The 72,089-nt window shown below is 40.0% G+C and overlaps 1 protein-coding gene across 1 annotated transcript; it reads left to right on the top strand.

The window, feature by feature from the left end:
• Positions 1–19,187: 19,187 nt before the first annotated feature.
• Positions 19,188–70,269, top strand: LOC124803318 (coiled-coil domain-containing protein 103). The gene is made up of 5 exons (XM_047264501.1): positions 19,188–19,336; positions 30,767–30,926; positions 31,071–31,309; positions 49,526–49,671; positions 70,091–70,269. Exons 1-5 carry the CDS (start codon positions 19,188–19,190, stop codon positions 70,267–70,269), a joined length of 873 nt encoding a protein of 290 aa, XP_047120457.1.
• The last annotated feature ends 1,820 nt before the right edge of the window (positions 70,270–72,089 follow it).

Raw genomic sequence — 72,089 nt, 5'->3', positions numbered from 1 at the left:
AATGCCAAACGACGCCTCGCTTGGTGTAAGGAGCTTAAACATTGGACGATTGAACAGTGGAAAAATGTTGTGTGGAGTGACGAATCACGGTACACAATGTGGCGATCCGATAGCAAGGTGTGGGTACGGCGAATGCCCGGTGAATGTCATCTGCCAGCGTGTGTAGCGCCAACAGTAAAATTCGGAGGCAGTTGTGTTGTGGTGTGGTCGTGTTTTTCAGAGAGGGTGCTTGTACCCCTTGTTGTTTTGCGTGGCACTATCACATCACAGGCCTACATTGATGTTTTATGCACCTTCTTGCTCCCCACTGTTGAAGAGCAATTCGAGGATGGCGATTGCATCTTTCAACACGATCGAGCACCTGTTCATTATGCACGGCCTGTGCCGGAGTGGTTACACGACAATAACATCCCTGCAATAGCCTGGCCTGCACAGAATCCTGACATGAATCCTATAGAACACCTTTGGGATGTTTTGGAACGCCGACTTCGTGGCAGGCCTCAACGTCCGACATCGATACTTCTCCTCAGTGCAGCACTCCGTGAAGAATGGGCTGCCATTCCCCAAGAAACGTTCCAGCACCATATTGAATTCCAGCATTACCGATGGAGGGTGCCACGAACTTGTAAGTCATTTTCGGTCAGGTATTCAAAATGTTCAGATGTATGTGAAATCTTATGGGACTTAACTGGGAAGGTCATCAGTCCCTAACCTTACACACTGCTTAACTTAAATTATCCTAAGGACAAACACACACACCCAAGCCCGAGGGAGGGCTCGAACCTCCGCTGGGACCAGCCGCACAGTCCATGACTGCAGCGCCCCAGACCGCTCGGCTAATCCCGCGCGGCCAGGTGTCCGGATACTTTTGATCACATAGTGTATGTTCCAGGGTGCATTGTCTAACATGATCGTTTGGTGGTCCAGGTGTTACGGTGTGGGGAGGCATAATGTTGGATGGTCGTACTGCCCTCTAAATCTTTGAACAAGTACACTCATCGGTAAAAGTTGTTGTGACATTGTACTCATTGCCCTTGTGTATCTTTTCAGGGGTGCATTCGAGCCTGACTTGATTTTTATAGACGACAATGCGTGACCGCATCGAACAGCGCAGTTTGAGGAGCTCTTTGAACGAGAGAATATTTGGGCGAATGGACGGGCCTGCCTGCCTATTCCGCCGCGAGCGTGTGAGATGTGTCGGGCAGACCTATCACAGTAGCATAACTACATTTAGCGCAGTCTCGCTGGTGGAGGAGTGGAAAGCGCTGCTACAAGAACTCCTTACCGACATCGTGGCCAGCATGGGAGCACGTTGCAGAGCATACACTGCCGTCCATGGTGACTACACACCCTACTAAGGATCATGTCCCGCCTTTTGTAACGTCCAGGGAACCATCATAAATCGTGGCGCCTTCCGTGTAATTATCGTCTTTGAATAAAATCGAAATTTCTGTTTGTCTCATTGTGTGTTTCTTTCAGTTACCTTCTGTGCTATACTGTAGCAGTTCTTTCTATGGATGGTGCAAGTTTCATCGAGCCACATTAATGCTCGTTACTTTCGTCCTTAAGTTTTGCATACTAGTCTCTAATTTGGAGTCACCTCACTTTTCATGTGTAACAAATATCTTAATACAATAATAATAATAATAATAATAATAAGTTTTTTATATCAATACTTACTATGTCGCTTAGGCATATCTTTTTCAAGAAATTGAAGTTCAGTTAAATACATTATTACAGAGCATTTTTCCAAATACGGGATGAACATAAAGTCTGGGAAAATTTTCAATTATTTATTGCACAAGAACCAAACATTGTACAGATATCATAAATATGTCATTTTGAATAGAAACAATGAAGTTTTTTTCATGTATATCGCCACAGCGTAGTTTGGTAATTTGCCAATAGTCATCACTAGTCGCAAACATGGCGAGTGTGTTGGAGTTCGACAAAACAAGTGTGCTACAGCTGTTTAACGGATGTTTACCAGGTGTATCGGTATGAAATGAGCGTTAAGATACAAATGTGTCGATAGGAAACATTTGTTGTGAACGAGCCTTAACTTTTTTTTATTTGGTTGGTATGACATCTGTCAAAAATATTTAGTTTACATCAAGTCATGGAACAAACAACATCATATGTTTTCATCGCGTCAACAATGTCGAATTTTGTACCAGAAACTGATGATTTTCGGAAAGCATTAATTTTTTGTTTTCCTTTGAAAAAAAGTGCTGCAGAGTCGCATCGAATGCTTGTCGAGGCATATGGTGATCGTGCTCTATCAGAAGTAACATGCAAAAGATGGTTTCAACGGTTCAGAAATAATGATTTTGATGTAAGAAATGAAGAACGTGGAAGACCAGCAAAAAGTTCAAAGACGCCGAATTGCAAGCAATATTGGATGAAGATGACACTCTGAGTCAGAAGCAAATGACAGCAATGCTAAATGTTGCACAACAAACAATTTCTGACAGTTTGAAAGCTATGGGAAAGATCCTAAAGTGTGGAAAATGGGTGCCACATGAATTGAATGAAAGACAGATGGAAAACCGAAAAACTACTTGTCAAATTTTGCTTCAAAGACATGAAAGAAAATCAATTTTGCATCGAATTGTTACTGGCGATGAAAAATGGGTTTATTTTAATAATCCTAAACGGGAAAAATCATTGCTTAATCCGGGACAGCCATCAACATCGACTGCAAAACCAGATCGATTCGGCAAGAAGCCAATGCTCTTTGTTTGGTGGGATCAGAAAGGTGTGGTGTATCATGAGCTTCTAAAACCCGGTGAAACTGAATACTAATCGCTACAGACAACAAGTGATCAATGGTTCAAATGGCTCTGAGCACTATGGGACTTAACTTCTGAGGTCATCAGTCCCCTAGAACTTAGAACTACTTAAACCTAACTAACCTAAGGACATCACACACACCCATGCCCGAGGCAGGATTCGAACCTGCGACCGTAGTGGTCGCGCGGTTCCAGACTGTAGCGCCTAGAACCGCTCGGCCACTCCGGCCGGCAACAAATGATCAATTTGAACTATGCATTGATCGAAAAAAGACCAGAATGGGCCAGAAGCAATGGCAAAGTAATTTTTTTATACGACAATGCACCTGCACACAAAGCAAAACTGGTTCAGGATACAATCAAAACACTTGGCTGGGAGCTGCTATCCCACCCGCCGTTTTCACCAGACTTGGCCCTTTTCGACTACCATTTGTTTTCATCAATGGGACACGCATTGGCTGAGGAACACTTCGATTCCTACGAAGAAGTCGAAAATTGGGTGTCTGATTGGTTTGCTTCAAAAGACGAACATTTCTATTGGCGTGGTGTCCACAAATTGCCAGAAAGGTGGTCAAAATGTATAGAAAGCAATGGTCAGTACTTTGAATAAAACGTTTCTTCTTTTCAATTCAAAATTAGTGTTTCATTTTCACAAAAAAAGTTCATTTCGTACCGGTACACCTGGCAGAACCAAGTATGATAAGAAGCCATCAATAAGGAAGGCCATTTACCACTGGCACAACAAATTCGTTACGACGGGGTGCTTGTGCCCGGTAAAGAGAAGCAGAAATCTGAGTGTGAGTGAAGAGACTGTGGAGCGCGTACGACAGACATTTATAAGTGGTCCAAAGAAATCGGTGCGTCGCGCATCCCGTGAACTCGAAATGGCTCCAGTGACTGTGTGGAAAGTCCTACGACAGAAGCTGTCTATGAAACCATTCAATCTGGAGCTAGTGCAGAAGCTCAATGACGATGAGAAAGACAAGCGTTTTGAGTTTTGTTCGTAGTTGCAACAGTTGAATGAGGATGGGGATGGCGTTGTTGATCGCTTAATTTTTAATGACGAAGCCACTTTTCACACTGATGGGAAAGTGAACAGACATAATTGTCGAATCTGGGGTACAAAGCATCCACACAAATGCGTGGAATTTGAGCGTGATTCTCCAAAGGTAAATGTTTTTTGTGTTTTGTCACGTCGAAAACTGTGGGTGCCATTCTTCTTCGCCGAGAGCACTGTCACTGGATATTCCTACTTGGACATGTTGTAGCAATGGCTGATGCCTCAAATGCAATCGGACTCCCCGTTCATCTTTCAGCAGGATAGGGGCTCCACCCCACTTTCATCGTGAAGTTCGTGGGTACCTGAACACGGAGCTGCCGCATCGATGGATCGGGCATGCTACAGAAGGAGACAGCTGTTTCCCTGATCACCAGATTTCACTCGGTGTGACTATTTCTGTGGGGACACATTGAAGATCTGGTATATGTACAACCTCTACCACGTGATGTAGCAGAGATCCGGGAGAGAATACGGGAAGCGATGCCACAGTCGACGATGCCATGCTGGGACGGTTATGGCAAGATTTCGATTACCGTATTGACGTCTGCTGGGCCACTCATGGTTCACATATCGAATATTTGTAAAAAAAAAAAAAAAAAAAAAAAAAAAAAAAAAAAAAAAAAAACTTTCAGAGTTTCTCTTCAAAATGCAATATGTATGACAGCTGTACAATGTTTAGTTCTGGGGTGCAATAAATAATTGAAAGTATTCCCAGACTTTAAGTACACCCTGTATTTGAAAAGTACATGTATCATGCAACTGATTTAAAAGCTGAAATAACAACAAACTCGAACAATTTTGAGAACTTTGTTTTGAGAGCACCACGACCGGTTTAGACTTTAATATTAAAGCATTTTTCTAGTGGAAACTGAAACTCATGTTGTAAATGCAACCAAAAATTGTACACAACGAAGCTCCTACATTCCTCTCAAGTAAATAATTTAAATATTCGTTGTGTCACTACGTACAACTTTTGGTAGCATTTACAATGTCAGTTTCAGACACAGGCGCCGACTCCATGGGGCCCGAGCGGGCCCGATCCCCCTCAAAAATTCGTTTGGAGTGGCAGAGCCCCCCCCCCCCCCAATAATTAAAGGAAATTATTAGTTATATTATGCTTTGTAAAATCACAATATTATGTTGGAATTTTTTATTTTCCTTGTTTGACGATAGTTACCTTTTAAAATACATTCAGTAATGAGTTAAAACAAATAATTATTATGGTAGAAAGTAGGTTAACTGAAAACGAGTGGTGTGAATCATAATAGTGTTACGGTGCTGTGGGCACACTTAGAATTTGTCCTGGTGCGCGAACCTTCGGGTAAAAAGTCTGGCGCCGGCGGGCCAGCGCTGCGGCTGCGGCGACATCAAAAGGACTGGAGCAGAAGCGCCTAAAACCCTCTGCCTCGCTTCGCCTTGACGCTTCGAGACATTACGTCGCAGCAGCTGTATAAAGCCCACCCTGCTGTCGCAGTCATTCAGTGTGGATAGTTTCGTTCAGTGCATGCTGCAGACGTCTTTAGTGCTCCGACTTTAGTGTCTAGTGGACTATTTTATATGACTAAATTTTATTTTTTTACTTTAATCTCTTATTGTATTGTGAATTAAGTTTGCAATGGGTAAATTTGTTACCAAAGAGGTGCGCTTGGAAGTTGATGATTGCAAGTCAACCTCTAACAATTATTGTGATGTCAATTACTTCATCGTCTTCAAGCGAGAACCGTTCACAGCCGAAACCTGGACAATCTGGTAAGGGAAGATCATTTCATAAGTCTTGGTTGATCAAATACAGATGGTTAGAATATGAAGCATCTACCGAAAAAGTTTTTTGCAAAACCTGCGAAGAGGCAGGTGCCAAAAATCTATTACAGTTTTCTTCAAAAAAGGAAGATGCATTTACTTCTGTAGGATTTTCTAACTGGAAAAAGGCTTTGGAAAATTTCTGTCTTCATGAAAATACGTTTACGCATAAAGAAGGTGTTCTGAAACTAAATTCTATCGCGAACCGAAGTGCAGCCTCGCAATTGAATGAACAATTAGATAGATAGTGATATGAAGAAAGCGCGTTTAGCTCTTGAGACAGTTTTTAGTACCGTGCAATTTCTATGCCGAGAATGAATAGCAATTATAGGGCATGAAGATGTAAACTCAATTTTTTTTTTCAATTCTTGGAACTCCAAAAGAATGACATACCTGAGTTTAAAGATTGTTTAGGGTATTCGGGGTATAAGTGGATGTCCCGCAATATTCAAAACGAGATCAGTTGATCTACTAGGAAATTCTGTGTTGAGAAAGATATTGGCTTCAATCAAGAAGGCTGAACGTTTTTCTATTATGGTAGACGAAACAAGTGATTCTTCGATTCACAAACACGTGTCATTTTGTATTCGTACTGTCGATGATTCCTTAATCATCAACGAAGACTTTATTGGCTTATACGAGCCCCCCAGCACTGAATCACAAACTCTGTTTAATATTTTAAAAGGTGTTTTTGCTCGTCTTGATTTGTCAATGGATAACTTAAGACGACAGTGCTATGATCGTCCCTCGAATATGAGAGGTAAATTCAAAGGACTAAAAAAAGTTAATTTTGGATATGCAACCAAAAGCACGTTATGTGCACTGCACTGCTCACAATTTAGACTTGGCAGTTGTAGATAGTCTCCGTCATCTTACGTCTATGAGGGATATCATGGCTTTAGCCAACGACTTAATAAACACAAAAGGATGGGACTTTTCAGAAGCATACGCTGTGAGAGCTCCAACGACCAAGCTGGTCTACGACCCCTTTGCCTGACTCGATGGACTACGCGAGCTTCTAGTATCTTGAGAATATTGAAAAACTTTGAAGAACTTCTAGAGTTTTTTGAAACTTTTCTGCAGAGGACAAAACAGAGGCAGATTACAAATGTGCTGGCTACCTTGAGTCAATGTTACAATTGAGGAATTATTTCTTTTTACGTCTTTATTGCCATGCAATGAACCCAGTAGAGGATGTCAATGAAAAAATTCAATCCCCTCATCTAAATGTTGCTGATCTGGAAAACATATATGAGGGCTTGGAAGGCGTGATAGATTTGAACACTTTTGGGAATTGTGTTTAAAAGAAAAACCTTCACAAGTTGATGATTCTTCGCCTCCTCGGAATCGAAGTATACCAAAGAAGTATGAAAACAACGAAGGCAGCTCACTGCACACTTTCAAAACCCCAAAGGAATACTACAAAGCCATTTACATTGAAGTTTGCGAAACGGTGCAGTCTTGCATTACTGAGCAGTTTGCTTCAACTGGACTCCACAGGTCGAACAAGAGTGCTCGCTTTTAGTAAACAGAGGTGAAACAAAATTGGAAAAATCAACTTAGTTTTTCAAAAATGACCTAGACACTTGCATACGTTAGCCGATATCGCTATTAAAAAACAACTGGTCTTAAAAAACATGCGTGACGTAAGAAAGTACATTACACAAGAGCCTTCGGTTGGAGAAATGTGAAGTAGTGAAGTGCATTAAGCTTCTCCATGTAGTTCGAATCACGACAGCAACAGCAGAACGGGCATTTAGCGCCCTTAGACGTCCGAAGTCATATCTCCGATCAACAATGAGACAGAAGCGATAGAACAACTTGGCTGTTCTTCGTGCCCACCGAGATGTTTTGGATGAATTGGATATCCGACCAGTCACCAACGACTTAATATTCAGTAATCCTGTCAGATGATCGACACTTGCACCTTTCTAAAGACACTCTAGCACCAATAATGGCATTTAGAGCAAATATTAAAAATCTTTATAAAATAGAGAATTAAATACATACACAATGTTAAATTTTCAATTTCGAAATATTAGTACCAGTTTAGTACTGTATTACTATATTACTATAGTACTGTATTAGTTATTTTCAAATACTTAAATATTTTTTGGGTGTAAGACCCAATTAAAACTCGCTGTTTACATACTTTTTGACTGAAAGTATTAGGCATACTGTATTAACTTTATTAACTGTATTAAAGCATTAACTTTGAGATGTTATTTTTACTTAATGAACCCAGAGCCTTATTCAAAGTAAGCTTAAATTAGCTATTTCACTTATTAATCAAAGTGCTATTATTATGCGACAGCACTATTTAATGTTTTATTCTTTTAATGGTAGCTCAGGATTTATTTAACGATTATTTCAGACTTTTCAGAGCTATATATTCACTGCTCTGTAATAGTCTACAAGCATGATTAATACTGTAAATTAAATTAGCTTTATATGAAAGTACCGTGCGTGTTTATGTTTTGTTTCTTTTTTCAAAGAAAAAAATATGTCAGGCTTGTCGAGTTTCCCGGAGTGTCGAGTTATCGAGAGTCCAGTTTTCGGGGTTCCAATGTTGATCATATGACTCTAAAATGCTTAAAAAACTTTAAAAATCACTATTTTTCACCTAAAATTTAGAAAATTTCCCGGGGCAAGATCCTGAATATGGCCCCCCACCTCCAATATTTTTTATAAGTCGGCGCCCTTGGTTTCAGATTCCACTAGAAAATGACTTGAATATAAAAACCGAAACCGGATGTGAATTAAAGTAAAAATCTTTTAAGCAGCTGGAACGGTTATTCGTCAATTACATAGTTTACATGATATAAAATCGGAGTGTGCACTCAACTCACCAATATCAGTATTGCACTTAGTACCACGGTTGTAAACACAGGTCTGCCGACTACACATACGCGAATGTTAAGTGCTGAGAATGCTGTTTGTTTCATTGGGTTCCGTTTGCGTTCCACTACGCTTCTTACCGGAAATTCTTTGTCTTACTGAACTTCCTCCGATCTGGCGGTCCTAGCAGTGAAGCCGCGTAAGGTGTCGGATTTAGTGGTGACAAAAAGATATGGTCAGATCTTTTTTCTACGGACCTTGCGATTAGCCTGTGAATGGCTGCCTTCACCTGGCTGGGATGTTTATCTGCAGCCGGTCACTCACAAGCCCATCGGCGTGGTCTAATACTCAGGCAACCTCTGATCATTATTCTTTGTTCAACACAGCTTGTAATTGCTTGCCATTTTCGATACTCCAAAATTAGCTGTGAAACTCTTAAATTAATACATGTAAAAGTATTAACGATGCAATTCCACGAAGTTTAGGAATTGCAGCAGGACGACGTCGACTTTTTGCCACGACATTTCGGATGAGTGTTTTGCGCTGGGGAGTGCTAGTTCATAACACTAACTTTAAACAAAAAATTGGCGCGGGGACGCATGCCCAAAGGCAGCCGCTACATGAGTGACCGTAGAGTTTCGCGCTCTCTTCGAATATTGCTCCTACTATGGGGCGCAGGCGCTTGCGTTAATGGTGATACTACATGCGCGCTCTCTGTCTGAATGTGGGCTTGCGGAGTTAAAATTCAAATGCCAAATTAATACAATTAATTGTCGCTGGAGTCCGCCCCCGGTAGCTGAGTGGTCAGCGCGACGGACTGTCAATCCTAAGGGCCCGGGTTCGATTCCCGATTGGGTGGGAGCTTTTCTCCGCTCAGGGACTGGGTGTTGTGTTGTCCTAATCATCATCATTTCATCCCCATCGACGCGCAAGTCGCCGAAGTGGCGTCAAATCGACAGACTTGCACCAGGCGAGCGGTCTACCCGACGGGAGGCCCTCGTCACATGCCATTTTTTATTTTTTTTTTATTGTCGCTGGACATGCCACTAGTCGTAAAATGTTTCCGTCCTGTAGATATTACAGAAATCACCAGGTCCCACACCTAATCCAGATGAAAGCTGCCATCACGGTTAATAAGATCTTCAGTCAAACGCGTATCCACCAATTCCTAAATAACTGAATCCCAGAAGGGTCTCGTAGCACAATAATCCATAGAATGTCCTGCGGAAATACCGAGTGGTTATAATTAAACAAGTGCTGTAGCGCGAGCTTTATACATCGCAGGACGCTGAAACATCGTAGGTGTGTTCATTCATCGGTGCGCTCACGGGCTACATTGAAAGAATAATAGTTCTACTTTGTGCAACTAGGTGAAAATATGGCGCTATAAACAGTCAGGGCCGGCCGTTGTGGCCGCGGTTCTAGGCGCTACAGTCTGGAACCGCGCGACCGCTACTGTCGCAGGTTCGAATCCTGCCTCGGGCATGGATGTGTGTGATGTCCTTAGGTTAGTTAGGTTTAAGTAGTTCTAAGTTCTAGGGGACTGATGACCTCAGATGTTAAGTCCCATAGTGCTCAGAGCCATTTGAACCATTTTTAAGCAGTCAGGATGCGGTGTGGGTGCAGGAAAAAGGGCGGAACTATCAAACACACGATAACAAACGAATGTCACACTTTAGCTGGGATATAGTCACGCATTTAACATGGTCTCCCGACTAAGCAACATGCTGCTCCGTAACACGGCACGGTCAACAGTTGCTCGAGCTTATCCGGTGTAATCGGAGCGATATGCTGTTGTATGCTATCCTTCATGTGAGAAAGAACCCATATATATCCCAGATAGACACGATCTTTCAGATATCGCGACAGCTGGAAGTCACATGGATTCAGGCTGGGGAATCTGGAAGGCCACACATCTTAAAATTGCCTAGAATGACGTGGTCATTACCGAAGGTTTCTCGAAGCAAACCTGTCACGTGGCAAACGACATGTGCTGTCATTCCATCATGCAGGATGAAAATCTTGCTGTGGACTCAGTTGCGTTTTTGTAAAGCTGGAATCGTGTGTTGCAGAAAGAGGTTATTATACGTACAGATGTCATTGTACATCTAACATGCCCGTGAGGTGTCATCTCCTTGAAGAAAAACGGAGCGAGGATGAAGAAGCTTGTGAAATGACTGGTGGTGGTAAGTTGCTATGGGACCAAACTGCTGAGGTCATCGGCCCCTAGGCTCACACACCACTTAATCTAACTTAAACTAAATTACGCTAAGAACAACACACACACACGCACCCATGCCCGAAGGAGGACTCGAACCTCCGACGGGGCGAGCCGCGCGAACCGTGTCAAGGCGCCATAGACCGCCTTGATAGCCAGCGCGGCGGTTGTGAAATCACGTCTCACAGTCACAGAAGATGAGTGCAGTGGATGTTCCAGCGCAACATGTGGCGACGTAGGACCCTATAGTTAGTTACATGTTCCGTAGATTATTTGAACTACACTCCTGGAAATGGAAAAAAGAACACATTGACACCGGTGTGTCAGACCCACCATACTTGCTCCGGACACTGCGAGAGAGCTGTACAAGCAATGATCACACGCACGGCACAGCGGACACACCAGGAACCGCGGTGTTGGCCGTCGAATGGCGCTAGCTGCGCAGCATTTGTGCACCGCCGCCGTCAGTGTCAGCCAGTTTGCCGTGGCATACGGAGCTCCATCGCAGTCTTTAACACTGGTAGCATGCCGCTACAGCGTGGACGTGAACCGTATGTGCAGTTGACGGACTTTGAGCGAGGGCGTATAGTGGGCATGCGGGAGGCCGGGTGGACGTACCGCTGAATTGCTCAACACGTGGGGCGTGAGGTCTCCACAGTACATCGATGTTGTCGCCAGTGGTCGGCGGAAGGTGCACGTGCCCGTCGACCTGGGACCGGACCGCAGCGACGCACGGATGCACGCCAAGACCGTAGGATCCTACGCAGTGCCGTAGGGGACCGCACCGCCACTTCCCAGCAAATTAGGGACACTGTTGCTCCTGGGGTATCGGCGAGGACCATTCGCAACCGTCTCCATGAAGCTGGGCTACGGTCCCGCACACCGTTAGGCCGTCTTCCGCTCACGCCCCAACATCGTGCTGCCCGCCTCCAGTGGTGTCGCGACAGGCGTGAATGGAGGGACGAATGGAGACGTGTCGTCTTCAGCGATGAGAGTCGCTTCTGCCTTGGTGCCAATGATGGTCGTATGCGTGTTTGGCGCCGTGCAGGTGAGCGCCACAATCAGGACTGCATACGACCGAGGCACACAGGGCCAACACCCGGCATCATGGTGTGGGGAGCGATCTCCTACACTGGCCGTACACCACTGGTGATCGTCGAAGGGACACTGAATAGTGCACGGTACATCCAAACCGTCATCGAACCCATCGTTCTACCATTCCTAGACCGGCAAGGGAACTTGCTGTTCCAACAGGACAATGCACGTCCGCATGTATCCCGTGCCACCCAACGTGCTCTAGAAGGTGTAAGTCAACTACCCTGGCCAGCAAGATCTCCGGATCTGTCCCCCATTGAGCATGTTTGGGACTGGATGAAGCGTCGTCTCACGCGGTCTGCACGTCCAGCACGAACGCTGGTCCAACTGAGGCGCCAGGTGGAAATGGCATGGCAAGCCGTTCCACAAGACTACATCCAGCATCTCTACGATCGTCTCCATGGGAGAATAGCAGCCTGCATTGCTGCGAAAGGTGGATATACACTGTACTAGTGCCGACATTGTGCATGCTCTGTTGCCTGTGTCTATGTGCGTGTGGTTCTGTCAGTGTGATCATGTGATGTATCTGACCCCAGGAATGTGTCAATAAAGTTTCCCCTTCCTGGGACAATGAATTCACGGTGTTCTTATTTCAATTTCCAGGAGTGTATATCTGTCAGACATTTTATGTCATTGTGGCAGTCGTTGTCTTCAGGGTGATTCTCGGGGTCCCCGGGTGGTATGAGTAGCAAATGAGAAAAATTAACAATCGTTTATTCAGAAATGTAGACGGTTGGTTAGTTGAGCTGGGGGGGAGGGGACGAAACAGCGAAGTCATCGGTCCCATCGGATTAGGGAAGGATGGGGAAGGAAGCCGACCGTGCCCTTCAAAGGAACCATCCCGGCATTTGCCTGAAGCGATTTAGGGAAATCACGGAAAACCTAAATCAAGATGGCCAGACGTGGATTTGAACCGTCGTCATCCCGAATGCGAATCTAGTGCGCTAAAAATATGGGGTATTTGACAAGCACAACAGCGACTAAAACTCTTGTTTGGGACTGGCAACTTTTTTGGGTCCGCTTGGATAATTTATGGAAAATTTGAAAACTCTTCACTACAGTAATTCCCAAATTATACTCTATATACGGTACTTTTGCAATAATCTAGGGAGGCATGGGAGAAAATATGTATACCAAATACCTCTCTTGCGATTGTAGGTTCTTTAGTGCGTGAGAGGACAGAAAGAACTTGTTTTACATTATAAGGCGTGAGTAAGCCTCATTTCAGCGTATGTCTGACACTAGCACTCATCTTACATACCAATAATAATTAGTAAGAGCTTTGTTGAGCAAGTGAACATGATTGCTTCCTATACTGCACCACTCACGAAGCAAGAGCAGCTTGCGCTGTGAACTCCTTCGTTATAATCTAAAGAACAAAACAAGTTACAACAACGAATCTCGCAGAATGTAATGTACTGCTACACAGTTCGCTTGCAGTGTTGAGTCACGTTCACTTCAGTGTTTGATTCCATGTGTGTCTGTGTGCAAAACTGTGAATTTCGCTGTTTTTTTCACGATGGGATCTAATTCTAAATGCGAAAAACATTACGGACAGGTTTAGGAGTCCTGTCCTCTATTTAAAGGATGGTTACGTTCTGTTGAAAATGACACTACAATAGCTTATTGTATTTACTGCAAGTGTGAAATTTATGCAAAATGTAAAATTAATAGACGTTAAAAAGCATGTTAAAACACAGCAAATTTTCGGATCCTTTCGAAAGTCCTCGACAACGGAAGCTTTCATTTAAAAGTGAGACTAAACAAATTAAATAAAGTATCGAAAGCAGGAATCTGCACGTTCATTGCTGAAAAAGGGTTCGTTTCTTTCGTGTGGTCACTTGTCAAAATTATGTAAAAAATAATTTTCAAACAGCAAATGTGCGAGAGAATTCCAGTTACACAGAACTAAATGCAGAGACGTTTGTCGTAAACTTGCTAGCTCCACACTTTTCGGAAACGTTGCGTCAAGATATTGATGAAAATGGATTCAGCATAATTTTAGATGATTCAACAGATATATCCATAACAAAATTTTTCGGCGTTGTATACGCTACTTCAGCGCCTCAATGCAAAGGTAGTGTGCACGTTCCTGTATTTGGTGGAATTAGTCTGGCACACCTGAAGCCATTGTTAATTCAATAAAAGCTTTGTTGGGGTGTCTTAAATCTAACACAGAAAACATGATTGGGATTGGGGTTGACAATGCTTCGTGAACACAGGAATAAAAAATGATGTATATGAGAAGCTGAAACGAGATTTAAGTATTTAAACTTACCACACCTCATTATGATGCGTTGTGTTTATCATTCACTGCAGTTAGCAATCCCTCAAATTCTTGATAACTTTAAGATTTATGTTTGCTAGGATAGCACTGCGACAATGTGTAGTGAGCCTTTGAGTTAGAAATCAGTTCAAAAGTTTCATCACAATTATCAATATTTGGGGACGGGAGTTCAGTCATCCACTGTCAGGCACACTGTAATAAATTGGTTGGTTTATTTCCCTAGAGAAACTTACTGTGCCACCATGGAAGCTATATAATTTCAAATGTTTGCCCAAATGTGCAAGCAACAGAAGAAACATTGCCAAGAAATATCGACTTTTCGGTTCGAGAAACCTACAATTGGCTGGCTGGCGCCAAGCAATGTACAGAAACATTTATAAAACTTTAACTGAAGGGGAGGAACCGTTGAAAATTCCAGCTGTGTGTAAGACGCAATTGCTTTCTACTGGGCTGGTTGTTAGAAGAATATTATCACACAATGGAAAGAAATGAAACTTCACTTTCGGACTGTCAGATCTAAAGAAAACTGCCACAGAGCAGAAATACTGTACAAGTATTGGGATCCTGTGAATAAGTTGTATTTGTGTTATTTAAAGCCAATAGTACAGGAAGTCCAAAAGACAACCAAAGCTTTTGAAAGCGAGAACGTTATCCATGCGAAGTTACTTCAGGATTTGACAAATCTCATCCAACCAGTGAGTAGGAGAATTATAATGCCTACAGTGAAAGTAGATATCCTGACAAGTGATATTGCTTCGTATGTAGATCCTAAACCGTATATGGAGCATGAATTTGAGAAAACTGTTTCAGAAATTCTCACAAGGAGAGGACGCCTATTCGTCATCGCCGAATTCGTCCAAATTCATGGTACATGTAGGGTGTGGTGAGACATGGAAGTGCTCCAAGTGGGAACTTCAGATGACCAAGCGTGTAGGAAATAAAAGGAATTTTTATACGGATCTTATCACCATGTGCAGCACCTTATCAATTATTCCTGTGACAATATGTTTCGGAAGTGGTGTTTGGCTCAGCGGTAAGAGAACAGATTCGTAATGGGTCGCGGATTCGACTCCACCCAGTGGCAAGTATTTTTGTGCTCCTCGGCAAATAGACGACGAACTGTTCCAAGATGAAGACGGATTATCAACACGCAGTATCAGATTAATTCCCCCCAAATGTATGCTATTAGTGCAACCTTGCGATGTATATTTTTATCGTCAGGTAAAAAACCTAATAAGAAAAGGTCAAAATGCACTTACCTGATCGAGAAAGAAGAAGAAATGACTTCCCGAGAAGCTTGCATCAAACTACATTCAATTATACGAGGGCTGTTCAAAAAGAATGACTATAATTTTTATTGTCATTATTTTTCGCGCGAAAATTAATATTTGATATTCTATTAGCTTAATAACACTCCGTAGTAGTTTCGTTGTTGGGACTCCTGGTTCCCGCCTGTGAGAGTCAGGCAAGGCAAGGTCAGACGTGTTCAGTATCGCCTACCGCTGCAATGGAGGTAATACGCGAGGAACAATATACGGCTTTGAAATTCTGCTTTCGTCTTAACAAATCTTCAGTTGAGGCCTATAAAATGTTACAGGAGGCCTATCGAGAGTCTGTTCTTCCCTACAGTACAGCTCGAAGGTGGTTTAAAATGTGTAAACAGGAGAGACAATCAGTTTCAAAGGAAGGTGGACCCGCTGCTCCAGTTACTGCTCTTACGGAAGAAAACATCAACACTGTTGCTGTCATTGTCAGAGAGGTTCGAGGAATTACTTTAAGATCACTTTCTGAAATACTGAACATTTAAGTGTGTGCCTGCCACACGCTGGTCACAGAAAAATTACACATGACACGTGTTTGTGCGGGATGGGTTCCAAGACTGTTGATTCCCAAACAAAACAACATTCGCGTGCAGATCTGCATGCAGTTAAATTTGATGTTAGAGGAAGATCCGGAGTTTCTTTCAAATTTAATCGCTGCCGATGAAACTTGGTTACATCATTTTGACCCTGAGAGCAAACAGCAAAGCTCAATGTGGAAATTCCTTCATCACCAACCCCCAAAAAAGCAAAATTGGTTGCTTCTGCTGAGAAAATTATGGTCATCTCATTCTTTGATATTCATGGAATGGTTTATCAGCATGTTGTACCTGCACACACATTGTAACTGGACAATACTACGGGGATGTCCTGAAAACAATGTAAGTCCCTATCAGGCGCAAAAGACCACATTTCCCTGAAGCAGGCTAGATGCTGCACCACGATAATGCGCGGCCGCATATTGCCAATGTTGTTGCTGAATATCTTGCAAAAATCAACGTGAAGTGCATCCCTCACCCACGCTATAGTCCGGATTTAGCTCCATGTAACCTTTTTCCTACTCCCTAACATGAATAAACGCCTTCGAGGGAGACATTATCAATCATCAGAAGCAGTGGTGAAGGCTGCGGAAGAGATTTTGAAGGGCCTCTCAAAAAATGGTTTCCAGCATGTATTTGACGACTGATAGAAACGCTGAGACCAGTGCATCGCATTCATGGGAGACAAAGTAGAAGGACCATCAAAATTATGATGATGAGTAAGGTATGTTGTCAAAAAAAATTATGATTATTCTTTATTGAACAGCCCTCGTACATCACCAGCTATCCTCGCACGCATTCAGCGACATGCTGCGTTACGCATGGTTTGCTTCTGGACATTACAAAAACCACGTCACTGCAAAAAGGCGGCGTTTATAACGTGCACGACATACGGTCAAAATTATTGCTTCCCCTGTTTCTTTGATGAATATCACCCTGGCACATGTAACTGATAAATTGCAAAAAAATGGAAGCATCGATTTACATACACGGGGTTCCCATGTACGCGTTAATTACAATCCCTTTTTAAATATTTGCAGTCCCGCATTTCATCCTATACATATACCTTTTGCGCTTATATAAATTAATAAAATAACCCATATGATGTCGCGGTTAATTCTGATGTCAGTAGTGTACGCATAGCCAAGGAGCACAAAAATATTTACCTCCGGATGGAGTTGAACCTGTGACCCTTTCAATTCGAATCCGATCTCTTACCGCTTTTTTTTTTAAATTCCACAAAAACAGTAACAAAAATGCCAAACAACGCTTCCTAAATACATTGTCAGAGGGACAATAGATAAGATGCACATTGTGATAGATCCGTATCAAAATTCCTTTTATTTCCTAAACGCTTGGCCATCTGGAGTTTCCACTTGGGGCACTTTCTTGTCCCACCACGCCCTACATGTACCATAAATTTGGACGAATTCGTCGCAGATGAGTAGGCGTCCTCTTCTTGTCAGTCGTGAAACCGGAAATCTACTACGTAGGCGGAGCATAGAGTTCACAATAAAACTCACTAAAGAACTAAGAAATACGCTTCCTAATAACATTCATCTGAAAAAGAATTAACGTATACTCTGTGAATAAGGTTCACGAATCCCTTAAAGAACCGATTACTGAATTAACTGAAATATTTGGTTATACTAAACCCGAAGTAATTGAATTCATCATTAGTCAGTGCCAAATATCAGTTTCATAATATGGCGCAACACTAGTAATAGGATGAATATCAATACTCTGAACTCGATTCTCACATTAAGTTTACACTACGACACTAGATCGCAGGCAATTCTGCTAGCGGCCACTGCGCATGCGCGCAGCGCATTTACGCAACTAGTTGGTGACACTAAACACTTTCGGCGTGTTCCAACTTTTGGCGACACTAGTTGCAACAGTTTTGAGGTTATGTGTGTTTTTAGAGTACAGACAAACTGAAATATGAAGTGGGGAATGGAGAATGATTTTCGCTTTTTGGAAATCTATGCTTTGCATAGGTGTTTGTGAGATTTCAGTGATGCTGATTACATAAATAAGAAACATATTGCTGCCGCTGAGACTGTCATGTGCGACCATAACATAGATGATTTGACAATATCTGAGCTGCAGGGCAAAATTTATTGATTTAGGAGCACATATACAACTGAATTAAGAAAAATACAAGCAAGTGTAATTCTAGCTGTGGCAATGCTCTCGTCTATGACTAAAATCCCATCGTTCGAGTTGGCAAACTCTTTGTTAAGGAATATTGTTGACAGGAGGGAAGGCTATACAGATTCAAGAAGCTGTATTCTTTATTCAATATTCATCTATTTTAAACGTCGCTGCAGTGCTCCCCGTTCACAGATGTTAGAATTTTGAAATATTGCCACTGTACAGATCTATCTGCAAGAGGGTAGTTTGCATACCATTCTCTTCTTAATGCGGCCTGCATCGAATAATTATTGTTGCTAATGTTCAATAATTATTAACATTAATAATTATTGTGTTAATGAAATAGCGTGACCACCAACTAAAACCGTATCTTATAGCATGCAGAGTGTTCTCGATTGTAATGCACGCAATATGATAGGTATTTTTTATATTTTATTTCTCACAATACATGTTTTAAATTTAGGTTATTTTTATCAAAAACGGCGAATTTTTAAATGGCTGTTGGGAACTTTGAGTATCACTGAGTTGGTGACACTGGATCTGGAGTGACCCATCACTCTCAGCTCACCACCAGACCAAATTCAAGACAATTTTGCGGAAGAAAGGACTCGACTTACCAATCGAAAGTACCGAATTCACGAAAATTTTTCGGAATTAAAAAGACCGTGTCCGTCGCTTTCGTCAAATGTATCCATTGTGACTTTTGTCCGTAGGTCTGAATGGATGATGCAGCCTATACAAATAAATTAAGAACACTGTACGCAATATTTGTCATTGCTATTTGAAAACTAACGCCAGATCTTCATTTGTGCAAAATGTTACTGCAACACATGGTCACTTTTGAAGCATGATAAGAACAGTTTATTTACTTTAACATTAGATATATATATCAGGAAAAAGAGTTTATTTAGTTGTATATACATTAGAAATTTCTACAACGGCCATCCACCGTACATGACAGTAATTGCACGGGTTTCTCATGCGCTACCCTTAAATGCGTGTAACCGTGGAAACGAACTGAGTAAACAACTACCTCGTGCAGCTTGCGTTCACCGGATAATTATATACTAGTTTTGTGTTTAATGGCCGACATATGCAAGAAGGAAATTAATGTCAAAGAACTAGAAGCTGAGTTACAGAAAAAAATCGACGACGATGCCCGATACTGGAGGGAAAATGATGCGAAGTTCCGAGCTATTGATCAGAAAGTGGCTACGTACGATGAATTTAGGTTGGTGTTGATCAAAGTAATAGCTTTATTAGGTAATTTTCCAGCGGTTTTTATAATGACCGTTGTTCATGGTATTACAGTGTCGTGGGAAATGACACTTCACTGTCGTAACTTGCTAGTGGTATTTATTTCTCTTTCTCTTTTACTGCTTCGCACACAGAAGTCACGGTTTACTCGGAAAAACCTTTCAAATGAAATTCCAGTTGTGAAGCGCATTGTATTGGTTTTAGTCGTTCAACATCGTGACGCTTAGGTATTTTGTCACAAAATAATCAGGCAAATGCTTCGACGCTAAGAACTGAACGAAGAGCTTAATTAGCCAAAGAATCATACAGGTATTAAAAAAGACCAAATTAAGTTCTGCCACTGTTACCTTGTGATTCTGCGACAGTAATACACTCCATTCCATTCACTTTATAGTCATTTACGTTAATGAATCACTAAAGGCTGTCAATGTTCTTAAAAAATGTGATAGCTTAAGTATATTGCACTGCAGTTCAAATATATGAAAGCACAAAAAACTATTGCTGTGAGAGAGAGAGAGGTTGAATTAGGCATGCTGCTGCAACAAGTGCAAACACAGCACAGTCCAAACAGAAAACATAAGTCAAAACTCTTCATATACAGAGAAAATAAAACATCGTCGAAAATGCCAAAGATAGTGTTACTGTAAGCAGCATAATTAATATAGTTAAATAGTTGGCCTATATGATAATGACATTCTGTCAAACATTATTACTGAAATATGTAGCCAATAGTTCAAGAATTTCTCTACATTTCAGCCGGTCACTGTCCTAAATGTGGGAGAGGAGAGAAATAAGGCCGGTGCTCCCATGATCATTAGACAGCTTTTCCTGTTACTAGCCAACATTTTAAGAGCTCTAGTAGGTGTTATTTTGTATTAGTTCCAGTATGTTCAATTAGTTCTATAAGGATATTGACAAAGCATGTGGCCTTCCTTAATTTGCTCCTTGTCATTGCTCTGTTTAGATCTGTGGTAAAGGGATAAGAGGTATTAATAATTTCTTCTTCTTATCCTTAGTTAATTTATAATTTAGTTTGAAGGTTTTCTTACTGGTAACAGGCTGTGATCTCTCAGGGGACTAATTAATGTATTTCTAGATCCACCATGGGAGCACACCATTCAGCGAGTTGTTCAACACAGTATTCAGCTAACTTTTAGGGCCTGGAACTTAATACCAGTTTTTGTATCTGATCACTTCCCCTTTAGTTTACAGTAGCATGTTGTATCCATTTACATCCTATCTGTTCAAATTAAGAGATCTCCTAGTGATGTTACAAGTGTAATATTTCTGAAAATGGCCCCCATTGGACAGTGGCTGGAACAGTAAATGATGAAACTATTCAGACTTTTAAATCATGTCTCCGACACACAAACTGCAGGTTTGTGTGTAATGTAGACACTTCCAGTTCCAAGTACAGTTTGTTCAGAAACAAAGTGGCAACAGCATTTCCAAGTATCTTCTCAAAGTAGATATATAAGGCCCACAGTAAAGGATCCACCAGCAATCCATAGAGCACCAGTGGTATAAATTTTTTATGCAAAAGAAAGTGAGAGCTGTGTACTGCATCAAAAAATTCAGACAACTCTGTCTACAGACGAATTTCCTAATGTAACTGAAAACTAGAGAAAACATATTGTAATCATTGCTGGAGACTTTAACCATTTAACAATCAATTGGAAAAATTAGTTTGGTTTTTGGTGAGCATGTAAGGGCATCTTGTGAAACATTACTGAATGCCTTCTCTGAATACTACCTAGAACAGATTGTATGGAAACCCACTCATGGTGGAAATATATGGGATCTAATGGCAACAGATAGATCTGACCTCTTTAAGGATGTCCACATCAAAACTGGTATCAGTGACCATGACACAGCTGTGGAACAACGATTACCAAAGTACAAAGGACAGGTAAAACAAGCAGGAAGATATATTTGTACAGCAAACTAGATAAAAAGACAGTAGTGTCATATTTCAAAGAGGAACATGAAACTTTCAGCACAGGGCAGGCACCTGTGGAGGACCTATGGCCCCTGTGTAAAGGGTCATGCACTAATTAGGTATGTACCCAGTAGAACAGTTCATAATTGGAGGGATCCTCCATCGTATACTGTCACCGTAAAGAAACTTCTAAAAAAAGAAAGAAAAAGACTACTGCATGGTAGGTATAAAACAAAACATAGAGCTGCAGATAGTGACACTGAATGAAACGTGTTTGGATACCAAGAAAGCAATGCATGAAGCATTCAATGACTACCGTAGCAGAATGTTATCAAATGATCTTTCACAAAACCGAAAAAAATTCTGGTCATATGTAGAGCTATTAACAGCACCAAAGTTAGTGTCCAGGCTCTTATGAACGATAGAGGAATTGATATGAGTTAAATAAATGTTAGTGTCAATGGTACTTCCTGGCAGATTAAAACTGTGTGCCGCACCTAGACTCAAACTCGGGACCTTTGCCTTCCGCGGGCAAGTACTCTGCCACCTGAGCTACCCAAGCATGACTCATGACCCATCGTCACAGCTTCAATTCTATCAATACCTTGTCTCCTACTTTCCAAACTTCACAGAAGTTTGGCAGGAGAGCTTCTATGAAGTTTGGAAGGTAGGAGACAAGGTACTGATAGAATTGAAGCTTTCAGGACGGATCTTGAGTCGTAGCAGAGCACTTGCCCGCAAAAGGCCAAGGTCACGAGTTGGAGTCTCAGTCCGGCACACAGTTTTAATCTGGCAGGAAGTTTCATATCAGAGCACATTCCGCTGCAGAGTGAAAATTTCATTTAGCGTCAATGGTGTTGAGAAACAGCTGAAATCATTAAAATTGAACAAAGCTCCAGGGCCTGATGGAATCCCAATCAGATTCTATGTTGAATTTGTGGCAGAGTTGACCTTTCTTCTAAATATAATCTATCACAGATCCCGTAACAAAAAACTGTACCAGTAGTTGAAATAAAGAAAACATCACAGCTGTCTTCAAGAAAAGTAATAGTAGTGATCCACAAAATTATCATCTAATATCCTTGACATTGATTTGTTGCAGAATCCTAGAACATATTCTGAGCTCAAACATAGAGGTATCTCAAACGGAATGACCTCGTCCATGACAGCCAGCATGGATTCTGAAAATGTTGATAATGTGGAATCCGATTTACACTTTTCTCAAGTGACATACTGAAAGCTTTGGATCAAGGCACTCAGATAGATGCAGTATTCCTTGATTTCTGAAAAGCATTTTAATCAGTACCACAGCTACTCTTATTGCCAAAAGTACGATCATCTGAGATATCAAGTGAAATTTGTGACTGGTCTGAGGATTTTTTGGTTGGGAGGCTGCAGCATGCTGGGATGGAAAGTCATTATCAGTTGTAGAAGTAACTTTTGGTGTGCCCCAGGAAAGTGTGTTGTGACACTTGCTGTTCATGTTGTATGTTAAGACTTTGTGGTCAATGTTAATAGTAACCCCACACTCTTTGCAGATGACTCAGTTACAAGTAATGAAATACTATCTTAAAGAAACTCTATAAATATTGAAGATCTTGATAAGATTTCAAAGTGGTGCAAAGAATAACAACTTGATTTAAATGTTCCGAAATGTAAAATTATGCAATTTTTCTTTTTTAAAAAAAAAAAAAAAAAAAAAAAAAAAAAAAGCATCCTATGACTATAATATCAGTGAGTCACAGTGGCAATTGTCCATCTCATACAAACACATGGGTATAGCTGTTGTAATATGAACAAATGCTCAGTCATGGGTAAAGCACGGGGTAGATTTCGATTTATTGGTGGGATAGTGGAGAAAGGCAATCAGTCTACAAAGGAGATTGCTTTCAAACGACTCATGTTACCCATTCAAGAATATTGCTCAAATGTGTGGGTCTAGTTCCAAATAGGACAAACATGGAATATTTAACATATACAGAGAAGGGCAGCACAGTTTTTCCCCTTCTTTCTTTTCCCCAAGGGAGAGTCTCACAGAGACACTGAAGAAACCAAACTGGCAGACAGACTCTTGAAGACAGACAAAAACTATCCCGAGAAAGACTACTCACAAAGAACTGGCTTTAAATGATGACTCTACAAATATTAATGTCACAAAGGGAACATGAAGAAAAGATTAGATTAATTACTGCATGCACAAAGGCATTTAAACAATCATTCTTCGTGTGCTCCAAATGTGAATGGAATCAGAAGATACAGTGGGACATACCCTCTGCCATGTACTTCACAGTGGTTTACAGAGTGTAGATGTAGATGTAAAATCACTATAAAATGTACTTTAAAATGCTAAGAACTTACTCGAAAGTCTAAAAGCTTGTATTTAACCTTTAAAATTAATGAATAAAATAATAAAATCAAAACAATATGCAAGGTAATAAAGAGTGAGATTGGTGCAGACTGTTCCAGTAGGACCCAAGACATTTTTCTGAACATCGAAAGTTAAGCCAAGGGCTTGTGGCAAAAATTTTTTATAAGCACTTTCTAAATGTTGCTGAGAAAACAGAAAATGATGGCTCTTTTGAAAAGATCATTCAAATATTGAAACAACAACTCTCTAGTTATATAAGGTAAAAAAGAATTTGACTTGATACCAAACTTATGCTTATTATCAAAAGTACGATCATGTAGGGTATCAAGCAAAATATATGGCTGGATTGAGGATTTCATGGTAGAGAGGACACAGTGTGTTATCTTGGATGGAGGGTCATTGACGAAGGCCACACAATATTAATAGCAACCTCGCCCATTTTACAGATGATGCACCTGCTAATAATGAGTTATTGTCTTAAAAAAGCTCAAGTATTCAGTTGGGTCTTGATAAGATTTCAAAGCAGTGCAAAGACTGGTGACTTGCTTTAGATGTTCATAAATGTAAAATTGTGCACTTCACAAACCAAAAATACATAGTATCAATGATATACCTGGCTGTAATAGTTTGTAGGGATATGAAATGGAATGATCAGATAGGCTCAGGTAGAGGGAGTGGCAGACTTTGGTTCATTGGTAGAATACAAGAGAAATGCAATCTGACTGCAAAGGTGATAGCTCACTCGTTCGACCCACCATAAGATTTGCTGAAGTGTGTGGGACACGTACCAAATAGAACTAAGAGGGGATACTGAATGCATACAGAGAAGAGTGGCACAAGTGGTCACAATTTTGTTTGGGCCATGGGAGAGTGTCACAGAGATGCAGAAACACTGAAATGGCAGACACTTGAAGATAGATGTACCCTTATGGCTACTTACAAAGTTCAACAGCCAACTTTAAATGAGGAATATATTACAACCACCTTTGTATCACTCCCCCCAAGGATCACAAGGACAAGTGAGGACAAGACCTGATTAATTGTAATTGGGCAACTTATAAACATTCAAATTGAGGTTTTCTCTAAAGTTTTTAGTTACACTTAGGAGGTGAATCTTGTGGTCGATAGAAGGATCCAATGATACTGAGTCTTGCCCAAAAGATTTCACATGCAGCCTCAATTTCTGTCTCATTAGATTTGAGTTTCTGGTCTTACATGACAAATATATCACATCTGTTTCTCAGTAGTCTATCCTTTCAATATATACTTAAATTTTCACCAAAAATAACTGCTGACAATTTTGGGTCTTAACCAGCTTCTTGAAGCTAGTATTATGTAAGCTTCACTGCATTTTAGGAGTAACTCAAACTCTGTGACTTTGTTGCAAATGCTTCAGCAGTTGACCACAAGGATTTTAAGACACACTCCTGTGTGGGATATTTGTCTGGATCTTACATCTAGAGCTCTTACAGCTATCACTATCAGTATGCAGTGAACACACAGTCAGCTATTTCAGCAGCAGTCTCCAATGTTTAGTGCACACCTGACCCATTTAACAGGACCTTACAGTTCTCAACCCTGTGGCACAAGTCTGGGAAGTTACAGCCAGCTTGTCACAGAACCTTCACTGTCTCTGGTTCAAGGCTTCCACTCAACTCGGAACTAGCTGGAGTGCCCATAACACCATATCCATCCATCCATCAGAACTAGGGGATGATTAACAGTTCTGGGGACATATTTGCACCTTTGAAACTATGTGAGCAAGACTGGTATTCTTAACCTTTTCTGCCAGTCATTAGAATGATCAAGTATATCCTCAGAGCCCAGATGACAGGCATTGTCCATTCCAACCTGTGCCACAATCTGCAATTGGTTACGCCCTGTTCTATCAGTGGATGCCAGAATAGGTTGTTCAAGATGCTGAATGAGTTCCCCAGGTATTTTCCTTTCCCCTAAGGGGTACCATTATTTGCCACATTGCAGAACTGCTGATGATTCATAGAATGTAGATGTATAAGTCCATGACTTTTTAAATAAGATTTCATGTGTTTTGATCGGAGATACTAACAAGAGTTCTGTTAATCCATGGAATTGTTCAGTTTGCTGTGTGTTGCTTTGTTAGTATACTGCTGGTCATCAAATCTGCAACACCATTAAAGTGCCATGCAAAAAAAGCATTCTGACATGAAGTGCAGTAGATGCGTGGATATGCAAATGATCAACAGAATAGGTATGAATAATGCTGTCTACATTCTGTATAACAGGAAGTATTACACAGTGGATTTCTCATTCAGAAGTTACATTTAAATATTGTTCAGTTATGTGAAATATGTGTTATTCCATGTGTAGGAACGAGCAACAGCTACTAACACGTTTTGGAATTCAATAGCAGCAGGATCACGGCCTATTGACACTGCAAATTATTTTTTCCACAATATTGTTGCTTGCATTGGTCAAGATCCCAAGATTGTCATGCGAATGTGGGATCAATGGCTTCAGAAAGGCCATACTCAACACCATGCATGATCTCAACGAGTCCACACAACTAGTGATGGAGAGGGCAGACATATTGTTGGCACAGCCACTCAGGCTCTTACAGTCACATTGCTTACCTTGAAGCTGGTAATGGGCTTGTCCACAGTAATACAAGTATCCACACAGACTGTGCAACAGTGTCTGGAGCACTACAAACTGTCAGCATGGTGACCATTGTTCTGGCTTCCCTTGATGAAGCAGCACAGAGAGGCATGTCGACAGTGGCGCCTGCAATGACAACAATGAGCATGGGAGTAGCACCCTGTCATCTTTTTCGATGAATCATGATTCTGCATTCAGTAGACGATGGATGTAGTGATTTGTGGATGCTCTGAGGGAACCAGATATGCTTCCAAGCCCAGCACCTGATTCGATCACCTCTGTTTCTCATAGCCAGTAATTTGGACATCAACCATTACATTGCTGACATGTTATGTCTGGTGGCTCTACCCACCATTAATGTCTCTGTGACATTGTCCTTCAACAAGATAACACAGGATCATATGTTGGCCGCACTGTCCTGATCTACCTTTATACAAAGATGTCTGATTGTTGTCCCAGCCAGCACTTTCTCCAGATTTCTCACTTACTGAAGAAAAATCTGGTTATGGGTTGCTGGGAGACTGATATCCACTACAATTGAGGTACTCTGCGACAGAGTTGAAGCAGCATGGAATGATAGACCTGTATCTATTTGTTAGTTAAACTCAGTAGCTGATTTTGTTAAGAGTCATGTTGCTGCCAGAGGAGCACATTTTATGCGCTAAATTTTGCATCGAGTATACCCACAATAAGTAAAATTTCAATATGTGCTATCCTTCCAGATGTTGCAATTCTAATGGCCAACAGCATAGTTGTTTCAGATTTAACTATATTAACTCTGTGGCTCTCTCGTTTGGAAGTAATTATCCTTAAAATGACTTAATGAAAGCAATGGAGATCCTTGGGATAAGATGGATATTGGTTTGATCATACTCGACACTGCTGATTATTAACAATACAAGTAGCCTCTTATAGGAGGTATTCAGATGCAGACTATGCTGACTGTCATGCCCTCAAGCGAGGGGTGATGCATCAGTCACACCCATGTGTGCGTGCTCCTGCCTCGTGAGCAGTCATCCAAGGCCTTTTGCCTAGACTGAAGCCATGTGATTTGCATCATACCTGATATTTCTTCATTGATTTGACAGGACTGTCACAACTAGTCCTTTGCTCTAGCTCTATTAAAACTGCAACTTACAACTGTCTTAATTCTTCTCATGCAACTTTCAACTATGTCTTCAATGTTTAATGTCTTCTCTACTGTCATGTGGTCTCTGTTGTCTTGGACTTCTCTTTGACGTTTTCTCTGGCTCTGTTATAACTCTTTTAAAATCCAGAACTGCTACACCATATTCCTATGAATGACTTGTGAAACTGCTGTTTAGTTAACAAATTGTGTGCTCTCCTCATGAATAGGCAAATTAACCACATTACATGAGCCTTTTTTTTGGTTCAGTACATAAAAAACAAAGTAAGTTGCTATAGCATGAATGTCTACAAGACCCCGAAGGCCAGGTTCAGCTGCCTAAGTACATAGGCTTTTCCCCCATCCTCCACACCCACAGGCACCTTTGTGTCACAAAGGATGAGAGTTGCATGTGTCAACTGTAGATGGCTGTAATGGCATGTGTGTAGTGTTGTGTTGTGTCCATGTTCAAATTATGAGAGAAGGGAGAAGGTAGAATCTGGTGTGGGCACACAGCTTACTTCTTTTGAAGTGCACCAAGGAGGCCACAGAGCTTAACATTCCCATCCGACAAATGGATCACCATCATCAGTTGCGCATGCTCTCACTTCATGAGACACTGTGGAGAGAACCTGAACTGAATCCAGGACATTGGTACAAAGACTGGTAATCAGGGACTTTACTCCACAACCTCTCCTGTCCCCTCTGCCATAAGGGCAAAGGGAAAATTGTCAACAGCAAGCAGTTTACAATCACCCATCCAAGTACTGGGTCGTCCCCAACAGTGCTTAATTTCGGTGATCTGATTAAACTAGTGTATCTATCTTGACATGGCTATTGATGGTTCAATATATAGGAGAATAGTAATGTTTCAAAAGTTCATTTTCCATCTTTCACATCATGTGCCTGTTGTTACAATAACCAGTCCTTGAAAGTTGGAACATCTCCAGGCAGGATGGCAATCCACAAAATAATAATTGTTGTGTCCGAGCAGGTATTTCCTCTCACAAATTGACAGTGATCACCTTACCCTGCTGAAGATGAACGTCTCCCCCTTCTCTTTTTTTGCTCCCCCTCCCCCTTTCACTGTATTAATAACTTTGGGTTGTGAGTATCATTAATTGGTGAAAAGACTTAGGAATATACATCACTCTTCTGGAGTGTTATGTATCACCACAAACTGTCAAATCAATAAGTAGTTTCCAAATTAACTGCCTTTTTTCCAGTATTGTATAGTCACAGTGATAATCACTGACCAGCATCATTTTCATGTAGCTTTAACACATCATTCATTGCACTGTACCTGTGTGACAGGCATTTATGATATTGTTACTGTAATATGAGGGAACTGCATTTAGTGTTGTGTGTTGATATCCAGATGAGTTCTACTTTCCAAAAACAAGGATTTTCTTTGTTTAGGAAATGTGAGGATCAATGTATACTGAGAAAAGGATGGGGCAGCCTGAGTGATTAACAGAAAATTCAGTTTACCAAAGCCTGTTGCTTTGATCTGGTGCTAAAGAAGCTGACATGTCTTTCTTTTGTGTAGTACAAGCATCAAATTTTATACATAAACAGAAACAATCAGACCTGAAAAAAGGAAAAGACGTATATATTACAGAAATACTTCATTTGCCAAATTTGTAAATGCCATAAAGACTTGTCTGGTGAAATGAATTAAAATTTATTTTTATAGTGAAATGTAGAGGATGTAGTGGAAATGAATAAAACTTATATCATTATCATCATTTTTGCTGTTTTAAAATGAAGAGCTTTGTCAAAATAACTACAAATCATATCTTAGACCAAAATCTTGTCTACGACAAGGATAATGTATATATTGGTTTGGTGCATAAGTTTGTAGCGTATTTGTAGTTCAGTAAACACAAAAGATACTCACAACACATAACAAAAGTCATCAGTAACATATTCTCCTTCACCATTTACAACAGTCTGCCGACACTGGGGTACCTTCTTAATTCTGTGCCTGTAGAAATCACATAGCTGTGAGGCGAAGAACTCATCGAGCCATGTTCAGAACACATTTTCATCAAGAAAGGAAGTTCCTCAAATGTTGTTTGACAGAGAGCAGAAAATGTGAAAATCTGAGGGCACAAGATTTGTTGAATAAAGTGGATGCAGAATGACTTCCCAGCTCAACTTCTTATAGTGTTTCTTGTCAGTCTAGCAGAAAGTTGGTGGGTGTCATCATGGAGCAGCATCACTTCACACAGTCATCCTGGATATTGTTCTTGGATTGCATCCACAATACATCTTAGTTGTTGACAATAAATGTCAGCACTGATGGTTACATCTCAGGGAAGCAGTTCATAGTACACCCATTATCACTGTTTCACCGGACGCATAACAAACATTATCTTCATGGATGTGCACAGGGCTTTGTATGGGGAGTTGCTGCTTTGTTTGGGCTCAACCATCCCTTTCTTTTTCTTGTCTTAGCATCAAGACACCACTTCTTTTCACCAGTAATGATACAGGGTAAGAATGCTCAGTGTTGTTTGTGTGCCAATTGATAAGTAAGTGGAGATGCACACATGGCCACCTGCTGATTATTGAGATTTTGGCTTAGCATATACGGTACCCCATACACCCGATGTTTGAACCATCCTCATGGCATGCAGTTCATTACATTTGCCACTTAACGAGTACAATGATGTGGATTAATGCATTTAAATGATCTTCATCAAAGCCCAAAGGTCTTCCTGAACGTGAGAGTCATTAATGTCAAAATAATTCTCCTTAAAACATGCCTGCCCAGTGGCATTATCCCAATACACGGCGCAAATGTTTCTGGCTGCCTTTACTTCTGTCTCTACTCTGTTGAAGTTGAACAGAAGAATATGTCAGAAATGTTCCAATTTCTCCACTTGGCACACCATTTTCTAGTGTCCACACCTCTACTCACTATCTCCGAATGACAAAATGTGAACTCAAATAGCAGCGGTGAACTAAAAATAAAAAATGACAATCGGTAAATAAACCCATAGCAACCGGAATACCAGTGAAAATGCTACAAACTTATGCAACAACCCAATATGAAGGTAATAAGAGTGAATAGAATTATTTTACATCCACCTATTAGGCTAGTTTATTTGTTTAAATTTATGTTTCCATGTGCATTGGAATAGTGTATCTCACTCTTGTGCTGTTACAAAATCTTTCTTTTTGAGATAAATTTCTATGTGTTCCTAGGTGTTGGTTATTTCCGTATTATATCTCCGTACAATAATTTCATTCCCTCTGAACATCTTTCTTTGCTTCAGAAAATGATGAGCTTTTCTCGCTTCAGTATTTTATTTATTTGTGAATACAGGGACATGGTAAAAGCAGCTCATCTGCAGCCTGTGAAGAAGAGTGAGGTCCAACACAATCCTGACAAAGCTAGGAAAAGAGTCTGGAATACTGTTGCTCCAAAACAAAAGGAAATTTCCCAGGAAAATTACTGTCAGCATGAACTGTATAGATTGGGCAAAGTATGTATTGTACTACATTCACTACATTTATTCATGCTAGTGTGCGAGGCAGATAAAAATTAAACAATTGCTTGGGTACCATTTGAATACCTTGACTCATAAATAAGAACAAATATTTATCTACTTCTACTTTTCTTCTCACAGTCATCTGGCACAATCGTTCCCACAACACTTCCACAGTTTTGCCAGGAATGGAGAAGACTTCCCAAGATAGAACACCTCAGCTTTCTTAAAACAGTAGGATCATTATCATTGGCCAAGGTGTTACAGTCAGAGCTGCCAGCTGTTGAATTTGGAGAAATTATTATGGCCCTTTCAGAGTACAGTACTGAAGATGCCCCATTTGTTGTCAGTCTGCTGAAAGTATTTGCATCTGCTAAACGGTATGGTGTCATGTTCTGCATTTTCTGTTACGTACCTTATGATCATTGATCAACATATTTAGTCTGTATTGAAGATGCCCAATATGTTGTTAGTCTGCTGAAATATTTGCATCAGCTAAACAGTATGGTGTCATGTTCTTGTTACATAAATTATAATTATCCATCCATATATTTGGTCAGTGGTGACAGCTTGGTAATGTCTCTTGCACCAAAGATTACACCAAGAGAAATATGCAAGGCACATCCATCAAGTCAAAAAACTTGATCTCTCTAGTCTATAGTTTCATTCTGTTGTATTACCATTTACATTCAAATATAAGAATTTAACTTACTTACCAGAATGCTGATTGGCAAAGTGCTATTGAACAGAAAGCACGTCTGTTCAAAGAATTTATAAATTAGTGAACCTGATGGTAAGCCACTGCTGTTGATAAAGAGCTTGAAAACACTGCTTTAGTATACAAAAATTTCCCATTAATTTCCATTATCTTTTCAGTTAGTCAACAATAGGTAGAATCACAGCCATGGAAGATGTTTGCATTCAGTAATGTGCATGGTCCTGCAATTTCAGTGTAAAGATATATAGCAATATAAGCCCATTGTTTAGCTATTGACTCAAAGTGTCCCATTTAGTAAAAGCTAATTAAATGTTGTTTCAGGTTTCTGATCTCATAGACTGAGGGACACTAACTTGGCTTAACTGACTTGATAAAAACAACTAGAGGCTTGATAAAAGAATCTTCATGGATTTTAGCTGCATTTGTCAATAGAGCACACAAAAACCTAAATTAGACTGGCCACACAAGATTTTTCTCCTTGTTGGTCCAATATGAGGCCTGATTTCAACCAACAGCTGTACTTCATTTGATCTCTCTAGTCTACAGTTTCATTCTTTTGTGTTACCATTTACATTCAAATATAAGAATTTAACTTACTTACCAGAACGCTGATTTTCAAAATTTTGTTGAACAGAAAGCATGTCTGCTCAAAGAATTTATAAATTAGTGAACAATACCTGACTTCTTTACTTAAACATCATCTATACATGTTTTTCGAAGAGCATTGCAAAAATAGGTAACTATCATTATTTCACAGATTCTTTATAAACAATTTTGGTTGGAGTGTTATATGCTACATCGACGAATAAAATTTGAGATAAAGAATCTTACACAGGAGAGACTAGCATGAGAGCTACATCAAACCAGTTTTTGGACTGAAAAATCACAACAACAAAAACACAATTGAAAAAATAAGTTCCAAGTAGCTTCAGTGAATTACATACCACCATTTTTAACAGATATCTACTTACTGTTAATTGCTACAGTTCTTAAAGGAAATATCTTATCCTTGCAGCATAACAGATCTGGAAATTAAAAGAAAATCAGCAAACTTAATTTAAAGTTATCTGGTCACTGTTCTGTAAAACATTGCTCCAGCTGAATGCTATTCCCGGGTATGGCTTGAGTTGGTTGCTGATCAATTGCAGCTGCTACTCAACCTGACTACTGTTAATGTGAGTAAAAGTTGCTGCAAATAGATTTATCAGGAGAGATGCCAAGAGACACGTAACAGATATACCAAAGATATCTCGAGTACTATCCTGTCCTGCAGATACTGTCTCCTCTATAGCAAGTACAGGATCAATCACTGGTCATCCATATGAGTTGCATTTCAGTGGTAGTTCTAGGGGCTCTATTATCTTGCCCATGAATTCTACTAAGAGTTGTTATAGTATGGTGCAAGGGTAAATGAAAGTTATATGACCTTGCCAATATGCAAATTATAGCACCGAAGATTTGTAAGAATGCCTGGAGTCCATAATAAATGTAACATTTGCTTGAAATGTCACAAAATGCCTCTAAATCAGTGCCAGGTAGTAGTAAACAACATAAGAAGAGAAAAATCCAGACAGTAGTTGATTATTCTAGTGATGAAGGGTTATTAGAAAAAAATTTCTTGTGAAAGTTCAGACAAAGATTGGTAATTGTACAAGAGAAATCGAATGGAAGTGTTAGTAGCATCTTCAGAGAATGAAAAGCCTCATTCAAAAGTCACAGGAAGAACTGGAACCAACCAACAAGCAGATTTATATTTGTAGTTATACTTGATAAAAATAAACATTAGCCTGCTGTTGTTGAAGGTTTTAACAAAATGGTGCAGCAGTAAATACCATGTAGGAACATAGGTAGGATAGGTAGCTGTTTTGTAAGCAATGACTAAGCATATTTAATCATTCCATTTTATGAACAGCATGTAGAAACATAAAATGGAATGATTAAATATGCTTAGTCATTGCTTACAAAACAGCTACCTATCCTAAAATACTGCTCAAGTGGGAGATACACATACCAAATAGAGCTGTCAGGGGATATTGAATATATACAAAGTAGGCCAGTGTGTATGGTTACAGGTTTCTTTGACCCATAGGAGAGCATCACGATGTAATGGTATGTGTTGCTATAAAGCACGTTTTGTTTATTAGACCAATGAAAGAAGTGTGTGTAAAAACCTTGACTTTAATTAGTAATAGCATAAAGAACACCAACTGTACCTGAGTTTGTTGCAATTTATGAGCAGATGTGAGAGAGAAATACGGGGGCTGGTGCAGTAAGCGACAGCAAATGTGTAATTTGGATTGGCCAGTGAGGGGTCACTTGCACTTTGTAGCTGTACCTTTTTGGGTGCAGTGGACTCCAAATGGTTGAGCACTAAAGAAGAATGAATGTTGTTATATAGACTCTGTGCCATGCTATCTTGAATTAAGTATGAACTAATGGTTTTGGCCAAGCACTGAACATGTTTGTAAAGTTTTGTTAATTTTCAGTTGTGAGTTGAGAATGTATGTGAATATAGAAAAATTATGGAAACCATGTTTTGTTATTTCATAGTGAGTTATTTATATGTAGAAGCTCTCTCATAACCCTCATCCTTCTGCAATTGGAAAAGAAATCACTGGTCAAATATGTGACACTACACAGCAGGACCACAAGATCAAGAGAGAATAAGACGGTGATGGGGAAATTTGGAAAGGAAGGTAACTGTTATTACAGGGAATGAATAAAGACTTGGCATTTCACAATATTGTGGTGTACAGACGGTAATAGAGCCAGGATGGGGAAGGTGTAGGCACATTTATTTGGTCCAAGCCTTGTTGACACAAATTTATTATTTAACAACAATTGGTTACATATCCAAGCTAATACAGTTAACAGTTTAAATGGAAATTTTAGCAATAAAATTTTTTTAAAAAAACATTCTCTAGAAGCACATGCAGCCCCACTCTGAAACATTACATAAAGGTACTGTTAGTAAAGGGTATATTATATCATACAATAGTGCAACATGTACAAATATCAACAATTACACCAGAAAAATATTGAACTTGTGATTTGTACTACATGTAAATCAAACCTTAAAAAATCCAATTTTGCAAGAGTGCAACAAATTCCCTACTGCCGGCAAAAAAAAAAAAAAAGGTGGCAATTGTAATCAGTTTTTTTTTACCTCCCGGTTTCACTTAAGCTTACGTAAACCCTACACAAATGTCACTTATTTTTCTCTCATGTGACTTTCTCATGTGACTTTTGCGACAAATACACAAAATTTCTAAATTATTTTATATCAGTTAAGTAAGCTACAATACAGAAATAACATTAATGACTGGTGACATGAGTAAACACTGTCAAGTTCTCAATTTCACGACGGTTGTGTTATCTAGCAAATTTTCATTTAAATACTCGCCCCATGTGTTCCAAAATCAGTTCAGTCAGTCTCGAGAAGAAACACAACTTAATACACAAATATGGAAATATCAAGAAATAGATGGGTTTATCCCAAGCAATATTAGTAGAATTAAGAAATTTGCAATTTAAACACACCAATTTTAACAAAGTCTCATGTAATAATAATTTGGACAGAACTTTCATAAAATGATCAATGATAGTGGATATCATGCCATACACCACGAAACAAATTAAGAATTATTCACAGTAGACACCTGGCGCATGATGATATTCTCTGAAGTATTTCAAATAACAAAATGTTGACTACAAGTACCAACCACATAATAAGGTAATGATCATTAAATATAATAAAAGTAAATGAAAATTTTGGCCTTAGTCAGGTGACGAGAACCACACCAATGCAGTTTCCTGTTACACTCGAGTTCTAGGCCCAACAAACAACAGCTGGTCCTGGAGAACCACACTAAGCAAGCGAGCATTTCATCCTCCCCACATGCCCGCAAACAGCCATACTCATCGCAGTCCTTAATCGGCAGGCACCAGTTGACTCCCCACTGCTTCTGTCCTGTCGCCACATCCCAACCGAGCCATGCTCCCAAAACCTGTTGCTTCGCACAACAGTGTTCAGCAATCACGCCCCCTATTGCTGCGGCAAAAACAAGTGAAATAATCTCGCGGGTAAATCAAATGAGCTGAGCCATGACACGGCTCAAATATTTGGATCACTTAAAATCAGCCCACAACAAGAAAAACGCCTCAACAGAGGTGACACTGTAAACCTTGAGCTGGCAGACACTTTAAGATATGTTCCAACTATCTTGCGAAAGCCTATAACAAAAGTTTCAAGAATCAGCATTAAGTGAAGGATCTCAGAATAACTTCAACTCCCTATGTATTGCTTTTGTAGAGACCATGAAGACAAGATTAGACTAATTACACACTGTGGCATTTGTGCAATCATTCTTCCCATGCTCCATAACTGAATGGAACATGAAGCAGCTGTAATGATTGATAGAGTAAGAAGTACCCTCTGTCATGTAATTCAGTCATTTGCAGAGTATAGATATATTTTTAGCTGCTCCTCCACAAGATCTTGATTTGTACAAATCTTGAATTGCATTGTAGCATATGCATAATTTAAAAAACACTGTCCACATTGGTGTGATCAGTCAGATGGAATGCTAGTGAATCTGAATTAGGTGGAAACTTGTATGCCTGTCACACCATGAGGTACTGCCATCTAATTGTTATTGGCTGACCACAGGGTTGGTTGTTACGCACACAATAATATTCAGGAAAGTTTAGCAATACAGAAATACATGTCACTTACAAATGAAATAAGTAGGAAGTGCGGGGAAGCTAAGGCAAAACAACTGCATGAAAAATTTGAAGAAATCAAAACGGAAATTATTGTCAGAAGGATTGACTCAGCATATAGAAAAGTCAAAACAATCTTAAGTGAAATTAAACGCAAGGGTGGTAACATTAAGAGTGCAATGGGATTTCCAGTGTTAAATGCAGAGGTGAGAGTGGATAGGTGGAAAGAGTACACTGAGGGCCTCTATGAGGGGAAGACTTGTCTGATGACATTGATAGAAGAAGAAACCGGAGCCAGTACAGAAGAGAGCTTTGTAAGACTTAAGACTGAATAAGGCAGAAGGGGTAGATAACATCCCATCAGAATTTCTAAAATCATTGGGGTAAGTAGCAACAAAATGACTATTCACATTTGTTTGTAGAGTGTATGAGCCTAGTGCTACACCATCTGACACTTCGAAAAACATTATCCACACAATCCTGAAGACTGCAAGAGCTGACAAGTGTGAGAATTGTTCCACAATTAGCTTAACACCTCATGCATCCAAGTTACTGGCAAGAATAATATACAGAAGAATGGCAAAGAAAATTGAGGATCTATTACATGACAATCAGTTTGGCTTTAGGAAAGATAAAGGCACCAGAGAGGCAATTCTGACATTGTGGTCGATAACTGAAGCATGATTAAAGAAAAATCAAGACACATCCATAAGATTTTTTGAACTAGAAAAAGCATTCGACAATGTAAAATGGAGCAAGATGTTTGAAATTATGAGGTGCAAGATGTTTGAAATTATGAGAAAAATAGCGGTAAGCTATAGGGAGAGATGGGTAATATACAATATGCACAAGAGACAATATAAGAGTGGACGACCAAGAACAAAGTGCTCGGATTAAAAAGGGTGTAAGACAGGGATGTAGTCTTTCGCACCTACTGTTCAGTCTGTACATCGAAGAAGCAATCATGGAAATAAAAGAAAGGTTCAGGAGTGGAATTAAAATTCAAGGTGAAAGGATATCAATGATAAGATTCTCTGATGAGATTTCTATCCTCAGTGAAAGTGAAGAAGAATTACAGGATCTGCCAAATGGAATGAACAGTCTAACAAGTACAGAATATGGATTGAGAGTACAACAAAGAAAGACAAAAGTAATGAGAAGTAGCAGAAATGAGAACAGTGAGAAACTTAACATCAGGATTGGGGATCACGAAGTAGATGAAGTTAAGGAATTCTGCTACCTAGTCAGCAAAAAAAACCCATGACGTACAGAGCAAGGAGGACATAAAAAGCAGACTAGCACTGGCAAAAAGGGCATTCCTGGGCAAGACAAGTCTGCCAGTATCAAATACAGACATCACTTTGAGGAAGAATGTTCTGAGAATGTACGTTTGGAGCACAGTATTGTATGGTAGTGAAACAAAGACTGTGAGAAAACTGGCAAAGAAGAGAGTCGAAGCATTTGAGATGTGGTGCTACAGAAGAATGTTGAAAATTATTTGGGCTGATTAGATGAGGAATGAGGAGGTTCTCTGGAGTATTGACAAGGAAAAGAATATATGCAAAACCCTAACAAGAAGAAGGGAGAGGATAGTAGGACATTTGTTAAGACAGTATGGAGTAACTTCCATGGGTTTAGAGGGAGCTGTAGAGGAAGACAGAGACTGGAATGCATCCAACAAATAATTAAGGATATAGGTTGCAAGCGCTTCTCTAAAATGAAGAGGTTAGCACAGGAGAGGAATCCATGGTGGGCTGCATGAAACCAGTCGGAAGACTGTCAGTGATTTTCAGATGTAAAACTCTCACTGATTTGTACACTTGGCATCCATAATCCTGCCATGACTGCTCAATGTAGTTTACTGTGTCTGCTCTCCAAGATTTGTCACTGTGGTTCTTAAAAATATTAAGTGTCTCATGGGAACTTGCTTGAGATTCCTCACATGATGTAAACAACAGAACTACTTGCCAAATAGAACACCCATAACCCTCACTGAGTCATATACCTTCATAAAAGTGTTGCTTATGACTATTCTTTATGGAACTAAATGCATACTGAACAACAGAGATAGATACATATAGTTTTTTATAGTGAAAGTTATTGCACTCACCAACCACTTCTCCAGCCAGCTGGTGGTGAACTACGACTTCTGTGTTGCTATTCTGGTTGGAGGAGAAGCAAGACATTACAAAATCTACAAATAAGAAAGCCTGATCTGTACTCCTCATTGTGGACATGGCAACAGCAAATGTGGCAATACTTAGAGTGATCGTGAGGAAAGCCGTTTTCTTGCTCAAACCAGAATCTGACAAGTCTATTCAGACTCGGTTTAAGAAGTAGTTATGCTATTGGAAGGTTTGTGAAAAATGGGATGTCACTGAAAGCTACATTGACATTATTGACAATATTATACCTGCACATTGTGTGGTAGGTATTCTCAAATTTAAAAAAGTTTTGCACTAGATGATGCCCGCATAGGAAAGCCTGTCCTACAGATATCTCCATCAACGTCAGATTACTGATGATAGGATGACATTTCCTGAACTAATACTAAAAGTAAATAAGAAGCTACTTGGATTCAAGAACCTAGACAAAAAAGTAGTTTTAACTTTCTGCTTGTAACATTTATTATTACATTTATTTGCATGAAGGTTACTTGCACAAAAATGTTATACATTTGTATAACATGAAGAGTGATATTTCTGCAGTGTTCCAGGACATAACTGTACAGTTAGTGAGGACAACCCTAGGATAACCACTTACACACATATGGTCCTCCATTGGCTTTGGGAGAGGTATTAACATCACATCACTCCAAGAGTCAGTGAAGACTACTGTGTCAAACATTGCTGAATAAGATGAAGAGTTTTCATTTTGTGTTACTGATCATGGTGTGTTGCACACTATGGCCAGGGAAAGGAAACATCCAGTTTTATGTGAAAATGAAACTTATACAACTTAAAATGCCCACAGTTCCAAAAATTCAAGTATTACTGCAATTCACAGTGGTGAACTGGCATCTTATGCTCTAAGGCAACAATTCATAATCTAAATATACAGAAACAGTACAAATCTTAAAATTTGGGGCTGGATCACAAGATGATGCATCGTGCATTCATTTTCAGTGTTGCCGAACATTTCAGATAAAAATACTATATGACAGGCAATGAGTATGTGACATTTAAGCTAGTCACACATGGGCAGTTGTTTGAAGGAGCTGTGCTTATACCTTGTCCTAGTCATTTGTACAAAAAATGTATCACTTGGGTCTCATTGCAGGAAAACCTACTTTACATAACAAGAATCACCAACCGAGCTTAAAGTTAACCTAGCCATGCAGGCTTTCTTCTGGCAGAATTTTCTCAAATTTTTCTTGTGAAAGGCAGTATGCTGGGGTGTGGGTGCACAGTAAGGATGTGATTAGTAATACAGTAATTATGTGATGAAAGTTATTTGTTATGGTATTCAACACCATTGTATCTCATCTGTGCACATTGCCCTGCCAGTGTTTCTTCTTCTTCTTCTTTTTCAACTGCATTGTGATACCCAGAGCACAACCCTGCAATTGTTACTTCATTATGGTCTACAAGCTGACAAACAGACCATTAGTTCAGACACATTTACAGTTATGAATAATCAGATTTACAGCCATTATTGGCTTTCTTTGTGAAATATCAATTATTCTTTCACTTTTAGTTCTGAATACAAGCCAATAATCAAAACACTAAAAGAAAACTAGTATATCCAGAGGCATTCCTGGCTTTGCAGGAACTGATTGATTCCCCATTTGTTGTCACAATAATATTTAAGAACAAAGTTATCGTTAATGGCATTTGGCAGCTAAAATATTGGCCAAACAGTTTGTTTCTAGTGAGTGTTTAAAGAAAAACCATTGTAAAAAAATTAAAATTTTATGTCAAAAATTTTGTTATGATGTGTTTTATGATTTCCATAATACATTAATTCAGCAACAGTGGGTCAGCGCACTTTGTTCAATTTTTGCCAATCAGTCACTTGCAGAAAAGACTATTTAAAGTTGGTTTCCAGAAATTCATCATGGCCATTCTTTGTCAGTGATGAATTCCATGAAGGCTGACCAAAATTTGTACTATGCACAACATTATTGAAGAGGAGTGGTATATGGCTTACTGTTAGACAGAGACATCCTTAGGTGTATTTAAGACTGCAGTAAATTGGAGTGTGAATGAACATTTATCTGTAAAAAAGATTTGTCCCCAATTAATTCCATGAAATTTGATTTAAGTTCAAAATGAGGCTTGTGTTAACTGATGTAATGAAATGTTCAAAAAATGTGGCCAAGGGGATGAAAAATCTGTGTTAAGCTTCTTAACAGGAGACTAAATTTGGAATATTTTCATACCAACCAGAAGCTAAGCAGTAATCAACTGTCTGGCAGTTCCAATATGAACTGAAAACAACAAAAATGGTTTGTTCATTAAGCACTCCCAAGAAAATAATCGCTTGATTCTTTGGTTACACTGGACTTGTTGCAACCGTTGGTCCAGAGCCGGGCTCCTCAAACGTGAGCCCCATGAATTTTTCTGCAATTTGCACAGTGATGTGTAGAAAAATTGTTTTCTGTGATCTTTAATCTTACATTTCAATTTTGACAACACTTAACTTTTATGTAAATAAATGACAAAGAAGTGTAACCATTTATGTGTCACAGCTATTGGTTGCATTTTAGCAATGATAAAAATTCATAGTTTTTTATTGTGATGTTTGGGCAGTGTGTTGCCTCGACTTTTGTCATTCGAATGTAAAATTATAAGTATTTTAAAAACTTTTTGTATAACTTCTTAAAACTTTCAAATTTTTCTGTATGCCTCAACCACATTTGACCTTTTTTTTCCAGTTTTGTTAGCTTAACAATCATCTTCAAATCACATTTGCTTGCCGTGTACAAGACCTTTGCTTCTTCCACAATATTCTTATTTTAAATCCCCAGGAAAAATGTGCTATGTTCAGCCACATTATCTGTGACAGCAATTGAAACAAAAAGCCTGTACAGCACTGCAAAACAATTTTTATACATTGAAGTATCCACGTAATTTTTCTGTTACAGTCCGAGATTTGCCATGTAAGCTGTATTTGAAGTCAGTAGTAAAACATGAAATGTATATACATTGTCACACTGGGTAACTTGTCCAAACAGTAAAGATATATGCAAATGGGTTTATACATGAGTGTTGCTGTAACTATGAGTCTGCTTGCAGTTACTGGCTAGAATGAAAATAATTACATGGATGCATCAATGTACAAAAATTTTGTAGTATGCTGTACAGGCTTTTTGCTTCAATTGCTGTCATAGATAATGTGGCTGTGCATACCACATTTTACCCAGAAATTTAAAATAACAATGCTATAGATGATGCAATGATATTGTGAACTGTGACTGCATTTATAATACTACACGTGATCTGGAGGTGGTAGTTGAGCTACCAAAACTAGTCATCACTTCACAGAAAATTTTTAATGTTAAATGTGCTGCATCCTGTTATTTGTTATTAGTGCAATGAGTGTGGTGTCTCTGTATATGAGTATTTGAAATGGCTGCCAACTATATCAGCGTGGGTCGGCTGCTGGAGGCCGCCTGTGGGAGATGTGCACATGCATGATCTCTGCCATGCCGTCTACCGGTGACTCATGTATATATATATGCACAGAGCAGCACTGACTCTCTCCCTGTATGTTATTCTAGTTTGTATTGCTCACATCAATGTGCTATGTCTTGTGGAGTGCCGAGAGGCTATTTTCATTATATTTCAGAGGTTATGAATAAAGCCATATTTGTACAACTGGGATTGGTTTTGAGTATCACTTGGTTACCACTCAGTTGATGATGAGTTTGGTTTCTGTGTGTGCAATCTTTATGTCTGGTTTCGTCAGGTTTATTCATTATGGATGCTGTGCTACTGGCCCTAATTGAACAGCTTTCTTCAGCTGCGACCACTTGTCAGTTTCCGTTAACACACAGGGCACCATACCACTGGTTCAGCCACCCACTTTTCCTCTGTATGAGGATTCAGCCGAGAATTGGGAAGTTTACGGAAAAAAACTCAGACAGCACAGTGCAACAGTCCGGAATTTGTGGAAAGCCTTCTTCCTCTCATGGATTCCACCTGAGGTTCATCGATTACTGTGTCAGCTTGCCTCTTTACAAGAACCAGCAGCTCTTACTTTTATCACGTGCAGTTTATTGCCTATCTACTATCGCAAACAAATGCAGTGTGAGTTGGATTCTGCAGATGCCACAAGAAACCAAACCAGTTGTACAGGACCTGGGCAGCTGAACTTCATGGTCTTAGCCATAAGTGTCAATTCATTATTGATGCCCATGATGACTCTTATGCAGACTCTACAGTGCACAGCGCAATTATCTGTTTAGCTCTGGACAAAGAAGAGCACCAGAAGGCTTTACTCTGTGAAAACCCCCTATTGGCAGGCGTTTTGCAAGTAGCACGCTCTTTTGAAGTTTCTCGGGCAGCAGGTGACCAAATTGAAGTGTGGGTGATGTGGCAGTAGTGTCACGAGATGTGCCCACCAGGATGATTAACAGCTTGTTCAAGGAAGCAGCAGTGGTGGCGGTAAACATGCAGGCCCATCACCGGCCTGACAAATGCTGACCCATGCAGCCCACAACCACCACAGCGACAGTGTTAGTGTTCCCTTTTTGCCGTCCTGCCCTTTGTGTTTTGTCCAGCATGAACATTCGGCATGCCTTAAGTGCTGGGCTACTTTTAATGATTGCCAGAAGAAAGGCCACATCACCTCCATTTGTTGTTCGCCAAAGGTTACTCAGCCTATCGAAATGGACATAAACTGTGTTATCCAATATTGTTTATTGAGGTAAGTATTTCTGCCAAGTGCTCCAGCTACAGGTCTACAAAGATGCTGCAGTGATGGTATTGAATTCTCAAACCTATGTGAGTTTAGGCTTGCCGCTATTGACACTGGTAGTGTGGAGGGTGCTCAGTTATAGCAAACAGAACATTGCGCTGTTGGTACAATTTATGGCATCTGCCTCTTACAAGTCAGTGGTTTCTTCCATTACATTTTTGGTGGTTGCTGATGCTGATGTTGAGAACTTGTTTGGGATGGATACATTTCAGGCATTTGGATTTTGCAACACCAACACAGTTCTCCATGTGTCCAATCAGGTAATGTTTTTTTTTTCAATTTGAAATACTGTGTGAAGAGTTTTTGGAAGGTTTAAGGTGTGCTACGAATTTTTCTGCTCATATTTCTTTGAAATCCAAGGCCCCGCCTCATTTTTATTGTGCACATTCTATTCCTGTCATCCTGAAAGTGGAAGCAGAAATTGACAGACTTCAATCTCTAGGGGTGGGGCATCTTGCATAGCCAGTGAATGGTTGTCTCTGCTGGTTGTAGTTTGGAAGCCGTCGGAGAAAATTCACCTCTGTGGCAACTTCAGTACTGTAGTCAATCTACAGTCGATTGTTGATACATATCCTTTCCCATGCCAGGAGGAATTGTTGGCAAAAATATCTGGTGGCCAGTACTTTTCTAAAATTTATTTGTCTAAAGTGTATCTAATGGTTCCTGTGTGTCTCGGAGAGTTCTAGTTTTAAATACTCCTTTTGGTCTCTGTCAATATTTGTGCCTTTCTTTTGGTGTGACTAGTGCCCCTGCTATCTTCTAATGATTTTTAGAGCAGTTGACTATACTTGTCCCAGGTTGCATTAATTATCTGGATGATATTGTTGTCATGGGCACCTCCACGGCTGTTCACCTGAAAAATTTGCACACCTTGTTTTCTGTCTTACAGTCTGTTGGCTTATGGCATAACCTCACAAAATCTCAGTTTTTCAACTTTCTATTGTTTTTTGGGGTTTGAGGTCTCACAGGATGTGGTTCGCCCTCTGCCAGACCACATCTCTGCTGTTACTTCCATGCCTTGCCCCTCCTCCATGAAGGACCTTCAGGCCTTCCTAGGAAAGCTAGCCTACTACCATAAATTTGTGACGGGGTTGGTCACATTAGTTCACCTGTTGCATACCTTGTTACAAGAATGTACTTTTTTGCTGGAGCCAGGATTGTGGGCCTGGTTTCAAATGTTGTCATTAAAACTCCTCTCCGATCCTTGTTTAACTACGTTCGCTCCAGACCAGCACTCAGTTTTAGTGACTGATGCCTCACAGTATGGTCTCAGCATGGTCCTAGTGCACCGATATGCTGACAGCTCTGAACAATCTGTTGTTTTCACCTCTAAATCTCTCACTCCTGCCCAGCAGTATTACTCTTAGGCAGAAAAAAGAGGCTCTTGCCAGCATCTGTGTTCTCTGGAAATTTCATGTCTTTTTTTTGTATGGTTCCAAGTTTCACCTTATTACTGATCATAAACCATTAGTTTCCTTGTTTCATCCTCACATTTCCTTGCATGACAAGGAATCTGACTCCCTGCACAACTATTTTTCCTTACAGTATCGCCTCTCTGTTTCTGATGGTGTTTTGCTGTTATCCGCAGAATACCTCTCTGCCAAAGTAGCCATTCCTGCTGCAGAACAGCACGAGGTTCTACACCTTCTCCACCAGTGCCATTGTTAGTTTCGTGCACTAAACTGTTAGCTAGGAGACATGTTTTTTGGCCAGACATTGATGGCAAATGTCAAAATCGTACATTTTGCCGTGGCTTGTGAGCAATGTGCCGACAACAGGCAGCTCCCAGGGCATCCCTGTCTCCTTGGCCCACTCATCCCCAGCCATGGGAATACTTTCATGTAGACTTCACAGGTCCCTTCTTGAATTCCTATTGGCTCTTGGTTGTGGATGCATTTTCCCAGTTCCTAACATTCTCTGATGTGCATTGGCATTGGCTGAGGTCACAGTTTGTATGCTTTTGAGGATTTTTCCTATTGAGGGGTTGCCTTGTTCCTTACTTTCTGATAAAGGGCCACAGCTCATTTCTCTGACCTTTCAGTCGCTTTGTTCCCATCACAGCATTCATCATATTATGGCTCCACCATTCCACCCTCAATCAAATGGTACATAAGTTCAAGTCCCACATGAAAAAGTTTGTTGTGGAATCGTCACCAGATGACGCCCTTCTCCATTTTCTGAGCACCTATTACTTCATGCCTTGCTGAGTCACTTAACAGCTGGCAGCCGTGCATGCTCCTCCACCTTCTGTACCTGTGCTGCACCTGCCTTGCTCGGGTTCGTCCAGTCACTTCATGCTGGTATCGCCGGTGTGGCCACTAGGTCTTGGTTGCCTTTCCCAGTGGATACCAGCTACTGTTGTCCACCACCAGGGATGCCATCTTTGTGATGACCTTATGGCCTATAAGCTGGTGGCACAGCATTTTGATCAGTTGCCCCCCCCCCCCCCCCCTACTCACCACTGGAAGCTGACAGTTCAAGGGTGTGGCTTCTGTCACTGCAGCCTGCCCAGTGACCCTCCGCATTGAGCTCGTCATTGCCCACTGTGGGGACACCTCCGTTCCATTGACTGCCTCTTCCACATGCAGTGCCCTGGGGTTCCAGCTTCCAGGCACTGGATGCCAGTCTATCTCTGGCCTCAGCCTGCTGTTCTGGTCAGGCCGCCTCTACTGGCCCCCTTGCCACCAGCCCCTCAGCCATCTTTGCTGGTGTGTCCAGTCCTGTCTCCTCCATGCTGGGATGTTCTTCCTGATGACAAGTGATGGGACCCTCCTCTCTGGTGCTGTTGTCGGGAGCCATGCACTCCTACCGCCCTTGGACGTGCTGGCATCCCCATGCACTACAGCCCCATGCTCCAGTGCTTGCCCAGCACATTGTCCTGCTCCCTCCATTGGAAGCAGCTGCTGCCACTCCGGATCTGATGGACGTGTCTCTTGTCAGGCCGCCGATGTCTCCACCATCACCTGGGTGCCCAATTCGCATGAGGGAGAAGTATGTTGTATTCTGCTACTAGTGCATGTCAGTGAGAGTACACCAAGAGAGATGTTGCCGAATGCATGTGTTTCAATCAGCTGCCACCTGTATCAGCACAAGCCAGTCACTGGAGGGCACTTTTTGGAGGCGTGTGTACAACGCACTCTCTGTCGCACCATCTCCTGGTCATGCGCTGTGCAGCATTGGATGTCTCCCTCTACATCATTTTAGTTTGTATCGATCACATCAATGTGCTGTATCTTGTGGAGTCCTGAGAGGCTAGTTTCTATATAGTCCAGAGTCGTGAATAAAGCCATAATTGTGCAACTTGGATCAATTTTGTGTATTACTTGGTTACCACAAAAATATTGAGATAATATATGGAAAATTTTGAAAGTTTTAAAAAGTTTTATAGAAAGTTCTTAAAGTTTTTATAATTTTACAATTGATTATCTGCTTACAATCACTTTCTCCTATTCTGGCAATGTCAGATAATTTCACTTTTGCCAATTTCTGGTGTATGGAGAACTACCAGCAGCTTTTGGATATATCGACCAAAAAGCTCTGGTACAGTGAACCCATTCCAGGAATCCAGTGGGATCTCCAGTCACTCCTCAAATCCATAGGTCCATACCTTAACCTCCCCCCATCCCCTTACCCAAGTCAATCTCCCTCCTCATCCCCGCATTCTTACCTTCTACATGCTTTCTAAAGCACATAATCCCAATTACCCAGGATGCTCCATTGGGGTTGGTACTGTGCCTCCACAGATCTCTGCCCTTGTGAACCAACACCTTCGGCCTATTACCTGTAACCTGCCCTCCTATATACAAGACACCAACTATTTTCTCTTCTGACCCCCGCAGTTCCTGTTTCTTTACAATCAGGTGCCCTGCTCCTCACTGTCAATGCCACCTCCCTCTATACCAACATCCTCAATGCCCACTATCTATCTCAGAGCCCAAATGGCTCCGAACTTACAACCTCTTTCCTGGTCACATAACAAATTACATCCTCACCCATTACTTTTCTTTTGAAGACATCACCTACAAACAAATCCATGATACTGCAGTGTGCATGCATATGGCACCATCCTATGTTGACCTATTCATGGGCCTTATAGAGGAATTCTCCCTAACCTGTCAGACTCACTCACTCTTCACTTTGTTCAGATTCATTGATGACATCTTCATAATCTGGACTGAGTGTGAGAATATGCTGTCCACATTCCTCCAAAACATCAACAACTTCTACAGAACCTCAACACCTTCTACAGAACCTCAACACATTCTCCTCCATTTGCTTCACCTGATGCTCCACATTCCAACCTACCTTCGTCAATGTCGACCTCCATCTTAACAGATGGCTACGATAGTAACTCCATCCACATCACAACTATCAACCAGCAACAATACCTCCACCTTAACAGCTGCCACTCATTCCACACCAAGATGTCCTTCCATACAGCTTAGCCACACATGATAATCACATCTTTAGTGATGAGGAGTCCTCTTCAAATATGCCAAGAGCCTCACTGAGCCCTTCACTAACCGAAATTACCCTCCAGACCTTGTCCAAAAACAGCTCTCTTATGCCTTGTCTCCCTACTCACCTACCATCCCCTACAACTCCACTCTCTGCCCACCTTGGAGAACCCCTCTCATGACTCAGTACTACCCAGGACAGTAGCAGCTGAATCCCATTCTCTGCCAGATTTTTTACTACCTCTTGTGATGCCTTGAAACCAGAAATATCTTCACCACTGTCCTCACCCCTCCAACAATAGTTTTGGACCACACAGTTGCTGAGCATGCTGCCCAATACAATCTGCCTGACTTCAACAACTGCTTCACAGCCTGTGTCATCTGGATTCTTCCCACCAACATCAACTTTTGTGTGTTGTTCAGGTGAGAACTTCCTCTGCAATGTACTCTTCTTTCCCATAATCTCCGTGGCCATGAGATGAAAGTGGCCATGTATGTGTGAGTTGTGAATTTGCATGCGATTTTGTGTTGTCTATGTCTGATGAAAGACTAAATCTGATAGGTAAATAATATCTATCAGTCTTCAACGTGCCTGTCTCCCTCTCATCACTTCCTTTATGTGGTGGGCTGTAGTATATTCCTAGATTACTCACTTAATACTGTTTTTTATACAGTTTCTGCCACTGCATGTTTATAACCCACACAGTTTTAATCCAAACGTTTCATATTTAGAAATTTGTGTTTACAATAAGTTATGGACTATAACAGTAAACTAGTATATACAACTGTTCACTGTGTTCTACATAGAGCTCATGAACTCTAAGATCAGATGTTTATTTCCATAGATTCTACATGTTCAGTTTTTCATGCATATTAAGAATTGTGTAGGTGTAATAAATAAGTTTGTAGAATATATGTCAACATACTTTCATATTTGTGATCCAAAACAAATGTTTCATATTTTACCAATTTAAGAATTTGTGAAGGTTCATTTATATTTTAAGTTACTTCACTGTGATCTTCGGCTCAGATTAGTCTGCAAACCCCCAACTTGTTAAATATTCCTCTTATCTGTAGCATAACTTAATTTTTACTAAAAACCAGGACTTGGCAATTCTGACCTTTTAAGGCTTTTATTGTGCCTTTAAATACAACACATATTAGACAATAAGTATCTTGTTAAAGGAGAACATCTGTGTAACGAATAACAAGTCTTATATTTCTTTTTCCCCCAATACATACATATATACATTATTCATATAAACTTCTGGTCACTGGTATTCTTTGACAGCTTGGCTGTCGCAGAAGACTCATTCCATCTTTTACTACTTTACCCATCAAGACTCCAAATATGTCTCTAACCCTCTTGTAATGGCACAGAGCCCCGGCAGAATACCTCATTCAGATAATAAAATATACAAAACAGAACTTGTCCCCTACTAAATCTTCTTACATACAAATTAAAACTTTACATTCTGAACGAGTGTTCATTTATATTCAAAACTAGTATGAGATTTCACTTCCACTCAACAAAATTATATATTTCCAAACTTTGGCTACAAAATATCCAGAAAATCTTGCATCCTCACAGATTCTACTTTCAATTGTCCTCCAAATCAGCAAATTTCATTGGGAGAATTCTTCTCATATAATAAAGATTGTTTTCCGAGAATTGCTCTGTAAGCTTGAGTTCTTTTAGTATAATTATTGTTTTTTTTTTTCTAGTTTCAACACATTCAGAGAAGTACAGGTGCTTTATTCAAAAGAAAATACCTCAGTTTCAGATTGGCCGTTCAGTTCCTGAGTGATGAGCAACAAAAGTCATGTGAGGCACTGTTCCACAAACTGTTATCCGAATCAGCTTCACATCTTGGAATTAATATGCAAACACTTGAAGATTTAAGAAAACTTTATGTTATGGAAGGTGTATAACTCACAAGAATATTAGTGTTATACTGCTTTTGTACTAGTAAGAGATTTGTGTCCTTTGCTAACTAAACAGTGGAAACACTGAAAATAAATTTTATTGGAGCACAAGTACTAAATTAATACTTTGCTGTAGTATACATTTTTATTTTATTTGTTTATTTCATCTACTTGATTACATCAGCAGAACAAATTACAATGCGCTATTAGAGAATACGGTACACTAAGTAAAAATACATTTACATACTCAACAGTATACATCTGTGTTTTAAAGTCCTTGGAAGTAGTACACTGCAATGAAAGAATAATTCATTTTAAATATTAAAAAAGTTTTCAGTGATGTACAATTTTGACTGAAACTTGATTACAATATAACTTTAAGATTGTTTACCTCTTAATAAACAAGAATATCTACACAGTCCAGTCACATTAATGTGACCACCTGTCACAAACCTGAATAACCCATTTTTGTAGTGTGGATATGCAGGAAGAGTGTAAACAATGTTCTGAAAGCTATCAGTAGTATACAAAACCATGCTGACTCTGGTATTGTGGCCAGATGTGCTAGATTTCTCAATAGAGGATCCATGGTCCGAACAGCCCAGCTGAGGTGTACCATAATTTTTGACTGGGTTTAAGCTCAGGGAGTAAGGTGGCCAGGGGACTACAGTAAAGTCATCCTGATGCTCTTCAAACCACGCATGTACACCGTGAATTGTGTGACTTGTGTATTGCCTAGCTGGCAAATGACATCAGGTTGAGGCAAAAACAGGTTGCATGTATGGATGGACATGGTCCCCAAGGATAGAGGTGTACTTGTGTTGATCCATTATGCCTTCCACCCTTGGCTGAAAAACCAGTGATATGCCTTTTTGGACATTAGAAAAATCACTATGCTTCTGCTTAAAACAAGAACTGCACTGTTTTCTGCGTCCCACTGACACACTTTATGTACCCTCCACTGCTAGTACTGCCATCTGTTAGTGATTATTGTACATCGACATAAAAAATAGGCAATGGTCAGATTAATGGAACTGGACTGTGTATAAGCTATAATACATAATTCATATAGTCTTTAATAGAATATGCCCTAACTGACATCAGTCAGTGCTCTTAATATGTACAAGTAATTTACTGAACAGCTTAATTCTCTTGTGGAAAGTTCCTTTCTGGCATAGTGTGTGTCTAATGATGGTAATATTGTGTGTGTGTGTGTGTGTGTGTGTGTGTGTGTGTGTGTGTGTGAAAATAGGTTTTAAGATGATCATATCTTAATGAAACATGGTCAGCTGGTAAATTAAGTCCTGGCAACATTTTAAAAACTCATTTCTGTATTTGCAAATCACATCATGGTTATTCATAACAATATTACTACTCTTGACAGAAGATGCACATCAGGATATAAGTCTTTATGGATCACTGTGTGTGGTCATTTGACACTGAATCAGAACAATTCTGATATGCTACTTCAATACCAGATGCACAAAACTTTACTGACTCAAAGAGAACTTGGTACATAAAAGGAAGAAAAGGATAACCTCCCACTGATGACAAGTAATTGAACATGAATTCTTCTGGAATCACATCTGTCTGCTTCCATATGAATATCCACATAACACAAGCAAGATTTCTGCTTACTTTTAAGATGCAGGAAATACTGGGCAATATTTGTTTCCTTCCACCTCCTTAAAAATAAAATTTTACTCCTGTGGCACAAATTGCTGTTGGGCGAAATTCTTGCATTGAATATCTAGAGTAAATGAAAAACTTGCTTCTGTTTTCCATCAGAGGAACAAAGATTAGGGACAGAAAGGAAGGAAGATAGGTTTTACCATAATATTTAGAATGTGATCATTACAGACAGAGAACAGGCTTAAAATGTCCTTTTCATCCCCAACATCATCTTTGAGAGATTTAGAGATTCTACAGAAAACCTTAACCTGATTTGAGCTGTGCTCCTCCCAAAAGCATGTCCAGTGTTTTAATCACTGCACCACAACACATCATGGTGGAAGAATGGGTGATTAATACAGCTTTGTTATTCGATTCTGATACATGATGGTTTTCAAGGACCAATGTATTAAGAAATGTTTGACTTATAGCAATATGTGTTCTCTTTCCTAGATGGTATGAGCTCCCTAACAGTATCTGATATTTCATTTGTTTCTAACTGTGACCATATGCACTAACAAATACAGTCAAGATTAAATATTTATTCAACTTTACATACTGTTAAAGTTCCGAGAATGTACATTCGTAGAAAAGTCAAAAAATACGTTGCTTCCTCCTACATGTATCTTGTGGAAAGACCAGGAAGATAAAACAACAGTGATTCAAGTCCAGACAGAGGCTAGGGGGATTGCAGGGGGGGGGGGGGGGGGGGGGTGTTACAGTGGTACACAAAGTACCCTCTGCCGCATACTGCAAAATGGCTTGAGGAGTATACACTGATGAGCCAAAACATTATGACCATGTGTTTAATAGCGTGTTGTCCCAGGTTTCAAAGTACAACAGAGATTCTGCTTGGCATGGATGCTACGAGTCCTTGACAGGATTCCAGAAGTATGTGGCACCAGATGTCAATGCAGAGGCCAATTCCCACAAATTAAGGGATGGTGGTTTATGGACAAGCAGCTGGTGCCGGATATGTGTTCCAATGGATACAGATCATTTAATGCCCCTCAAACCACTCTAGCACCATGGACAGTTATCCTGCTGGAAGATGTCATCACCCTAGGGGGAGACTTCAAACGTAAAGTGATGCAGGTGGTCCACAATAATGTTCACATAGTTCACTGCTGTCATGATGTCTTCGATTACCACCACAGATCCCATGGAAACCCAACTCACTGTACCCCACAATGTAATTCCTTCCTCATTGACCTGCACCTGTGGCATGGTGCACGTTTCATGCAGCCATTCATCTGGATGATGGCATGTAAGGACCCAATCATCAACCTGGTGAGACAAGAAATGCCATTCATTTGACAGGTGACACATTTCTATTGATCAGCAGTGAAAACTCATGCTGTACCCACTGCAGTCATACATTGCCCATTTGTCTCTCTTCTGCTTACATTTTCTCCTTACTGTGTCACATGCCCACAGCACCATCAGGATGCATTCAACCTCACTGTCGGCCGTTGTCATAATGATGTAGGTCATCAGTGTAGATCAAGATACTGTTAGTAAGATGAAAACTTCAAATAAGAATTGCCCCAGAATTTAGTTTCACTATTCTTCAGTATATTTTGAAAATATCAAGTTAAAGTCGCATATGCACTTTAGAAATCACAGTCCTGCCTTATAAAGTGAGAAGTGCATTAGCAGAGACATGAGATTATTATTTCTCTCAAATTGATTGGTGTGGTTCAGTATTTTGAATAAATCACCTGAGAATGCAAAATTTTTAGAAAATATCCCAAGCTTGCTCAACAATCACTTTATTCCCACTGTGGGCACACACCTTGGTGGAAGTTTTAATTAAATTTAACAAACTCAATCTATCTGTAATAACTTGCAATACTTCAAACTCTTGACATATTTTGTGCACTGGGAATGAAAAACTTCACCAAAAATAAATATTTATGAAGATAATCACAATTTTATTCCAAGTCTCTCCAGTATAGCAGTCTTATTACACAAAATCGCTATGTAGGCTATTCTCCACCCACACATCTTTCTCTCTCAACTCAAATTGTTATTTTGCACCATGACCTTATCCACAATCGTATGAATAAACGTAGTATGTTCAAAATGGGCAAGACCACCTATTAGAAGAAAAAGTCAATTTTTCTGACCTTTTATTGTAAATGGCCTTTATGTCAGAAATATTAGAAACACTATGTGTCTTCAAAAAGTTTATGCAAGGCAATGATGTAAATTAGCTTTTGTGGAATTACAGGGTGAAGATATTCATAAGGAAATTAGAGTTATGGAAAGTTTAATGACCTCCTTTGTTACGCACAATTTGATGCCCGTTAACTATAAATGTTCATGGAGTAAAAATATTGGCTGAGTCTAGTGGTAGTTTTAAAGAAAACATACTCATCTTTTTTTTTAAAGTCTCCTTCAATCCATTGCTTGAAATTCTTCTGTCTAGAACCCAGATTCTCTTGTAGATCTGGAAACCCTATAGGTTGATGTGTTTCTTGAAATAACATAGAGGACAAACTGATTTGTATGTAATTTTCATTTTTGATTGTCCTAGATGTCTTGCTGCAATCAATTACAATGTTCACTCAGCAAAATACATTCCATTTGTATGAACTTCAGAAAAATTTTACATCTCTCCTTCCTTCCTTCCTGCCAGACAACATACAACCAATTCGCACCCAGTCAACATCGTTCCAAAGTATATCAGTGAAGATATAGTCATACAAAGATCAAAACATAGAACATTAAGTCAAAAGTAATTTTCAGAAAATGAAATTCACTCAACAGCACAATAGAACAATTACAACAATAAATATTCACATAAACAAAAATTTATCATTTTGTAGTCCAGTAATTTTATGAAATTTGTTTTTTGATTACAGGCATTAATTGTGTTAGCACGACATATTATACAGTCGGAGTTTACAACCTTTCAAATACAGTTGAAAAAAAGATAAGATCATAAATTTGAGAATATGAGGCCTGTCTAAAAAGTTCCCGACCTTTGACCAGAAAAAATATTTCGAATACCTGACAGGGTTGGGACCCTAATCCCCTTCAAAAGAGGCCCCTTGTGCTTGTGTTCAGCATTATCTCTTCTCTACTCTCAAAACGGGATCCTTCAGTGGCGTCTTCAATTTTGGAAACAACCCGAAGTCGCAAGGAGCCATGTTTAGAGAATAGGGAGGTTGGCGAATGGCTGTAATTCCACATTTCTCCAAGAAATTTTGGATCAAGTGGGATGAATGTGTGGGGACGTTGTCATGATGAAGTTGCCAGTTTTTTGTCTGGTCTTTTGCACTGAACTGCATCACGGAGTCACTGGAGAACATCTTAATAGCACTCCTTTGTCACTGTTTGTCCTTCTGGTGTGTATTCATGATGCACAATTCCACGGACATCAAAGCATCATCTTGACTTTGCTTCGCACCTGCCGACTTTCTTCAGCCTTGGAGACTTGGGATGCTTCCATTGCGACAACTTTCTTTTTTTTTCTGGGTCATACCTGTACACCTGTGACTCATCTCCAGTTATCACGGTGTTCAGAAACCCAGAATCAGTATTGTTGGTGTCCAGAAGGTCCTGTGCAACGTCAAAACGGGGATCTTTTTGTTCCGGCGGCAACAACTTGGTCTCGAATTTCGCAGCCACTTGGTGCAAGTTCAAATCATTATGCAAAATTGTATATGCAGAATTCTTACTCACTCCAGCCTCTTGGGCAATCTCCCTCATGGTCAAACAATGATCTGCCATCACCAAATTTTGCACCCTCTCAACAACAGCTGCACTCCGAGCAGTTTGGGGCCCGCCAGAACACTGGTCACTCTCCGCTGATGTGCGGCCATTTTTGAATCGGTTGAACCACTCCTTAATTTGTGTTACACCCATCACATCTTCTCCAAACACCTGCTGAATCTTACGAATTGTTTCGCTTTGAGAATTACCAAGCTTTAGACAAAATTTGATGCAGTATCTTTGCTCAACACATTCAGTCATCTTGAGAGAATCGATCATCCAAAGAACACATTGTGTAGCATCTCACTCAGTGACCGACAGGTAGCAACTGACGCGCTGGAAGGCGGGGACAAAATTCATGCATAAAGATCTCTTCCTTTACTGTGTACAGTAGCGCCATGCTATCGTCTCTATTTTGTGCGGGAAAATCAAAGGTCGGATATTTTTTAGACAAACCTCGTATACATGGTGCAAATGGCTTATTGCACGTTACACCCACCCTCTCTCCAAGAGTTTTGCTCACATTCCACTGCGAGGGAAAGTCTCGCAGGCGTACACAATGTTTACAAATTTGAAAAGTAGAACATGCAGCAAAACAAGTGTTTATGAAATATCGTTGTAGGTTTCTGTGGTCTAAATAGTTGAAGGTTGATAAAAAGAGGCATCTGGTGTGCACTGAATTGGAGGGTGGTACCATATGGCTCTTCATACTGCTGATGGTTCTGATGATTTTTTAGGAGTGGACACAGCTCCCAGGGTATTTCCTACAACATTCTGCAGTGTATCAACTTCAGAAATCAAAGTTCCCTACTCACATATATTAAATATTTCATGAGAAAATTGCAAGCAAGGTTAAGTGAAAAGAATACTTGGCAAGCCCTTAGGCAAAAGCAAATACTAACTCATATTGAAAAAAATTTGAGAAAGGTTACTTCTCGCAAAAAAATATTTTACATTTTGTCACATGTAATTATGCTGTTGAATTTTGTATAAATAGTAATTAGCAATATTAAAGAAAAAATACTTATACTAAGACAAAATTATAAAGCAAATATTGATGTATTAGGGGCAACAACACTAAAACTAACACTCAACAATCAGTAAATTTTAACTTGGATGCAGAAAATATTAAGATAAATGATTTGTTCTCTTATATACTTGACTTCATAAAGTTACTCAATTTATTGAAAAGTTAATACTATTTCGACAACAGTCTTTCTTGTTACTTTCATCATAATTGTAAAATACGATACCAATTGCAATATTATAGATTATGATACCAAATTCACTACCAAAAAATGTGATACCATATATCAGAAGCAAGTCCTCTGTGCCTTTTTGCACATTGTCAATAGTTCATGAAATTCTGTGTGCAGCATAGACACTACTAAAATGTCAAAGCACTACTCAGTTCCAGGATTATGTGTATAGTAGTTCAAATATAAGTCTAGTGTGCTAATATGGTACAACTTCAATTGGGGATACCATACGGTAAAACCTACCACATAACTAAAAGTTCTTTATGACAATTTAAGTTCAAGTCGAGTTGAGGATACCATGTAGTGTGTTTAAACACACAGCCAAGTTCACCATCAATTTGCTTCAACTCATGGTTTAGGATACTATAAAACATCAATGAAATAACATATTTATAAGCACTATGGTGAATGTTTTTAGAAACATGTCATGTTACTAATACATAAAGCACAAATGAAAATGTCCTCCCCAGATCATGGGGTTGTCTGAAATATACCTACTATTTCTGGTTGAAAATTCACTTGAAACTGGACAGAATTGGAAAATGTCACTGTACACAGATGATATTATATATTAAATTTTGGGAAGCAAGTGCTCACAGATTTCAATAACTCTTGTGATATCTTTTACATGCTTAAGTGAAAATAGGATTTCTTTGTTTCAGAGTTCTATGTCATAGTCATCTACGTAAAATTGTATGGTGCCTTATGCACTGTTTACAAGTAGTTCAAAGACAAAGAATAATATACATATATTCTAATTATCAGACAGTATCTTCAAGGTATTTACAAAGATGATAAAATGTTAACAGCTTTTTATGGGGTGTGGGTATGGAGCACTAAGATATTTACAAGTCATTGTGTGGGATATGGTTATGTTGAAACACTTATAAACTAGAATTTCTGTATAGATAAATGTTGATCATTATGTGTTTCAATAAGTCACTGTATGGCTGTAACACTTGGTGCACATCAACCACAGGACAATTCAGTGTAAAGTCTCCCATCAGAAGTAAAATGTTTCAAAAATTTAGTATATACTTCATCATGTTTTCAAGAAAGTAACAAAATAACTCCCACCTCTCATTAGATTTTCAGACACAGTGATGAAACAGTTATATGTCTCAAGTATATAGTCTGATACAATAAGTAGGTCAATTTATAAAGCCTTTTGAGTACTGAATACATCAACCATCAAGTGTTCAGATGTGTTGTCCTGACTTACCTTACATGATTCAGTGTAAATATAAAAAATTTCTAAGTTCAGAAATAAACAGTTTTCACTTCTCATTACCTTTCAACAATGTCCAAGTATGTAGTGGTGTACAGGTACAGTTGTTGATTCACTAAAAAACATTCTCCAGTTTGCTTCCTATTTTCAAGTGTCATGTTCTTCACATTAATTACCAACAAGATGCTTAAACCCTTTTCAGTGTACAGATTACTGACATGTTGCCTAATTACAAAAGATGTCACACTTCACATAGAATCAACCTTTCTGCATAAATACAACTGAGTATTTGCTTGCATGTGTTACTTCAAAACACAAACAACTTGCTTTACAAACCTTGCTGACTATGTGTGTCTTTCATAAACTTTGTCCACATTAAGAAAAGACAGGTTCCCTAACCAGTCCCTACCTAATATCATTCTCCTCATTACCATTACATCAATAATACATCAATACTTCATTAAATACATCAAATATCTCCTCACTGCATCAACATAACAACTTCATCTCATATCGTCATAATATCACCTCATTACTTCACTGAACTCCATAATAATAATCACCTACAAAAAATCACTTGCTCCATCTTACACAATACATCAACCTAACAAAATAACACCATGTAGCAACAGACCTCACAACTGGTATAGCTTTTCCTCTAACAATGGAAACAGACATTACACTATTTACATGTTTTATTATTTTACTGTGTGTAAGCATTGCATTGCTTGCACAACTCATTACTGTACATAATCATATTACTTCAACTTAAGGGTCAGAGAGGTAACACTCCCTACAATCACTTCATTACTTTCAAATACACTTCACTAGGCAACTGTACTTTCCCTTGTTACATTATACAAACACTTTGAAAACTAGTGCATGACACTGAATATCTCAGGTGTACTGTTCTACTAACAGCTATATATATCCCATATACTCCCTCAAAATTTACCAAAAATTGTGTATAGACTGTGTACTAAGTTCATTACTCATGCAATTATACAACCTTTTACACTTAAATGTTTACTGGTCACTCAGAGTGTTCAACATAATTTGATCATCATCATCTTGGACAGTTTCCAGCCTCTGGCCGGGTCTGTATGGAACATAGGCCTCTCCATTGTCTCCTGTCTTGCCACCATCTCTCCATCTTCACCTTGGTCCAGTCTTCTCCTTTCTTCGGGACGCATTCCTCTACTCCTTTCAGCCATCTGTCTCTCGGTCTTCCTCTTGGTCTCTTTCCTTCCAGTTTCATCTCGTGTATCCTCCTGAGTATCCTCTTCTCCTCCATTCTCTTAATGTGTCCATACCATCTCAGCCCTAATTTCTCTATCTCCTCCTGTAATGGTTCCCTCTTCATTAACTCTCTGATCATCTCATTTCTTAACCTGTCTATCTTTGTCACTCCAATACTATTTCTCAAGAATTTCGTCCCACTAGCTTGTACTTTGCTTTTCTCTCTTCCTTTCATAACCCAGTTTTTTGATGCATATGTCAGGATTGGGACATAGTATGACTGGTATATAATCTTTTTACTGATTTGGGGTACGTCCTTGCTCCATATCAGGCTTCTGACACTCTTCTGGAATGCTTCTGCTTTTCTCCTTGTTTATTTCTCTGTCGTTTTTTTCCATCTTCCTGTATCAGGATTCCTACGTACTTGAAACTCTCCATTCTCCTCAATCGTTCCCCACCAATTGTTATTACAATTATTCCTCTCTCCTTCTTTCTTGTTGTGATAATCACCTCACTCTTACTTATACTAAATTTCAACCCATATTATTGTACTGTTTGTTCCCATACGTCCAACTGCTCTTGTACTTCCTCCTCCTTATTCCCCCAAATCACCAGATCATCTGCAAACACCATAGTTTTCGTCTTCCTTTCGCCAGTTACTTGTGCTACTATACTCATTATATCATCCATCACTACAATGAAGAGTAACGGTGAAAGTGCACTTCACTGCCTCAAGCCATTCCTCTGTTCAATCCAAGCTGATCTCTCTCCTCCCACTTTCACACAGCTCACACTTCCATGGTACATTTCCCTTATCCTCCAAATAATCTGTTTTGCTATTCCTCTGTTCTCCAGGGCTTTCCACACTTTGCTTTTACGTACACTATCATACACTTTTTCAATGTCCATGAAGGTCATTAGTAGATCTATTTCATATTCATAGTGCTGTTCCTGCAGTTGTCTTACAGCAAAAATTAGATCTACTGTGGACCTTCCTATTCTGAAGTCATGTTGCTCTTCTCTCATTCTTCCTTCTAATTTTGCCCTAATTCATGCTTCCAAAATTTTCTCAAAAATCTTTGCACAATGAGTCATCAATGTTATCCCCCAATAGTTCTTGCACTCTTTTCTATTTCCATCTTAAAGATCGGGACAGTTATTCCCTTCTTCCAGTCTTCTGGGATCTTCTTCTGTCTCCACACAATTTTCATTACTCAATATAGCCATTGTATCCCCACCTCTCCTGCTGTTCTAACCATCTCTACACTTAGCTCACCCAGACCTGGTAACTTCCCTCCCTTCATAATTTCATATACTTATATATTTTGTAAAATTCCATTACCTTACCTTTTTGGTATAATTGAACCACTTCTTTTCTTTTTTTAACAACAAACAGAGAAAGAATCTCCTGCATTACTTTTGTACTCAGAAAACAAGCAAACAGGTGTTAACTCTCTGAATTTTACGTAATCACTGTTGTAAAGGTTTTATGTTTGTGTTTATTATCAAAAATGACTGTTTAGCAATGTTTCCACCAACTGAGAGGGTTTCATACCTCAAGTGTATTGAGTACAGTCACGTTTGAAGCTGCAAAATATGGATAAAATTAAAGGGAGGGTGTCAGTTTAACCTGTCACCTCTACTATTATTATCTCTCACATGTGGAGGGGGGGGGGGGGGCTGGTTATTATTTGTCCACTATCCACCTCTATTTTTAAAATTCTTTGTGGATACTTCTAGAATATACTCAAACTGAATATAGAAATTAAAATTGTACAGTCCAGGTGAGTTTTGAACTCACGACCCTCCATATAACAGTTTAGTATCATAACCACTACACCACGGTGCTACTCAGCTTCTTCTGTGACATTGCTCCCTTCTTAAGAGAACAGCGTCTCGATGTTTCGTCCTCCTAGTCCAGGAATGAGTCATCGGTCCTGCATACGCCAACTCCCCATGACTGATGTTCGCCCTGGTGGTGATCTTCTTAGAACTTCCCTTGCCGCTGCATTCTTCATTACCTTTCCACTTGTTACCTGTCGCCGGAGCTTCGAATTTACCCTCAGTAGCAGGATCCGTATAGGGCTTCATTCAAAGGACGTGGACTGTATCTCTGATCTTTCATAGTCTTGTGTCGGGGTTGAAATCTTCAACTTCACAAGTAACATCAGACAACTGTCTTACAACTTTATAAGGTCCAAAGTAGCGCCTAAGGAGCTTCTCAGAGAAATGGCTCTGAGCACTATGGGACTCAACTGCTGTGGTCATCAGTCCCCTAGAACTTAGAACTACTTAAACCTAACTAACCTAAGGACATCACACACATCCATGCCTGAGGCAGGATTCGAACCTGCGACCGTAGCAGCTTCTCAGAGAGACCAATCTTCTGAACAGGAGTGAAGATCCAGACAAGGTCGCCAGGCTGATAGACAACAGGGCGGTGGCTCGCGTCAAACCTTTGGCAATCTTTTTCTTGAGTCTGCAGCGTGCAGAGTCAAGCTAACTGCCATGCTTCCTCAGCTCTGGTTAACACATGGCCGATGTAGTCATCATCCACATCATCAGGATGCAACGGAAACACAGTGTCCATTGTCGTAGTCACCTCACGCCCATGCACCAGGAAAAATGGCGTAAATCCTGTGGTGTCTTGTTTGGCGGTGTTGTAGGCAAATGTCCTCCTAGTCCGGGAATGAGTCATCGGTCCTGCATACTCCAACTCCCAATGACTGATGTTCGCCCTGGCGGTGATCTTCTTAGAACTTCCCTTGCCGCTGCATTCTTCATTACCTTTCCACTTGTCACCTGTCGCTGGAACTTCGAATTTACCCTGGGTTGCTCAACATTGACAAACATTGATAGCATGTCAGCAAAGGTCTTATTAAGGCGTTCAGTAAGCCTGTTAGTTTTCAGATGGTAGGCAGTCATCATGTGTTGAGTAATGTTGCACCAACAGTTTATCTCTGTCACAAGATTCAATTGAAAAACTTTCCCTCAATCCGTAATTAACGACCTTGGGGCACTGTGTTTTAATACAATGTCTTCCATGTTGAATTTGGCTACCTTGGATGCTTCGGCTGTTTTCATGGCTTTTGTAATGGCATACTGTGTCAGATAATCAGTGCTAACAATAATCCATCTATTGCCACAAGCAGATGTTGGAAATCATCCAAGGAGGTCAATCCCAACATGCTGGAAAGGTGTTTCGGCTGGTGTAATTGGTATGAGTCGGTCAGGTGGTTTCTGAGGATCTGCCTTTCTCTTCTGGCACTCTTGACAGTGCGACACATAGTGACGGACACTCCTAAATAAACCTGGCCAGAAACATCTCTTGCAGATTCTACGGTATGTCTTAGTAAATCCTAAGCATCCGGCCTCAGGTGTGTCATGGAATTTCTGTAAAAAGTCTAAGTGCATGTGTTTAGGAATCACTGTAGACCACCCTTAGCAGAGATGTTTTGTTGTCGACGAATACAGTTTTCTGCAACTGGCAACAGTACTTCTTCAAAATGACTGATATGACGCTCCAGAGACCACAAGGGCTTGGGCTGTTCGGCCATCCATGAGGATGTTGACGTAGTTTCCTGTCATTTTTGTAGTGATCGACGGCGGAGGATTTTTCTCTTTGGCAGGCCTCACCTCCAAGGAAGGTCGTACCCTTTAGTTTTCCAGGTTGCTGCAGCTACGTGATCGGCTGGAGCTTCTAAACGGTGATGGAGACCTTGATTGACGTGTTGAGGAGCGTCCTCTCCAGCGGCTAGCTTACAGCGATGGTGACCTACATCGTCCTGCACCAACATCTTGTTCATCTTCATCGTCCTGGAGTTGGCGTCAGCTAAGATCGATCGGCTGTCTTCTGGCGTGGGCATCATCAAATATCCGCTGCCTTTTTCCACAATAGCGCATCACATGTTCCGGTCATCCACTGTGGAAACATACTGGGTGGTTAATCCTGGGTCCTCCAGACGTCAGTCTTCCTTGGTGCCCAAACAGGTTCCTCATGCGGCATTGTAGGAACGTAACTCCACCTGGGTCTCGACTTTTTCACTGTTTTAAAGGGAAATGAAGGATGAGAGATTGAGCTCAATGTCTGTTCTACTTCCTCCCTTGTGACCTCTTGAAGTGACTCGGGTTTTTGCTCACTGTGCAATCCAAGTGTCTTCTGAACTTCCTCTCTCACTATCTGACGAAGAACACTTGTGAAATCAGTTTCTTCCTCCATCACAGACATTGATACGATGTTTGGAAGCTGTTCAAACTTCTTGCGTGTAATTCTTTTTTGATGCATTGTCTCGATATACTGGCACCATTTTATGAAGTCATCTGCTGTCGAAACCTCCTTCAGGAGTAGGGCTTGATACATGTCCTGAGCAACACCCTTCATGAGATGTGCAACATTATCTTCCTCCTTCATTTGAGGATCCACTATTTTACACAGCTCCAAGACATCTTGAATGTAGGATGCTGTCTTTTCTCCTGGATGCTGTGCCCCGAACTTTAATTTATCTTCAGCCTTGCACTTCTGTCGTGTGTCGCTGAAATACTTCCACAGTTCCACCTGGAATACTTCCCAGCTTGTGAACTTCTCATTGTTCTCATACCATTGCTTGGCAGTGCCTTCGAAGTAGAAAAATACATTAGCCAAACACACGGTGTCATCCCATTTGTTAAATTTGGCTATATGCTCATATACCTTCAGCCACTTGTTTGGATCTTGGTGACCGTCACCAGAGAACCCGGAAGGAAGTCTCATGTGGTGGCACACAGTTGCTGTCATCGTAACGTCCTCTTCTTCTTCTGCCTCCGATAGATTGCGATCTGTTAAATATGGCTCAAACTCGGGTTTCTCGCCATGTAAACAGTGGCTCTGTCGTGGCCTGATGGGACCCACTGTGTCGTCAATAATGTGCGGTATCACAAGTTCCAATACCCAGCGTCTCCACCAGAATATTGTCACATAGAAGAAGGTGTAATTAGATGAACGATGAACACTAACTTCACTTAATGAAGGTTTATTCAGCACTTGCACATACAAAAGTGCAGAGCAAACTGCCTCCGGCCAGAACACATACAGTATATGTACAGCTACAGAACATTCCAGTACAATGATGCTTGACACTTGTGGATACTTCTAGAATGTACTCAAACCGAATATATAAATTAAAACTGTACAGTCCAGGTGAGTTTTGAACTCATGATCCTCCATGCAACAGTTTAGTATCATAACCGCTACACCATAGCGCTACTCAACTTCTTCTCTGACAATATGTTGACCAAACCTGTTTATACCCTGTCCAACTTTTCTACATATTTCAGAAACTGGTCTACACTATCATCTGGCCCATAAACTAACACCATTTGAATTCTTTTTGGTAGCCTTCTCTTAAGTGCATGTGTTTGAGTTAATTCATCAAACGGTTGGTCTAAGTGTGCAAGTTTCATGATCTGGTCTTTGCAAAACTCTTTCATACCCCCTCTCTGCTCCCTGTACATCAGACCATTTAAAAACTCACTCTTTATCCTTGCCTGTTCAGTGTGAGACCAGAACTTTTTCAAGACACACTGTTCAAATTCATCTATGGACAAATGGCTACAGTCAAGTTGGTTGGCCCATGACAAGGTTTCCTCTTCTAATGATCTTTTAATCAACTTAATTCTTAATTCATCACTCATACCAGAGAGAAAACTATCGTGGCAATGTTGTATCATCACTCATACCAGAGAGAAAACTATCATGGCAATGTTGTATAAAATCAATGGGATAACAATACTTGTCACCAGGGAAATGCTTTTGTGGCAGAGTAGGATAGTTTGGGTGTCCTACATTACAGAATGTTTTTAGATAAGCCCCATCTTGTAACAATAGTACTTGTGTTTTGATAATAGTGACATCACTATGTAAGTCTGACACACCTGAGTCTTGGCTATCTTCTGAACGTTTTCATCTACATCTAAGGCAACATTGTCTATTTTTTCATTTTGCTTATTTATAAAGGTTGCAGCTTGTTTACTAGTGTTTCCAACAGCATCTTTACATCTGACTTCAACAGCACCTATCTCAGATCTAAGATCCTTGTCTACTTCCCCTATTTTTGTCTCTAATGATTGTATTTTGGGTTCTGAAGCCTCTACCCTCCCCTCTACTTTTTTCACACATTCATCTATAGCTTTTACTTGAGAAAAACACCAAGTCTTTTTTTAACATTAGCAATTTGTGCATTAAGCTCTGTTCTAATGAGATCACATTTTGAGACTATAGACTTTTCAAGTTTTTCAGAATTTTTTTTCCATGAATGGGAGTTTTTTTCAAGTTTTTAACTATTTTTTTCCCATTGATGACATTAATGCAGTAAAAATGTCTTGTAAATTTAACTGTTTGTGTTTTTCATTCAGCACTGTTTCACTCACATGCGACTGTTCTTGTTTCTCACAGTCTGGACTCAAATCTAACACGCTACTACCTAAAAATCCAGTCTGCACTGATTCCATTTACTGTTTTGGTTGACTATTGTCTAATACATCCTGAAACATGTCTTTATCGGCTATGTCCTGTTCAGATTCACAAGTTGAAGCTGGTAGGTTCGGCATATTTCTTTCATTGTTCTGATCATAAATCCATTTTTTTTAAATTTGTTCATAAATTATCAATGTTAAAAAACCAGTCAAAATGTTCACACAACACTGCACTGAGAAAATACAAAAATTAATGTTTTAATTGGTACTTAGCTTATTATGTCCTGGATTGGGTAGATGGCATCAACTTCAGTAATAATGCTTCAACCTATACAACCATCCATGTCCATAGTGTTTTGTCATTCCAAAACTTCTCCGGATGTACTATGTCAAATTATATTTGGTTTAAAACTGTTCCACTTTGCAACACAATTTTATGCTTTTTGGTCACCTGAAACAAACACTGTCAAAAATCCAAACGTATAACTACTCTGGTCACAATGGAACCGCTTTAATGACCTCCTTTGTTATGCACAATTGGATGGCTGTAAAATGTAATAAATGTTCATGGATGTCTAGAACTCAGATTCTATTGTAGATCTGGAAACCCTATAGGCTGATGTGTTTCTTGAAATAACATAGAGAACAAACTGATCTGTATGTAATTTTCATTTTTAATTGTCCTAGATGTCTTGCTGCCATCAATTACAATGTTCAGGCAGTGAAATACATTACATTTGTACGCAACTCCAGAAAAACTACGTCTCTCCTTCCTTCCTTCCAGCCAGACAACATACAATCAACTCGCACCCAGTCATCGTTCCAAAGTACATTAGTAAAGATATAGTCATAGTAAGATCAAATCATAGAAAGTTAAATTGAAAATAATTTACAGAAAATGAAATTCACTTAACAGCACAATAGAATAATTATGATAATATATATTCACATAAACAAAAATTTATAATTTTTAGTACAGTAATTTTATGAAATTTGTTTTTTAATCACAGGGGTTAATTGTGTCAGTGCAACGTATTATACAGCCAGAGTTTAAAACATTTCAAATAAGATCAAGAAAAAGATAAGATTATAAATTTGAGAGTATACCACTCCATTGCTTCCAATGTACTTGAGGAATTGCCTTCTGAATAATCTAGTTATTAAAGTTAATTTTGGCAACTTTCATTGAGTCACAAACCCATTTAAAAATAGTTCAAAGTCTGCGTCTCTGAACACAAGTGACTAGGAAAATAAAATCAGTTTAATTGAAGACACTTTAACAAACAGTAAATTTAATGAAATGATCTAATAGAAGTTTTGCCATTTGCCAATGATATTGTGTTGTGGGAAACCAACAGTATGAATGTACAACTACTACACATTTTAAATCAAAAAATCATGAAATATAGCATTAAATACTGTATGGAGAAAAATAAGACTATGGGGGTAACCAGAGGAGACAAAGAAGCCATATCTAGGAATGTGATAATGGAGAATGCAAGGACAGAGATAGAAATTAGCAAAAGGATACTACAGACCAACCACTTGCAAAATAGTGCAAAAAGTGGTAACTGATTCTAAATAATGAAAAATGTGAAGTCATCCACATGAATACTAAAACAGATCTGAAAATTTCGGTTACAGGATAAAATACAGAAATCTAAAGGCTGTAAATACAACTAAGTACTTAGGGACTACAATTACAAATAACTTAAATTGGAATGATCACATAGATAATGTGTGCAAAGCAGAACACTTAAAAAATGTGACAGGTGTACTAAAGAGGTCATTTACACTATGCTTTCCTGCACTCTTCTGGAATATTGTTGTGAGGCGTGGAATCTACATCAGACACGACTGATGGAGGACATCAAAAAAGTTCAAAGAAGGGCCATCCATTCTGTATTATCATGAAATAGGGGAGAGAGTGCCATTGATATGATACATGGATTGGGGTGGCAATATTTAAAACAAAGACATTTTTCACTGCAACAGGATTTTCTCATGAAATTTCAATTATCATCTTTCTCCTCAAAGTGTGAAAATATTTTGTTGGCACCCACCTACATAGTAAGGAATGATCATCAAATAAAACAGGTGTAATCGGAGCTCGTGTGGAAAGATTTAAGTGTTCATTTTTCCTGCACACTGTTTAATAGTGGAATGGTAGACAAATGGCTTGAAGGTGGTCCGATGAACCCTCTGCCAAGCCCTTAGTTGTGAATTGCAGAGTAATCATGTAGATGCAGATATAGATATTTTATCAGTGTGTGAGGGGCTTAGTATGAGGAAGAGAGTTGCCAATGAAGTGTAAGGAAGCAATGTACAAGACGTACTTTACCACCATATTTACATATGTGTTGTCAGAGACCTGGACAATGTGAAGAAGAGAGGAGAGTAGAATCCAAGCCAGTGAAATGATATTCCTAAAAAGTATGTTAGGGGAAACTAGAAGAGACAGAGTGAGAAATGAAGATGATAGGAACGAAACTGGAGCAGAATGATCGAACTGAGAAGAGTTTGGACCTGAAAAGAGAATGGAAGATGGAAGAATACCAATACGAATGATGTACACTGAAACCAGCAGTCAGGTTTGTTTAGAACTTTTGAGTGTACTCGCAAATTGTGAGATTTGCACTACAAATTCCATTGCTGTAAGGTCAGCTGAATGGGTCAAACTGAAATTTTTGTTCTTATTTTTCATTGCATTTGTCTCATCCAAGTTCAATATGTGTTGTGTGTCTACCAGGTCCTACAACATTCATGTAGCATATATGTGATACCTTCCATAGCTGCCTGAATGAAAACACTGGCAGTAAAATTTGTTGTGTAGCTCAATTTATTCACTCCAGGTGAAATGCCAAAAATACAGGATTCCATCTCTGTTGGTCCATCATGACCAGAGGACACCGACTCATTAAGTAATTGTCAATGTCAATAAAATTCACCAACAGGCATGTAATTTAAGATATTATTTTATTTTATTCTGAAGGCAACCAGTTTCAGCATTTCATTATGCCATTTTCAGGCCCCATATGCTTCTATCCAAATTAATAAACTTGTCGTAAAGCCCCATAAATCACGGGATATCGTGAATTCAATTGGTTATATAATCGCATCATTTGAAGACGTGAAAGCAACTCCGCTGCATTCACGTTTCATCATGGATGGAATTCTAATAGTTTTATCGAGACTTATGTTATGACCATCTTTTTTACAGTAGTTTCAAAATTCTGTGCATCTGAGAACATATGTTATGGATAAATACAGGGTGATTATAATTAAAAGTTTCAGTTTCAAAATACTGTAAAAAAAAAAAGAACCGGTCAGAATGATTTCAAATTTGAACGGATTATTATCACAGAAGGAGGAAACATTATGGGAAAAAAAGAAAATTTTCCTCCTAGATGGCACTGTAAGTGGCATAAAGTAAACAGGTTCAGCTTCAGACGACAGATGAATCGTGATATGGTGGCTGTGGTATACCATCCGTATTGTGCTATGTGCATGGCCACACAAGTTTGCCGTTCAAAAGATGTGGCACTGTTACGAGGGTGTGTTCTCCATATCATTGAAAGTATTACACTTCATGCTTATTGCTCTGTTGACTTTCCCACTTCACTGATGAAAGTTGCAATCCTCTGTCACTAGAGGGCTCTGAATTTTAGTGTATAGCATAAGTATGTCAGTGTGTGAGAAACAGCATGCTATAATTAAGTTTATAACTCCAGAAAACTTTGTTCACTCATGGAACACCCTCTCCAGCAGCATGAAATACCAGACCTCACGAGTACTGTGACATCTGCAACAATCCGACTCCTTGTGTTCACTGCTATGAATCGTCCTTCACACAATCCCCACTTGGCACTATCTAATTTTCACCTGTTTCCAAACCTTAAACACCACTTTGAGGACTTCACTTTGATAGTGATGAAGTGGTGAAAGCAAAGGTCAGGTTATGGATCCGTTAACAAAGTCAAACATTTTACAGTGATGTTATCAACAAACTGGTATCTCATCACCACAGTGACTAAGAAATAAATATATAGATGTAGAATGTTAATAAAGTTCATTTTATTTAAAAAGCTTAAAAAGTTTTCACATACAAAATTTGGAAGCATTACTTCACATACCCTAGAAGTTAAATAAACCTATCTCTCAGCACACGGTCGTACCACATCGGACGGGAAAAGTCAGTTTTTAATATTCATGTGGCTAAAAAATCACTTAAAACACAGCGATGAAATTGGCTTTTCATTGTCCTGAGGTTAAAACTGCAAAACAACAATGAAATTGGTTTTTCATCATGAGAAGAACAAAATAAAGAATCACTTCTAGACAACAAAAAATAAGGTTACACTGCATCCAACAGTCAGAAGGTTCAGTCAGAGTCCAGGTTTGATCACTGAAGAAAGATTGTCCCACAGCCAAGACCACAAGGCAATGGTCGGTAGTGAGTGTGGGCGTAATTTGCGATGGCTAAGTGGACTGGAGGACACATGGCAGACAGTGCCCAGTGAGGCTGGGATCAGTGGTTGTGCAGTGACAGCGTAATGATTTGTGGTGTGTACTGCAAGTGAAGTCCTTAAGTACACACCCAGCAGAAGCATATTACACAGACAGTTTCCAGGTGGCACATGACAGCATAGGAAATAGGTCCATGATCATGGGTCCCCTGGAGTGACACTGGCACCATGGTGTAGTTTGGTGCTTTCCATAAGTCAGCCAGTAAATATGCTAATGTTTATCGGCCATGGATGTGAAGTCTTGTGTTTGTTTTCCAGCAGTCGAGTTGTGGTGAGAGAGTGGCCAGAAGGCTGAATGTGATGTGGTACAGCTGAATTATCCAGGCATACTGCACAGGGATACTGCAACCCTTCCCCTTACAGGAGACATGGAGAAGGAGGCTTGGGGGAAAGGGCGCAATGCAGAGATGAGGTATGTGATGCTGGGCTGTGGCAGAGAAGCTGATGCATCAGTTGTACTTACAAAGCATCATGATATAGTGAAGCTGAGGAGGTGTCAGTAAGTGTCGGCATTCAAAAGGCTGACATTGGAGGCAAGGGTGTGAGAGGTGCCCGGCTGTATACTGGGGTGACGGCATGGCAGCACTGGGACTGATGTTCTGGTGGGTGCACAATGCCATGCCCCTCAAGAAGGCTGGGCATGCTTACTCTATGAAGTGGAAAGAGCAGCATTGGGCACAGCTGGAGGAGGAGGCTGGGCCAGTTATCTGTGGAGAGGACATCCAAGGAGGAGCACTATCAGGTGGAGACCAGTGGATGGCAGTCGGCATTGTGCAGAGTCCTCTCCCTGAAAACATTAAAGGAACATGAAATGTGAAACATAAGGGCCTGGGCAATTCTGTGGACTCTACAGGAAAGGAAGTACGAAAGAAGCTTGAAGCAGGAGAGACAGCACCTCAGGAAGTTCAGGCTCAAGGAGGGCTAAGTGCAACAGAGAAGGCAATAATGCTTCATGAACACTGGGTGTTGTTGGCCCCTGGTGCGGGCAATGCCTTAGCAACGGAAGCTGGCTACGTCTCCACCAAGAAGTGAGAGGCGCAGTATTGGGTGCAACTACTGGAGGGCGGATGGCCCGATGGCAGATGTAGACTGGGGCAGCAAGAAATGGAGCAGAAGTCCCAGTGCAGAAGAAGGCCTGGAGCAATGTCGCCATAGGGCCAGCTCTGGCTGTGGTGGACAATGGCAGTGTCAGGTGTGGAAGAAGGAAGGTGGTCGTCAGACAGCAGACAGAATGTGAACCTGCCAGGAATGTGGCCCTGCAGACAATGGTGTCTCCTGGACATTGGGCATTGGCCACCAATGACACCATGGCCTGATCCATGGCAGCCACTGTTTTGGCAATGTGAGGTGGGCAACTGGAGCCAGCTGTTGGTGAAAGCTTCGAGAAAGGGGACCTTGGGAGTGGCCAGTGCATGCCTGGAATGGAACGGAAAATGAGTGTGCTGTCCATGTGTATGGAGGGCCAAGGAAATGGGAAAAAGTTAAGAAATGATTGCCATGATCAAGATGGCAGAGAAAAGCTGAGAAATAGAATGGAACACAAGACACAGAGTTGTGGACCAGAGGCCGAAGAGATGCGAGTACATGGTAGAAGAGAGAACACATGCGAGAATGTGTACACAATGCATGCAACGACATATGGAGGTGCGCAGTGACACATGTTGGAGTGTGCAGGATAGCTTTAGTATGGGTTGGAGTGCACAGAAGAGAAATGGTGCACATTGAAGCACACAGAAGAGCATTGGCATGTGTTGTAGCATGCAGAGGGAATGCAAGGGAAAGGCAAACAGCAGTTATAGTGTCGCACAAGAAAATAGCAAGGAGAGCTGCAGATGGGAAACAGCCAAGGAATAATATATGCCACAGGAAAGGCCAGCTCTATGACAATGTCAGGGAGTAGAGAAGAATTGGTGGATGATGAAGCCAGCAGGGAGAGCAGATGGTGCTGGGTGAGCCAGTGATGCTGCACAAGCTGGTGGCACCAGAAGAGCTGGTGGCTCCAAAGCAGGCATTGACATGGTCTGGGTTGCAGGAACTGGCCAGACCCATGGCACAGGAGCTAGTGGGGCCTGTGGCACAGGGACACAAAGACACATCTGGACTGGTCACATGTCACAAAGAGGACAACATACTTAATGATGTGCCACCAGATGCATCAGTTGTACTTACAAAGCATCATGATATAGTGAAGCTGAGGAGGTGTCAGTATGGAACTTGAGTAACAGGAAAATGGACAGCCACTGCTTGATATGAGAACAAAATAGTCATTTCTAGAGAACAAGAAATAAGATTACACTATATCCACCAGTAAGAAGATCATGCA

Source organism: Schistocerca piceifrons, chromosome 6, assembly GCF_021461385.2.
Source record: "Schistocerca piceifrons isolate TAMUIC-IGC-003096 chromosome 6, iqSchPice1.1, whole genome shotgun sequence".
Classification (NCBI taxonomy): Eukaryota; Metazoa; Arthropoda; class Insecta; order Orthoptera; family Acrididae; genus Schistocerca; species Schistocerca piceifrons.
Note: the sequence above shows the minus strand (reverse complement) of the source record. Positions and strands in the feature narration are given on the sequence as shown.

Coding starts and splice junctions, on each gene's coding strand:
- LOC124803318 (XM_047264501.1), top strand. CDS start 19,188: ATGGCCGACATATGCAAGAAGGAAATTAATGTCAAAGAACTAGAAGCT. Junction 30,927..31,070: donor AACTGTATAGATTGGGCAAA/GTATGTATTGTA, acceptor TTCTTCTCACAG/TCATCTGGCACAATCGTTCC. Junction 31,310..49,525: donor GTATTTGCATCTGCTAAACG/GTATGGTGTCAT, acceptor AAAATACCTCAG/TTTCAGATTGGCCGTTCAGT.